Source organism: Nicotiana attenuata, unplaced genomic scaffold (assembly GCF_001879085.1).
Source record: "Nicotiana attenuata strain UT unplaced genomic scaffold, NIATTr2, whole genome shotgun sequence".
NCBI classification, from domain to species: Eukaryota; Viridiplantae; Streptophyta; class Magnoliopsida; order Solanales; family Solanaceae; genus Nicotiana; species Nicotiana attenuata.
The window spans coordinates 450,690-522,778 of record NW_017670535.1 but is presented as its reverse complement, the minus strand read 5'-3'; the positions used below and the strand labels follow the sequence as shown (position 1 = coordinate 522,778).

Here is a 72,089-nt window from a genome sequence, read left to right as displayed (position 1 = left end):
TACCTGAGGTGCTCATCCTATCCACAAAGAAACCCGCATAATCAGCGTCAGCATATCCCACTAGATTAAAATTACTACCTTTTGGATACCGAAGGCAAAGGTCAGTGGTGCCTTTCAAGTATCTCAATATTCTCTTTACATTAGTCAAGCGGGACTCCTTTGAATTTGCCTGAAATCGAGCACAAAGCCTACACTGCACACAATGTTAGGTCGCTAGTAGTGAGATATAAAAGAGAACCAATCATTCCCCTATACAACTTCTGATCAACAGATGAACCAGGTTCATCAATAGCCAATTTTGTGGATGTTGCAATAGGAGTGTCAATTTCTTTGGATGTTCCTTCCTGGTTTTGTTACTGAGGAATAGGTTCATGGACAAGTTCCCTCGAGGTTTGAGGATCAATTCCTCTCTAGTCAGTTCCCCCTGTCATGTTGCCTTGGGTAGAAGAACCTGTTCCATCACATGTTCCTTCGTTCTGTTGCAGCATCAGTCTGGGCTGCGATATCATTTAAATTTCTTACCAGCCCAATTGCTTCATCTTCATGTTCCAGCTTATCAGAAAGAATGTTAGTTTTAAATAACATATAGATTTTTTCTACACACATAGTTCTTTTACTATATATCTTATAAGTTTTACCATGTGAAGAATATCCCAAGAATACTCCCTCATCACTTCTGGGATCATACTTACCTAGGGAGTCTTTGCCATTATTGTGCGCAAAGCACTTGCATTTAAATGCCCTAAGATGGGATATATTTGGCTTTCTCCCTTTAAGTGACTCATAGGGAATCTTCTTAACAAGAGGTCTAGTCATGCAAATATTTATGATGTAGCATGCAAAAATTCAACAAACTTAGCATTTTCAAATTCAGTTCCATGATCAGACCTAATTGATGCAAGTTAATTACCTAGTTGTTTTTGAGTTTTTCTAGAAAAAGAAGTAAACATGTCAAATGCTTCATCTTTAGATGTTAAAAATAATGTCCAAGTAAACCTAGAGTAATCATCAACAAGCACCATCACATGTCTTTTACCACCTCTGCTTAATATTCTCATTGGACCACAGAGATCCATATGGACCAGTTCCATCGTTCTGGTGGTACTTACCACTTTCTTGCATTTAAAAGAGGATCTTACCTGCTTCCCCCTTGCACAAGCCTCACAAACTTTGTCTTCCTTGAACTTGATGTTAGGCAACCCTATCACCATATCCTTGGAGACTAATTTGTTGAGTTGAATCAGACATGCATGTCCAACTCTCTTGTGCCAAAAGAGGGGATCATTGTCCAACACACTTAAGCAAGTGAGTTCATTTTCTGAAAGTGTGGACAAAACTACAATGCATGTATTGTTGACTCTTTTTCCCTGCAAAACAATCTTGCTACCAAGTTACCTTTATCACATAATTGCGATACACTGATTAGACTTTACTTTAGGCCATCTATCAAGTAGACATTCTCAATAGAGTGATAAACAGCCTTACCTACCTTTCCAACCCCAATGATCTCACCTTTCTTCCCATTTCCAAAGGAGACATTACCTCCTTTGAGGTCCTCAAGTGAAAGGAACTGGTTCTTGCTTCCTGTCCTATGCTTTGAACAGCCACTATCCATGTACAATATTTGGCTGCTCCCTTTCACTTGGACCCATAAAAGGAAATCAGGGGTTAGTCTTAGGAACCCAAACTAGTTTGGGTCCCTTTCTATAGGCAAAATGGTGAATCAGATTCTCTTTAGCCCAACCTGGCAGCCTATTTTTCCCTTGAACAAATTCTTTATTCTTTTTACTAGCCTTTTCTTTTGCAATACATTCAGATTTATAGTGACCAGTTTTACCACAGTGTGTGCAAATTATGTTCTCAGGAAGTGTGAGGTACTTACTTTTAGGATCCTACTTAGATGCAGGGGTCCCATAGACAAGTCCTCGCTTATTGCTACTATGGTGTTCGTGTAGCCATGAAAGTGCATCGGAGGACCTATTCCATTTACAGGTTCTATCTAGCTCGTGCTTAACCTTGTTTAGATCCTCCTTAAGGACTCTTATCTGCTCATCTCTTTTGTACAACTCATTTTTCATTTTTCCTACATTTTCTTCTAAAGTGAGTTGTGTGTGATCAGATTCCTTTTTACCAGCTCCTAATTTCAATCTTAGATTTTCAGATTTGAGCTCTAGGACTGTGGTGTCAAGTTCATGAACCTAGTTCTTCAACTCAGCATTTTTACTGTCACTTACACTAGCCCTAAGTTCCAGGTTTTTGCACTTAGCTTTCAGAATCACACACTCCTTAGACAGCTGTTTGTTTTCATTGTTTATAACTTCAAATTCATCAATGAAATCTAGAAGTAATTCAGATAGACTTTCTTTAGATAAAAACTTAATCTTGTCTTTGAGATGAATTATACTTACCTTAGATTCCTCATCGGATTTCCCAATTGCCATAAGTGCTTGTCCATCTCCATCTTCGTCTTCTGAGTCATCATCTGAGCTTTCACCCCAAGCAGCAACCATAGCCTTTGTTGATCCTTGGTTCTTCTTGGGATGAACCTGTTCCTTCTTCCTGTTCCTTCGTTCAGCTCTTTCCTTCTTCCATTCAATTTCCCATTGAGGGCAATTTTTAATGTGGTGATCAGTCTTCCCACACTTGTAACACCCCTCATTGGTTTGTTTTTCAGGAACCCTTGGTTTGTTGTAGCTTCCACTTCTTGAAGGACCATTTCCTCTCATTAGGTACTTCTTGAAGTCCTTTGTGATCATGGTCATTTCATCCTCCTCTAGGTCAGCACCTTCAGTGATTCTGAATGCCATGCTCCTTTCCTTCTTGGGTGCATCCATCTTCATGGTTTGCCTTCTAAGTTCATAGGCAGTGAGATTTCCAATTAGCTCATCCAACTTAAGAGCGACAATGTTCTTTGATTCCTGAATAGCTGTGATTTTGCTTTCCCAAGAGATTGGCAGAACCCTTGTCAAAATCTTCTCAACTTTGTCTTCTTCAAGAATAACCCTTCCAAGAGATTTAAGTTCATTTGTTAGTGTTGTGAACCTTGTGTACATCTCCTGGATGGTTTCTCCTTCCATCATGGTAAAATTCTCATATTGAGAATATAGCAGTGTTCCTCTTGATCTCTTTACTTTAGGAGTTCCTTCATGAGCCACTTGTAAAGTGTCCCATATCTCCTTAGCAGTGGTACAACTTTTAATTCTACTGTACTCGTATGGACCAAGTCCACACACAAGCCATTTCTTGGCCTTTGCATTCTTTTCCCACTTCCTCAAGTCCTCAGCATTGCAGTCAGCTCTTGTTTTTGGCACATCCACTCCTTCAGAATTCTTCTTCATGGTAGCAAGGGGACCATCAGTGACAATGTCCCATAACTGATAGTCTTCTCCGATGATGTGATCTCTCATCCTGTTTTTCCACCAAGAGTAGTACTGCCCATTAAAGAGTGGAGACCTATCAGTGGATTGCCCTTCTTTCCAGGTGGTGCACTCATCTTGATCTGTTCCTAAGGTGTTAGCCTCTTCAAGGATAACCTGCTCTAATACCAATTAATGTTCTAAACGTCAATACCACACAAGGGGGGGGGGGGTGATTTGTGTGGTACCTAATTTTCGCGTTAGAAGAACCTGGTTCTTCTAAGTGTTCTAAGTACAGCAGTTTGCGGAATAATAAATACTTAAAGTAAAGTGCATAGAGATTTTTACGTGGAAAACACCTGGCTCAAAAGGTGAAAAAACCACGACCTACTACTCAGTAGGATTTCCCAAACTTCCACTAAAATCACTGAGCCAAAACAGCATTTACAAAAACTCTTTGTAAACCTAAGGATTAACTCTAATCCCGTTGTAGAAACCAGCCTCTAACTGCTGCGACAACTTAAAGTTAACTCTAACTTGAATACTCAAAATACCTAATACAATGCTTCTATGAAAGCTGGAAAGGTACAACTTTAAAACACCTACTACAATTGAACTAGAATAAAAGAAAGACACATAAAACTCTTTATGGAGCTGGTTCTTCAATCTGGTTCATGTAGCTTCTGGTTTGCACACTTGAATCACACACGAACTGCTTGCAAAAAGCCTTGCTATTTTGCTCCCAATTCACGTTTAACTTCTGCGTTTTTGTGCAACACTTTAATGTGAGAACATCCTGCAATTTATAGAGTTAGTAGATGAAGAAATAACTAGAGTTCTGATGCAACTCTTCCTTGGTGGAAGAGTTCTAGTTGATTTCAACTTCTAACTCCTTCCCTATCTTGACTTGTGTTCTCTTTGATTAGGACTCCTTCTTCTTATCAATTATGCAATCTTTTCGATTAGGAGATATTAAATACACCAAGTTAAGCTTATCTCCTTCACGTGCATCCCACATGCTTGAATCTGCCCGTTTTTGTGAACCTGAAGGATGGACCACTGGATGGACCTGGTTCATGTCTAAGTTCCTTTGTCAGTCTTCAAAACTAACCTTTACTTGGGCCAACACCTTCGACCTGATAATGTTGGCCGAGCTACCTGGATCCACGAGTACACGTTTTATTTGAAACGTATTTACGAGAAATGAGATTACCAGTGCGTCATTATGGGGTCGAGACAGGGTCTCGGAGTCCTCCTCGATGAATGTGAGGGCATCTTCGGGTACGTATCCCCGGGTTCGCTTCTCTCTGGTGATGGATATTTTTGTCCTTCTCATCGCGAGTTCTTAAGGAGCGTCGATGCCTCCTAATATCATGTGGATAACATGTCGTGGCTCATTTGCTTCATTCTTCTTGGTCGCCTCTCTTTCTCGGAACTGATTTTTACTCGGTCACTAAAGAATTCTCTGAGATGACCTTTTCTGAGTAACCTGGCCACTTCCTCTGGTAGCTGGTGACAATCCTCGGTTTTGTGACCATGCGTGTTGTGGAATTCGCATACCAGGTTATGATTCCTATGGGAAGGATCCGATCGTACAAGCCTGGGCCATTTGGTATCCCTGATTTTGCTGATGGCGAATACGATGTCTGAAACATCAGCATTAAAGTTGTATTATGATAGGCGTGGTGCCCCCGTTGACCCCGTGTTTCTGTCGAATCCAGCTCTCTTAATGAACCCTCGGGGATTCTGCCCTCGGTTGACCAGTCAGTCATTGCGAGGCGGGTTGCATCTCAGGGCGTTTCTCCTGTCTTCGCGGTATATGGCTGATACCTTTCTTTGTTTGGCTTCGACTCCTTTGCTAAGAGTCTGTTTGGGTATACTAAGCCTGAAGGGGCTCCCAATTGATCATCCTCGACCCTGATCTTTGACTGGTATCGGTTGTGGACATCCGATCAGGTTACGGTAGGATACTCGATCAGATTTTCTTTCAGCTCCACGAGGCCACTGAACTTCGCTCGTTCAGGCCTGTACCGCCCAGTCGTCGAAGACCGGGGGCAGTTCCATTCGTTCCGTTTGAAAGCGAGATACGAACTCTCGCAACATTTCGTTCGCCCTTTGCCTAATCTTGAAAACGTCAGATTTCCTCGTTGCTACTTTGATGGCACCGGCGTGTGCCTTTATGAAGGAGTCTGCCAGCATGGCAAATGAGTCAATGGAGTTGGGGGATAGATTATGGTACCACATCATGGCCCCTTTCTAGAGCATTTCCCCGAACTTCTTCAGTAAGACGAACTCGATCTCGTCGTCTTTTATGTCGTCGCCCTTTATTGCGCACGTGTAGGCGGTAACGTGCTCGTTGGGGTCTGAGGTCCCGTTGTACTTTGGGAGTTCTGGCATTCTGAACTTTTTTGGGATGGGTTTCGAAGCAGCTTCCTCCGGGAACGGCCGCTGCACGAACTTCCTAGAATCTACGCCTCAGGACCGAGGGCGCGCCCGGGATTTGGTCGACCCTGGAGTTACAGGTTTCGACCTTCTTGTCGGTTGCAGCTATCATCTTCTAGCCCGACTTGATCCTTCTGGTAAGATCCTCGAGCATTTTTATGATAGCAGGGTCGGCTACCGAACCATTATTGCTCATTCTCTTCGGTACCTGTTTGGCCGGAGGAGTTGTTCCTGGTGGTACGGTGCTGGGAGCTTTTGGGTGGCTTTGTAGTTGAGCGATAGCCAGCTGTTGTGCATGCAACATTTAAAAAATAACATGAAGGCTAACTGATGTTCTAAACGTCAATACCACACAAGAGGGGGGAGGGGGTGATTTGTGTGGTACTCAATTTTTCGCTTAAACTGCTTCTGGAAGGACCTGGTTCTTCTAGGTGTACTTATTACTACTGTTTGCGGAATTAAAAGTACATAAAATAAAGAACACAGAGATTTTTACGTGGAAAACACCTGGCTCAAAAGGTGAAAAAACCACGACCTACTACTCAGTAGGATTTTCCCAAACTTCCACTAAAATCACTGAACCAAAACTGCATTTACAAAACTCTTTGTAAACCTAAGGATTAACTCTAATCCCGTTGTGGCAACCAGCCTCTAACTGCTGCGACAACTTCAAGTTAACTCTAACTTGAATACTCAAAGTACCTAATACAATTGCTTCTATGAAAGCTGGAAAAGTACAACTTTAAAACACCTACTACAATTGAACTAGAATAAAACAAAGACACATAAAACTCTTTATGGAGCTGGTTCTTCAATCTGGTTCTTGTAGCTTCTGGTTTGCACACTTGAATCACACATGAACTGCTTGCAAAAATCCTTGCTATTTTGCTCTTAATTCACGTTTAACTTCTGCATTTTTGTGCAACCCTTTAATATGAGAACCTCCTGCAATTTATAGAGTTAGTAGATGAAGAAATAACTAGAGTTCTGATGCAACTCTTCTTTGGTGGAAGAGTTCTAGTTGATTTCAACTTCTAACTCCTTCCCTATCTTGGATAGTGTTCTCTTTGATTATGTACTCCTTCTCCTTATCAATTATGCAACCTTTTCGATGAGGAGATATTAAATACACCAAGTTAAGCTTATCTCCTTCACGTGCATCCCACATGCTTGAATCTGCCCGTTTTTGTGAACCTGAGGGATGGACCACTGGATGGACCTGGTTCATGTCTGAGTTCCTTTGTCAGTCTTCAAAACTAACCTTTACTTGGGCCAACAAATTCCCCCTTTTTGATGATGACAAACACTGTGCTTTTCATACACTTAGGCCCTGCGAGAACTCAGCTCAAACATCAACAGAATGTTAGAAACATTTTCCCTTTATATCACTTATCATCAAGGACCAGGTACATTAGGTTATAAACATCACTGTTCAAAGTGTAAACATCACTTGTTTAAAGCACAACCTTTTCCCCCCTTTTGGCATCACCGAAAAGTTGCATAAAAAATGTGAGATAACCAAATTTTAAAACTTATTCATGGCCACTGGGGCTACTTCAAATGCAATCATGGATTAATCATCATAGATCAAGCTAAGAATTTTAACCATCAAAGAAATATGAACAAACAGTTAGAGCAACAACAGTGAATTTCATTGATGATTGATAAGATTCTACCACAAAGCATAAGAAGAAACAAAAATACTGAAAACATGAGCAAAAGAAACAAATTTCCGAATTGGGTCACTGGTTGATCTACACTAGGCTAGGATTTAAGACTTGGAAGAGGTAGGGGCTGGGTTATTTGCTTGGAGAAGTTTCAGCATGTCTTGAAGAATTCTATCATTCTTCTCCTTTTCCCTTGCAAGTTCAGTTCTGAGAACATCTCTCTCAGATTCTACCTCAACCAATCGTGTCTTCTGTCTTGCTATCTCAATATCCTTTGCCGAGACTCTGACTTTGCTATTGATAGGTGTCTTTTTAGATGAACCAGGTTCTTTAGGAATGACATTGACTTAATAATCGCAAGCAAACAGAGTATTAACCCCACTTCTTCATAGGTACCTTGACATGTGCAAGCACAGTTGTGAGAATGAAACCATAGGGAATGGCATGAGTTTTGGTGCCATTGATAACTCTATTAGTAGGTCCGCGAGGGTTTCCTGTTCAGATGGAACTGGTTCATCTATATTTTTCCCAAGTTGAACCAACCCCTCAGCAGCTTCGCCAGACCCACTTCCCCCTGTTTTGGTCACACTCTTTTCTATTTCAGTAAATTCCTCTCCCCAAATAACCATTGCACCAGTTTTTATTATACCAACAGGAGTGGGTGAAGAATCAGCCACACTTGTCCCCTTTCCCCTCACAGTACTCCTAGCGCCCTTGCTCTTTTTTTTTTCATTTTTACCACCAACTTCTCCAGATTATGTAGTCTCAACACCTGCTATACATCCTACCAGTACAAATCCATTCTCTAAATTTGCAGCAACTTCAGAAATTGTCTCAGGAGTAACTTTAGAATCAGAAGATACCTGTTCATTTTCGGAATACCTACTTTCTTCCCCCTTAGCAGCAGACTTAAATGAATTTTCAGATTTCTAGGATTCTTCTTCCTACCTGCTTTCAATTGCTTGTTTATTTGCTTGGTGATGAAGGATTTTCTGAGCTGTTTGACATATCTAGGCTAGGGTATGAAAAGAAGAGAATTAGATTGTGTTTGGAAGATGAAATAAGAATGAGAGTTTTTGACGGCTTGAGAGATGAAGTAAGGAATACACCAAAGCTGATCAATATATAGGGAATAATTGATGGGGTAACTACAGCTTTTCAGACTCTTAGAAGTTTAATCAAACTAAAATTCAGTTTTGAAGAGACGTTGGAGTGTATCCCTAGAATCTAGGTACTTCCATTTGGTTGGGACTCTTTTGAACGGGACTGGTTCACTTGTAACGGATATGTCCAAAAGGAGTTTGGTATTTGGTAGGACTCTCTGCTCATGATCTAAATATAGTTATTTCAAATTATGCAGAGTGTAGAAAACATACCGTGTTATCTTGATGAACCAGGTTCTTCACTGATAATTCTCTTGTGTGAGTCTAAATTTGCCAAAATAGAGAAAATATCATTAGAGATTAATGAGTCATTTTAACACATGGCACAAGAGTATACTATGGAAAGTATGAGACTGAACAAGATTTAATCTAATTATACACAATTTACAGACTTTCTAACCAATTTTTGTTTTTCAATTTTTTTTTTTCGTTTAACCTTGAACTGGTCCTTTTAGGTGATCTTAATCATCCCTAATTCCAACCTGTTCCTCTCAAAGTGATCTCTACTTAAGGCTATTGTGAAGATGTCAGCAATTTGCTTGTTAGTAGCACAAAACTCCACAGTGATCAAGCTTTTCTCATAGTTGTCCCTCAAAAATGGCTCCTAACACTATGTGCTTAGTTCTCTTATGATGAACTGGTTTCTTTGTCATACTAATAGCACTAGTGTTATCACAAAAAATATAGGGATGCAACCAACATCAATTCCAAAGTTCAGTAATGGTTGTTTGATCCACAACAATTGAGCACAACATGAAGCAGCAGCAACATACTCAGCTTCAGCAGTAGATAAGGCCATTGAATTTTGCTTTTTGGTAGCCCATGACACAAGACATGAACCAAGGAAGTGTGCCATACCTGAGGTGCTCTTCCTATCCACTAGGAAACCTGCATAATCAGCGTCAGCATATCCCACTAGGTTAAAATTACTACCTTTTGGATACCAAAGGCAAAGGTCAGTGGTGCCTTTCAAGTATCTCAATATTCTCTTTACATTAGTCAAGTGGGACTCCTTTGAATTTGCCTGAAATCGAGCACAAAGACCTACACTGCACACAATGTCAGGTCTGCTAGTAGTGAGATATAAAAGAGAACCAATCATTCCCCTATACAACTTCTGATCAACAGATGAACCAGGTTCATCTATATCCAATTTCGTGGATGTTGCAATAGGAGTGTCAATTTCTTTGGATGTTCCTTCCTGGTTTTGTTACTGAGGAATAGGTTCATGGACAGGTTCCCTCGAGGTTTGAGGATCAGTTCCTCTCTAGTCAGTTCCCCCTGTCATGTTGCCCTGGGTGGAAGGACCTGTTCCATCACATGTTCCTTCCTGTGATGCTTCTTCAGGCTGGACTATGGTTTCACCATTTGAATTTCTTATCAGCCCAATCTCTTCATTATCTTGTTCCTGCTTCTCAGAAAGAATGTTAGTTTTAAATAACATATACATTTTTTCTACACACATAGTTCTTTTACTGTATATCTTATAAGCTTTACTATGTGAAGAATATCCCAAGAATACTCCCTCATCACTTCTGGGATCATACTTACCTAGGGAGTCTTTGCCATTATTGTGCACAAAGCACTTGCATCTAAATGCCCTAAGATGGGATATATTTAGCTTTCTCCCTTTAAGTGACTCATAGGGAATCTTCTTAACAAGAGGTCTAGTCATGCAACTATTTATGATGTAGCATGCAAAAATTCAGCAAACTTAGCATTTTCAAATTCAGTTCCATGATCAGACCTAATTGATGCAAGTTGATTACCTAGTTGTTTCTGAGTTTTTCTAACAAAAGAAGTAAACATGTCAAATGCTTCATCTTTAGATGTTAAAAACAATGTCCAAGTAAACCTAGAGTAATCATCAACAAGCACCATCACATATCTTTTACCACCTCTGCTTAATGTTCTCATTGGACCACAGAGATCCATATGGACCAGTTCCATCGTTCTGGTGGTGCTTACCACTTTCTTGCATTTAAAAGAGGATCTTACCTGCTTCCCCCTTGCACAAGCCTCACAAACTTTGTCTTCCTTGAACTTGATGTTAGGCAGCCCTATCACCAGGTCCTTGGAGACTAATTTGTTGAGTTGACTCAGACTTGCATGTCCAAGTCTCTTGTGCCAAAGGAGGGGATCATTGTCCAACACACTTAAGCAAGTGAGTTCATTTTCTGAAAGTGTGGACAAATCTACAATGCATGTATTGTTTACTCTTTTTCCCTGCAAAACAATCTTGTCAATGGTAAGATTAATCACAAAATATTTGGTAGTGGTGAATGCTACCAAGTTACCTTTATCACATAATTGTGATACACTGATTAGACTGTACTTTAGGCCATCTATCAAGTAGACATTCTCAATAGAGTGAGAATCAGTCTTACCTACCTTTCCAACCCCAATGATCTCACCTTTCTTCCCATTTCCAAAGGAGACATTACCTCCTTTGAGGTCCTCAAGTGAAAGGAACTGGTTCTTGCTTCCTGTCATATGCTTTGAACAGCCACTATCCATGTACCATATTTGGCTGCTCCCCTTCACTTGGACCCGCAAAAGGAAATCAGGGGTTAGTCTTAGGAACCCAAACTAGTTTGGGTCCCTTTCTATAGGCAAAAGGGTGAATCAAATTCTTTTTAGCCCAACCTGGCAGCCTATTTTTCCCTTGAACAAATTCTTTATTCTTTTGACTAGCCTTTTCTTTTGCAATACATTCACTTTTATAGTGACCAGTTTTACCACAGTGTGTGCAAATTTTGTTCTCAGGAAGTGTGAGGTACTTGCTTTTGGGATCCCACTTAGGTGCAGGGGTCCCGTAGCCAAGTCCTCTCTTATTGCTACTATGGTGTTCATGTAGCCATGAAAGTGCATCGGAGGACCTATTCCATTTACAGGTTCTATCTAGCTCGTGCTTAACCTTGTTTAGATCCTCCTTAAGGACTCTTATCTGCTCATCTCTTTTGTACAACTCATCTTTCATTTTTCCTACATTTTCTTCTAAAGTGAGTTGTGTGTGATCAGATTTCTTTTTACCAGTTCCTAATTTCAATTTTAGATTTTCAGATTTAAGCTCTAGGACTGTGGTGTCAAGTTCATGAACCTGGTTCTTCAACTCAGCATTTTTACTATCACTCTCATTAGCCCTAAGTTCCAGGTTTTTGCACTTAGCTTTCAGAATCACACACTCCTTAGACAACTGTTCCTTTTCATTGTTTATAACTTCAAATTCATCAATGAAATCTAGAAGTAATTCAGATAGACTTTCTTTAGACAAAAACTTAATCTTGTCTTTGAGATGAATTATACTTACCTCAGATTCCTCATCGGATTCTCCAATTGCCATAAGTGCTTGTTCATCTCCATCTACATCCTCTGAGTCATCATCTGAGCTTTCACCCCAAGCAGCAACCATAGCCTTTGTTGATCCTTGGTTCTTCTTGGGATGAACCTGTTCCTTCTTCCTGTTCCTTCGTTCAGCTCTTTCCTTCTTCCATTCAATTTCCCATTGAGGGCAATTTTTGATGTGGTGATCAGTCTTCCCACACTTGTAACACCCCTCATTGGTTTGTTTTTCAGGAACCCTTGGTTTGTTGTAGCTTCCACTTCTTGAAGGACCATTTCCTCTCATTAGGTACTTCTTGAAGTCCTTTGTGATCATGGTCATTTCATCCTCCTCTAGGTCAGCACCTTCAGTGATTCTGAATGCCATGCTCCTTTCCTTCTTGGGTGCATCCATCTTCATGGTTTGCCTTCTAAGTTCATAGGCAGTGAGATTTCCAATTAGCTCATCCAACTTAAGAGCGACAATGTTCTTTGATTCCTGAATAGCTGTGATTTTGCTTTCCCAAGAGATTGGCAGAACCCTTGTCAAAATCTTCTCAACTTTGTCTTCTTCAAGAATAACCCTTCCAAGAGATTTAAGTTCATTTGTTAGTGTTGTGAACCTTGTGTACATCTCCTGGATGGTTTCTCCTTCCATCATGGTAAAATTCTCATATTGAGAATATAGCAGTGTTCCTCTTGATCTCTTTACTTTAGGAGTTCCTTCATGAGCCACTTGTAAAGTGTCCCATATCTCCTTAGCAGTGGTACAACTTTTAATTCTACTGTACTCGTATGGACCAAGTCCACACACAAGCCATTTCTTGGCCTTTGCATTCTTTTCCCACTTCCTCAAGTCCTCAGCATTGCAGTCAGCTCTTGTTTTTGGCACATCTACTCCTTCAGAATACTTCTTCATGGTAGCAAGGGGACAATCAGTGACAATGTCCCATAACTGATAGTCTTCTCCGATGATGTGATCTCTCATCCTGTTTTTCCACCAAGAGTAGTACTGCCCATTAAAGAGTGGAGGCCTATCAGTGGATTGCCCTTCCCAGTTTCCAGGTGGTGCACTCATCTTGATCTTTTCCTAAGGTGTTAGCCTCTTCAAGGATAACCTGCTCTGATACCAATTGATGTTCTAAACGTCAATACCACACAAGGGGGGGGGGGGTGATTTGTGTGGTACTCAATTTTTCGCTTAAACTGCTTCTGGAAGGACCCGGTTCTTCTAGGTGTACTTATTACTACTGTTTGCGGAATTAAAAGTACATAAAATAAAGAACACAGAGATTTTTACGTGGAAAACACCTGGCTCAAAAGGTGAAAAAACCACGACCTACTACTCAGTAGGATTTTCCCAAACTTCCACTAAAATCACTGAGCCAAAACTGCATTTACAAAATTCTTTGTAAACCTAAGGATTAACTCTAATCCCGTTGTGGCAACCAGCCTCTAACTGCTGCGACAACTTCAAGTTAACTCTAACTTGAATACTCAAAGTACCTAATACAATTGCTTCTATGAAAGTTGGAAAGGTACAACTTTAAAACACCTACTACAATTGAACTAGAATAAAAGAAAGACACATAAAACTCTTTATGGAGCTGGTTCTTCAATCTGGTTCTTGTAGCTTCTGGTTTGCACACTTGAATCACACACGAACTGCTTGCAAAAAGCCTTGCTATTTTGCTCTCAATTCACATTTAACTTTTGCGTTTTTGTGCAACCCTTTAATGTGAGAACCTCCTGCAATTTATAGAGTTAGTAGATGAAGAAATAACTAGAGTTCTGATGCAACTCTTCCTTGGTGGAAGAGTTCTAGTTGATTTCAACTTCTAACTCCTTCCCTATCTTGGATAGTGTTCTCTTTGATTAAGGACTCCTTCTCCTTATCAATTATGCAACCTTTTCGATGAGGAGATATTAAATACACCAAGTTAAGCTTATCTCCTTCACGTGCATCCCACATGCTTGAATCTGCCCGTTTTTGTGAACCTGAGGGATGGACCACTGGATGGACCTGGTTCATGTCTGAGTTCCTTTGTCAGTCTTCAAAACTAACCTTTACTTGGGCCAACATTAACTTCCTGTTCTTCCCGAGCTGGGGTTTTTTGTGCTTCCTGTTGGTCGTCTTGCTGTACACTTCTGTCGGTATGTGAGGTATCGTCGACCTGCTGTGCGTCTTGTGAACCCACATCCGCTGGAATCGGTCCAGGTGCGTTATCGGGGTTCAGTGGTGGCGCGCCCATGATTGGAACGGCTACACCGTTCTCTCCGTGGTTTTCGAGGTCGTCATTTTCTACTCTGTTCACTGAGCCAGGCATTTTGACCTGAAATCGAAGATCTTGGACGAGAAAAAGTGTGAAAGATAACTTGCGTTGTGTAATGAAACTAGCAAGAAAAGAATCACTATTATTTTTAGCCGCACGGTGGACGCCAAACTGTTTACCGTGAAAATGGTAATAACAATTAAATTTGTTGATGGGACTCTAAAAATACGTGATCTATTTTTATGCTAGTTGTGGAGCAGTTGATGCTATGTGTGTGTAGTTTAAGGATGAGACGTGAGCTAATATAAAGCAATAATCGACTTAAGAGATAGCCGTTCGGGGCCTCAAGCTGGTCGATTTAGGGCCTCGAGGTCGGGTCCCGAGCTCGGACTTAAGTTATCGGGGGCGATCGGGGAAGGGCTAACAGAAGGAATAATATTAAAAGGAGGCTCTTTAAGGCCAATAACAAGCAATAAATGTAGAACGAGTACGAAGATAGTAATATAGAGCACCAATATCTAGAGAGTGTATTAGAGAGAAAGAGAGAGAGAGAGTTATCATATATTTCATGTAGAGTCTTTGGAGCAACATCAGTCCCCTAAAATAATCAGAATCCCCTTTATATAGAACGGGGGAAGCTTATATGGTAAGGCATACATTAGCTGTAAAGGTGTGGAGATGGGACGGCTAGAAATGACGCCCCGAGTAGGGCTCAGAATAACCTGGCTAGGCTTTGTCAGACTCAGCCGCGACAGACTTAGCTGCGTCTTGGGAACTTCCCATTTTACTCTAGCCCCGACCGATATCCTCTTAAGGCCGGGTGTCGATTGGCTCCGAGGGAGAAGAATCGAGCACATCTTTGCAACCTCGAGGCGATCTTTCGAAATGCTTTAATGACGGGAAATTGGACTCTCCGATTTTGCCGTATACAAGAACACTTACCCCAATTCATATGGTGAAAATTTCTTCAAGAATCGCCTCAATCCGAGCTCCACAACTCCCAAAATGCAAAAATGGCCGAAACCCTCAAATTAGAGTACTTTATAAAGCTGCCCAGGCCTCCTCTTTCGCGAACGCGACAATACCATCGCATTCGAGATGAACAAAAATTGCGTCGGCACAAAAGATTCTACGTGTTCGCGGCATAGTCCCCGAGAACACAATGCAAAGCAGGACCAACCATTTGCGAACGCGGCTGCTACTTCACGAACGCGAAGACATATCCTCCACTTCCTCAATTTCAGCTCTATGCGAACGCGCTTCCCAATCGCGAATGCGGAACCCAATCAACTTACCTTTCGCAAATGTGTTCCATATATCGCGTCCGCGAAGATTAATTTCGCTGCAGGCGCAATCACACTTCGCGATCGCAAAGAACACCAGGTAGCAGCAGAAACTTGCAATAACAAGATGGAGGAAAATGATCGGAAATCAATCCCAAACATGCCCGAGCCCCTCGGCACCACGTCCAACCATACCAACAAGTCCCATAACATACATGGACTTATTCGAGGCCTCAAAACACACATAACAACATCAAAACGACAAATCACACCTCAATCCAAAAATCAATGAACTTGAAACTTCAAACTTCCACAACCGATGCCGAAACATATCAAATACCGTCCGATTGACCTTAAATTTTACACACAAGTCACATTTGACATTACGCACCTGCTCCAACTTCCGGAATCGAAATCCGACCCCGATATCAAAAAGTCCACTCCCGGTCAAACTTTCCAAAATTCCAACTTTCGCCATTTCAAGCCAAATTCTACTACGGACCTCCAAATCACAATCCGAACGCTCTCCGAAGTCAAAAATCACCCAACGGAGCTAACGGAACCATCAGAAATCCAATCCGAGGTCAATTACTAAAAAGTCAAACTTGGTCAAACCATTCAAATTTAAAGCCTCTAGATAAGAATCATTCTTCCAAATCGATTCCGAATGATCTAAAAACCAAAACCGACGGTTCACATAAGTCATAATACATCATACAGAGCTTCTCATGCCCTCAAACAACTGAGCGAAGTGCAATTGCTCAAAACGACCGATCGGGTCGTTACAAAAAGTCAATAAAGTCAACCCTCGGGCCCACATGCTCTGATTTCAAAAAATTTCGAAGATAAACTTTACCCGTAATATTACGAACGCAATTATATAATTTATCTCAAATTACATGTCCATTTTGGTGGTCCAAAATTCAAAAATATAATTTCTAGGTTTTTCTTCAAAATCCCAGAATTTGTACAAATTTTCATGTTTAAATCCATATATAACTCGTGTATTTAACTTACAACAAGTGGGAATCACTTACCTTGTGTTTCTTGATGAAAATATCCTCAAAATATCTCCCTAAATTCGGCCATCCATGAGGAAAATGAGAGAAATGAGAGCTAAGTCTTAATTTAAGGAGCCTTTCTGCCCAGCGATAATCTCGCACCTGTGGCCAAAATGCTGCATGTGCGGCGTTGGTTTTGCGACCACGCCTCTGCTTCTGCGGAAAATCACCCAACACATGATGCCTCGCACCTGCGGAAACATTCCTGCTTCTTCGACATCGCAGATGCGAGCCTCTTCCACTCCTATGCCTTCTCCCAGTTATGCGCCCAACGTTACGCTTCTGCGCTTGTGCATATGCGACCAAAGCTCCGCACCTACGGCCCTTCCCCTGGCTAGCCTTCTCCCCTTCTACAACGACCTCCCTCGCACCTGCATGTTCGCACCTGCGACCAAACCACCACAGGTGCGATGACAACAGACTTCAGGAGTCTTTAGCATTTCCTCAAATCCGATTTCAATCCGATTTTAATCCGTTTCAAACCCGAGGCCCCCGGGACCCATCCAAACATGTCAACACATCCCAAAACACGATAAGGACCTATTCGAATCCGCAAATCACGTCAAACAACATCAAAAATACGAATCAACGACTGAAACCTTTATTTACATTTTAAAATATTCAAACTTCGCTGAACACGTCCGTATTATACTTAATCATTCCGGAATGATGCCAAACTTCACGCACAAGTCACAAGTCATGATACAAACCTATTCCAAGGCTCAGAACTCCAAACGGACATCGATAACATCAAAATCCACTTCAAACTAAACTTATGAAATTCTAGAACTTCCAAAATGCCAACTTTTCGTAATAAGCGCCGAAATACTCCCAGAACACCCGATACTCAACCCGAACACACGCCGAAGTCCGAAATCATCATACCAACCTATTGGAACTTTCAAATCCCGATTCCAATGTCTTTTACTCAAAAGTCAAACCTTAGTCAATTCTTCCAATTTAAAGCTTCCGAATTTACAATTTTCTATCCGAATCAAATCTGAACTTCCCGAAATTAGATTCCTACTATGCATGCAAGTCATAAAATATGAAGTGAAGCTATGATGACGTCCAAATCCACTGCTAAAAAGTAAATGACACGATCGCATGCAATATAATTTACCCAACTATGAGTCGGGGTCGAACCCCACAGAGAACAATATGTAGGCGATTAGGAATGTAAGAAAATTATCACTTATCGCGCAATGCCAAACACTAAGAATTTGGTTTTAAAAGTGTTTATGCCTAAATGCGGAAATGTAAACTAACCTAGAAAGCAAGTAAAATGATCAATGGCTACAAGTATGAATGCATCGGGAATTACACTCAAGTAACGATCCAATGCATTTCATGATTTTCCAAATATGAGCGAGTTTATGTTAATTAGCCACGGATAATAATTCTTAATTAACTTCTTCCGAAGACTAACAAGAATTCCTAATTGAATTATCCCTAAACAATTAGAAGATTAAGCACACCCGGAAACTACAAGTAGTTCAATCCTATCCCTAGTTAGAGTCTATAAAATGAGGGTTAACGCCTCAAGTTCTTGTTAATTAATATTTCCCAACCCCAAATTATCTTTTTCAAAATTAATTCGGAGTTAATGGGCGAGTCCTAGGGTTAGCTAATCCCTTTGGAAACATTAAAGAACAAGAATAATTAAAGTAACAATAACTCACTTCATAAATAAATAAAAATCATTCAATACATAAGCACAACAAGGTATTTAATCCACACTTTAAACATGAATATTTCCATAAACAAGATTTAGGTGTTGAATAAAATACTACACACTTAGATATACAATACAAAGCAAGGAAATAAAGAAAGCAACATAAATGGGTAAGAAATTCTCAACCGAAAGCTTCAATCTTCAAGACCAAAGTGTGTGCGCAAAGACCTAGCTTCCAAAACTTGTTCTCTCTAGCCCTAAGAGCTGAAAATAAGCCAAAGATGCCCCAAAATATCTGCTTGGTCGTGTATAAAAATGGTTTGAGGATTAAAAATGTGAAATTCCAGAATTGCCCAGGCCTGATGCTCGATCTTCGCAATTGCGAACAAAGGTTCGCAATTGCCAACTATGCATGTGCTGCTTCACTTCGCAATTGCGATGAATACTTCGCATTTTCGAAGGTTGACTGACTTGGTTGACTTCGCATTTGCGAACACCGCCTGATTCGCCTTACTTCGCAATTCCCAGGACATTCTCGTAATTACTAACACTGCTGGATTCGCATTTCCCATGATTTTGTCGCAATTGCGACCACTGAGGGCATTGCCCAGATTTTCTCTTTTTAGCTTCTTTTTGACTTGTTTTCACTTGGTTTCTTCACCATTACTTCTACATCACATACAACCTGTAAAATAGAAGTAAATTACATTAAATACATGATTTTATCACTCGAACATAGCAAAAATATAGGTTTAAAGACAAGATAAGTTGGTAAAATACCAACTTATCACACCCCCAAACTTAAACTATTGCTTGTCCTCAAGCAATGAAAGCGACAAAATCTCCTCCCAAGTAGTTAACTCAACAATGCATCCATATCATGCCAAGCCAAAAAGAACTACCATAAGCATAAAAACATGACTTCGATTGGTACCAACACTTACTCCAAAGCATATGAATTATCAAGCACTTCTCATGAACTTCATTACACTTCAAGTGCTCAAACACTAATACAAATCAATGTAGCAATCAAGTCATAACACTAAAGCTTCAAAATTTGCCTCTCTATCACAATCAACTTTCTTTGGTCATTCCTTCCTATTGAAAATGGGATTAAATTCACAACTCAAATCTCATGTGCCCTCACATTTAAGAGAGGATCCCACACTCATAAATCTTAATTCAAAACAAAAATGGGATATCAAATGGAAAGAATAAACTCTCTTTTAAAAAGATGTTCAAATGCATACAAGTAGTACCATAGGCTTGCCCTTCATGTATTCCTCCACTAATGTAGACAACTTGGTTCAAAATCAATTCGGACTTAAACGGTTGTAGTTTAGGCTTTTGGTTAAGGTAGGGCACAATTTTGGTTAGAGTGACTCAAAAACCTCCCCAAGCACTACAAAGTTTACAATTAAAGTCCATTTCCTTCAAAAACATTTTTCATCATTTCTTTACTTTTCATTCCACACCTAGTCTTCCCTTTATGCACAACTTCTTATCATTTTATTCTATTTTTTTTTCTTTTTCAAAATCAAGGAAGGTTTTATTTTTTTTTTTACCTTCCACCTTTTTAACCAACTTCCATATCACAACTTTTCCAACCTTCACCCCCAAACTTAGGCTTTTAGCCTATGTTTACACTTTCAAAGTACTTAGCATTTTCATATTTTCAAGTGTTAGCTCTCTGATATCGCAATTCCCAAAAAACTACCGCAATTGAGATATTATCAGGCCTGGAATTTGCGAAAAATTCTTCGTAATTGCGAAGAACACTGGAGACTGATGAGCTCGCAATTGCGATAAGTCCTTCGCAATTGCGAAGGTTACTGGAATTGAGTTTTTTGCAATTGCGATCACCATTTCGCAAACGCAAAAGCGCAAATGCAAAAAGGCATTCGCAATTGCGATGTCATCGTCCCCAACCTCACCTTTTTCAGAGAACAGTTTTTAAGCCCTAAAATTGTTCAATCCAAGTCATTTTTAACGAACCCAATCATTATTCAAGCATAAATCATGCATTGAACATCATAGACGACCATGCATCAGAAAATGTCAATGTTTCGGCCATGAATTTCATTTGGGCCTTTCATCGAACACATGAAAAGCACAAAAACTTCACTTCTATTTGACAAGCTTTGGGTACTCAGACTTCCCCAATTTTTTTAACAACGAACATGATCACACACTCTCAACCAACCCTGACCCAGAAATTAACATAAGTTTTGAACACATTTTTGAACCATTTTGGGCAGAGGATGATACCCATTTGAGCACTAGGGTTTCAGAAAATCAAGAAGAATAAAGGAGAAGATAAAGACGAAAAAGAAGAAGAAAGAGTGATTAAGCTTTCATACCTGGATCCTTGCAATGAGGAGTGAGAGTTGAAGGAGTTTACAGTGGTGAGAGTGAGGAAGACAAGATTTGAGAGCCTTAGGCGTTTCTGTTTAATTTTTGTTCAAAATGAGCAAAGGTCTATTTTTACCTCTCAGAAGTCGCAATTGCGACAGACCATTCGCAATTGCGAAGGTCAAAGAAACTTGCTTCTGTCTCATTTGCGATGAAATGTTGGGATTTGTGATGGGTAGGTTTCGCAAATGCGAACTACCTTTCGCAAATGCGAAACCTGCCCCTGCATTTTTCAACAGCTACTGGTTTTGGCTCTCCGGGTCACTCCAACTTGCTCAAATCAACTCCAAAAAATCTAAAACTTGGCAGATTAGTTACAAATAATATACTAAGCTATTCTAAAAAAGAAAATTTCAAAAATGACTAAAAATTTTGAAAAACGATGGGTTTCCTCCCACCAAGCGCCACATTTAACGTTGTGGCACGACGCAAACAACTTTACCACTTTTCTCGCCACTTGGATGATATGAACTGGGCACCTAGCTTGGAATCAAGCTTGTGACCACGAGCGATGGGGGGTGGTAAGTTGATGATCAAGCCAAGCCTTAAATTCTTCATTTTGCACTTCTTGGCTCTCATGTGAAGAATGTCATTTTGCTTTCTTGTTCGCTCAAATTGTAGGATGTATGGCATGAGTGTTTCCTCCTCGCAGTCCTTCATTGATTCATGTGGTTCAACTTCCGTGTCACCACACAATTCCAATGTTGAAAAATGCTTGGAATGTGACTTCAAACCTCCAACTTGCAATTTTTCTCGGATTTTGACATCCTCTTCTTCCCCCGGACTAGAGTCAATCTCAACCAAATTTTCATTTACACCGGTTGACTCTAATTCCATTTTTTTTCGGCATCATTAACATTCATGGAGTCGGTTGGCGGATGTTCAATTCTTGAATCCTCAAAGTAAAGCTCACTTTCTTCCTCGGAATTAGACTCTTCTTGGCTTCCTTCCACACTCTCAAGTTGGTGGGCATAGTGAGCCTCAACCAATATTTTCATTTGCTCTTCCAAAGTGTGGATATGTTCATCATTGTAGGCCAAGATTTGTTTCAAGTTTTTGAGTGCAAAGTTGTGCTTCTCCTCATTTTCAAGAATGGTCTCCAACATGAGCATCATCTTCTCATTTTGTGCATTTGAGGGTTCTTCTTGGTTTTGATCAAGTGCCAAGGAAGGATTTTCAACTTCAATCTCCAAGGAAGGTTCTTGGCTATCATTCACTTCCGAGGCTTTTTGAACCCTTAAGGCTTCGATCATTTCATCCATTTGTGAGTGCAACCTTGCAAGTGCCAAGTCATTTTGAAGACTATTTTCCAAAAGCTCCTCCAAGGCACTTTGTTCTTTGTTTCCTCCTTCAATTAGGCACTCCAACATGAGCTTGAACTCTCCATTTCAGCCATGCTCAACTTCTTCTACTTCCATAGCTCTATAATTTTCATCACAAAAAGTAGAATCATCATAGCGGGGGCTTGGGGAAGGGAAGGACAAATAAGCACAATCATCCCAATGACCATTTTGAAAACCACACTTATCACAAATACTCCACTCATGGGTTTGAGATTGTGCGCACAATCCACTCCCGGGAGAATATAAACAATTTTGCCACGAGTGTGGTCCTCCACAATAAGGACAAGGGTCATCAAAGTATGAACAACTACCGTCCGACCAATTTTTATTATATGATGCCATTTTTCAAAAATAAGAAAATAAACAAGAACAAACAAGAAAATAGACCAAGGTAAGAATAATAATTACACAAATATTCACAAGCTTGGACCAAAGCACTTACGCTTATTTCTCAAACAACCTAAATTATGCCAAATTGTTCCTCGGCAACGGCGCCAATTTTGATGACGTCCAAATCCACTACTAAAAAGTAAATGGACACGGTCGCAAGCAATATAATTTACCCAACTATGAGTCGGGGTCGAATCCCACAGAGAACAATATGTAGGTGATTAGGAATGTAAGAAAATTATCACTTATCGCGCAATGCCAAACACTAAGAATTTGGTTTTAAAAGTGTTTATACCTAAATGCGGAAATGTAAACTAACATAGAAAGCAAGTAAAATGATCAAAGGCTACAAGTATGAATGCATCGAGAATTACACTCATGTAACGATCCAATGTATTTCATGATTTTACAAATATGAGCGAGTTTATGTTAATTAGCCACGTATAATAATTCTTAATTAGCTTCTTCCGAGGACTAACAAGATTTCCTAATTGAATTATCTCTAAAACAATTAGAAGATTAAGCACACCCGGAATGGCTACAAGTAGTTCAATCCTATCCCTAGGTAGAATCTATAAAATGAGGGTTAACGCCTCAAGTTCTTGTTAATTAATCTTTCCCAATCCCAAATTATCTTTTCCAAAATTAATTCGGAGTTAATGGCCGAGTCCTAGGGTTAGCTAATCCCTTTGGAAACATTAAAGAACAAGAATAATTAAAGTAACAACAACTCACTTCATAAATAAATAAAGATCATTCAATACATAAGCACAACAAGGTATTTAATCCACACAAACATGAATATTTCCATAAACAAGATTTAAGTGTTGAATAAAATACTACACACTTAGATATACAACACAAAGCAAGGAAATGATGAAAGCAACATAAATGGGTAAGAAATTCTCAACCAAAAGCTTCAATCTTCAAGACCAAAGTGTGTGTGCAAAGCCTTAGCTTCCAAAACTTGTTCTCTCTAGCCCTAAGAACTGAAAATAAGCCAAAGATGCCCCAAAATATCTGCTTGGTCGTGTATAAAAATGGTTTGGGGATTAAAAATGTGAAATTCCAGAATTGCCCAGGCCTAAAGCTCGATCTTCGCAATTGCGGCCAACTATGCATGTGCTGCTTCACTTCGCAATTGCGATGAATACTTCGTATTTGCGAAGGTTGACTGACCTGGTTGACTTCGCATTTGCGAACACCGCCTGATTTTCCTTACTTCACAATTCCCAGGACATTCTCGCAATTAGCAACACTGTTGGATTCGCATTTCCCATGATTTTGTCGCAATTGCGACCACTGAGGGCATTGCCTAGATTTTCTCTTTTTAGCTTCTTTTTGACTTGTTTTCACTTGGTTTCTTCACCATTACTTCTACATCACATACAACCTGTAAAATAGAAGTAAATGATATTAAATACATGATTTTATCACTCGAACATAGCAAAAATATAGGTTTAAAGACAAGATAAGTTGGTAAAATACCAACTTATCAAGCTACTCTAGGCCTCAAACTGCCGAGCGACACGCTAGACAACAAAATAACCGGTCGAGTCGTTACATTCTCCCCCACTTAAACATACGTTCGTCCTCGAAAGTGCCAAGAACTGTTCCGGAGTTGTTCCTATTCACTGTTTGACACCTCGTGCACCTACCCGTGCCACCACAACCTATGTGAGCACATAGCTCGAGCCAAACTGTAGATCAGCCCTATAACCTTAGCTAACAAGCTTTAGAACCAAATTCCAGCATCCAGAATTTTCTACGAGGCCTTGATTCTAACATACTGACACCGCATCAATCACCCGGCATTATTCCAAAACATGAACATGCACCTATGCTGAAATCACACCACAAGCTACACGGGACCATAACAAAAGTGCGAATAATCAAGTCGTCTCACAACCCACATGGCACAACAGAGTATTACATGGAATAGCTGACAACGGGAATAACATCCCACTCGAAGACTCCTCCATAAGCAACGCTATGCTGGATGAACACATCCGACCTGATGTTGAGCACACATTCACATTAGTCCTATCAACGGACATTAAGCCGATTCTGATCATACCATACTGGGCAAACAACCTTCCAAAGATCCACAATGGACCTATTCATGACATATACGAGTAGCCGTCCACTCCGGACCAAACTCCCACAGTCCACAACCAAATGACCAGAGCGCCTTTCAAGCATAAGCTCTCATTAGCGACAGTACCAGAATCTCTATACTTGGTTTCAATATTTAATAATCAAGTGACTGACATGTCACTTCTCAAATTTCTCCAAGGGATATGCTCCCACGGCTATACCAGGTAGCAAGGTCTGCACCTCCATACCACCAACACTACTAATTATGTAAAGAAAATCGAGAATCCACAGATCAATACACAAAGCCTCCTACACAGGACACCATTCTCAAGGGACACTAAGGAAAATGCCAACTTACTCTGAACATCTGAGTTCTTCCCTACTCATCCGGGCTCGTGACATTCTTATTAACACCGAGCCGTAACCTTGATCCTCAACTTCCCATTCCCATGCCGCAACGCGAGAGTACAAGAATTAATTGTAACCCCGAGTACTAGTAGAATAAACACTTCATTGGCTAGAAACCTTTCACTTAACTCATTTCCAAAGAACCCTTGCAATACGCAACTGAATTCCCATAACCACAGAGAATATAAACCCTCAGGTCGTGGTCTAAACCACCATAGCTCTTCCGGGATCCATTTACACATATCAGGCCATTATAACCAAATACCTCCAAATCAATCAAATTACGGTGGCCGTCAAGCCCGCATGTACAACCACGAATCACCTGTATAACTTAACACGCTGAAGGAACTGATCATTGCCATAATCATGCCAATTCAAACCATTACTAACCGAATCCACTTCTTCCAATGTACTCTTTACTTACCTTAAAAATAATAATTGCTCCATTTGAAAACATGACTAAACTCAACAACACTCATCCTGAGTGACCCAATCCACGAGACCACAATGTCTCAACACCCATGAACCATCTCATACCCTCCTTACATGCACAATAACACCTCCAACTGGTATAGCCGTTCTGAAAGACCTTCCAGGAATCCGAAAGGAAAGAAATTATCGAATTACGAGACACGTGCTTACAATACAGTACCCGAGCACAAAGGGAATATAACCTTTATCGTTTCTCAAATAACTTGCCAACAACTTAAGGTGATATGGCTCAGCCTAATATATACATATATTTCTAAAAGAATTTTAATTATAAGTTCAATTAATTAAGTTAGAAGAATGAATTCACATAATTCAATTATTTTATGATAAAGTCCTCAGTCTACCCGGACATAAACATGCTTTAGCTACGTACGGACTTTCGTCACCTCGTGCGTACGTAGCACCCACAACTAGCAGCACATAACAATTACATCACCTAGGGGGGTAGTGTACCCTTCACAAGGTTAGACAGGAGACTTACCTCGCTCTGAAGTTCTATAACTGGCTCCAACGCCTCTCTAATACCTCAACTCAAAGCCAAATATCCTGAAACTAGTCAAACAATGTGCAATTCAATCAAAATGTACTCCAATGCTTATAATTAATCAATTTATAACAATTCCCAACTCCGCTCGAAAAGTCAACCCTCGGGCCCATGTGCTCGAATTCCAAAAATTTTTGAAGATAAACTTTACCCATAACGTTACAAACTCAAATATACAATTTATCCCAAATTCCATGTCCAATTTCGTGGTCCAAAATCCAAAAATATAATTTCTAGGTTTCTCATCAAAATCTCAAAATTTCTATAAATTTCCATGTTTAAATCCATATATAACTCGTGTATTTAACTTACAACAAGCGGGAGTCACTTACCTTGTGTTGCTTGATGTAAATCTTCTCAAAATAGCTCCCCAAATTCGGCCCATCCAAGTGGAAAATGAGAGAAATGAGAGCTAAGTCTCGATTTAAAGAACCCATCTACCCAGTGATAATCTCGCACCCGTGGCCAACATTTTCCACTTTTGTGGAAATATTTTCCGCTTCTGCAACATCGTAGGTGCGAGGCTCTTTCGCTCCTGCGCCTTCTCCCGCTTCCATACAAAACATTTCGATTCTGTGCTTGAGCAGATGCGACCAAAGCTCCGCCCCTGCGGCCTTTACCCTGGCTGGCCTTCTCTGCTTCTGCAATGACCTCCCTCGCACTCGACAAAACCACCGCAGGTGTGATGACACCAGACTTCAGCAGTCTTCAGCCTTTCCTCAAATCCAATTTCAATTCGTTAGGACCCCATCCAAACATACCAACACAACCCAAAACACGATACGGACCTAGTCGAAGCCCAAATCATGCCAAATAACATCAAAACTATGAATCAATGATCGAAACTTTTCTATAAATTTTCAAACATTCAAACTTCGCCGAACGCGTCCGAATTACACTTAAACATTCTGGAATGACGCCAAACTTCACGCACAAGTCACAAATCACAATACGAACCTATTCCAAGGCTCAAAACTCCAAACGAACATCGATAACATCAAAATATACTTCAAACCAAACTTATGAAATTCTAGAACTTTCAAAATGCCAACTTTCTATAATAAGCGCCAAAATACTCCCGGACCACCCAATACTCAACACGAACACACATCGAAGTCCGAAATCATCATCCGAACCTATTGGAACTTTCAAATCGTGATTTCGAGGTCGTTTACTCAAAAGTCAAACCTTAGTCAATTCTTTAACTTAAAGCTTCCGAATATAGAATTTTCTATCCGAGTCAAATCTGAAATTCCCGAAATTTGATTCCGACTATGCTTACAAGTCATTAAACATGAAGTGAAGCTACTTAAGGCCTCTAATCGCCGAGCGATGCGCTAGAGCTCAAAACAACCAGCAGGGTCATTACTGGTCAACTCTTTCAACTTAACCTTCCAACTTTGGGACTAAGTGTCCCAACTACTTCGGAACTCAGCCAAAACCCAAACCAACCACACCGGCAAGTCCCATAATTACAATATAACATAGAGGAGGCAATAAATAGGGGAACATGGCTAAAATACTCAAAACGAATGGCCAGATCACTACATTAAGCCTCTTGATGTAGGAGATCATCTGGAACATCTCTATGACACGTTTGACATTCTGAGAAAGTACAAACATGAATCTCAACCTAGAGAAATGTGCCTTCGGGGTTGGCTCCAGTAAATTCTGGGGTTTCTAGTCTCCCAAAGAGGGACGAGTTAAACCCCGACAAGATCAAAACCATCGAGGATATCCTGGACTAGCTGACAATTGTGAAGGAAGTAGGTTTTCACTTTTGTGAAGGAAGAATGACTTTGTGTGGACTCCGAAATTCCAACAGGAACTGAAGGACCTAAAAAGTTACCTATCTAGCCCTCTACTGTTTTCAAAACCAGGAGAACATGAGCGATTGATGATCTATCTGGAGGTCTCAGAAGTAGTGGTAAGTGTTGTTTTGGTCCGGGAAGAAGAAGGTACGCAGTTCCCATTTATTATACTAGTAAAGTATTATTAGGAGCTGAGACATAATATCCGCACCTTGAAAACTCGTCTTAGCTCTCGTCGATGCCTCTCGAAAGCTTAGGCCTTATTTTCAATGTCAGCCAATAGCCGTTGTGACAACCTTTTTCCTTACGGAATGTCCTTCATAAGCCCGAGTTGTCGAGTCGATAAATGGGCAGTCAAAGTCAGTGAATTCAACATAGAGTACAAGCCCAAGACTGCAATCAAGTCACAAGTTTTAGCCGACTTCGTGGTCGATTTCTGTTGGGATTAATGTCTTTAGATGTTAAAGATGTAGTGTTGATATTGGAAATGGTATCGAGAATTTGTACCTTGTTTATGGATGGAGCCTCTAACGTAAAAGGGTCCAGTCTCGGGGTAGTTTTAATCACTCATTCGGGGGGAAACCCTGAGGTAGGCCATTAGAACTGTACCATTAACTAAAAATGAAGTCGAGTACGAGGCGTTGGTTACAGGACCTGAACTAGCTCGGGGACTAGGTTCCGAGGTCATCGAGATAAAATGCGACTCCCATATGGTGATAAAGCAAGTGTATCGAATTTTCGACACAAAGGAGGAGCGCATGCAACAGTACTTGAACAAGGTTCAAGCATTACTTACACAATTTAGAGAGTGGTCGCTCGTCCACATTCCAAGGGAGGAAAATATGGAGACAGACACATTGGCTAATTTGGGTTCATCCACGGAAATGAAAGGATCCGATTCAAGTGCGGTCATTGAATTGCTGCATTCGGTGTTGGATGTGGATGGCTACTATGAAGTTAATTCATCCAGCTTAATCTAGGATTGGAGGAACGGGTTCATTGAACATCTAAGACGTGGTAAATTTCTGAAGACCTAAAAGCATCCCGAGCACTACAGACCAAGGAGGATCGTTACTATCTTATTGATGGACAATTATACAAGAGGACATTCCAACGACCATTGGCTCGATGTCTAGGGGCCTTGGAGCTGACTACGTGATAAGGGAAGTCCATGAAGGAGTCTACAATAACCACTCCGGTGTAGACTCGTTGGTTCTCAAGTTAGTTCGGTGGTGTCATAGTGGCCATTCATGAAATGGGAGATGGACATAGTTGATCCGTTATCGCAAGGGCCCGGTAAGGTAAGATGTTTTTTGGTTTTAACTGATTATTTTACTAAATGGGTTGAAGCAGGTGCTTACCAAAAGATCAGAGAACGAGAAGTGGTTGGTTTTATATGGGACTACATTTTTGCTGATTTGGAATACCAAAAGAGATTACTTGTGATAATGGGCCGCAGTTTGTAGGTTTCAAAATCACAAAGTTTTTAGAAGGATTAAAGATCAAATGAATCATGTCTTCACCATACCACCCGAGTTCTAATGGAGAGGCGAAATCAACTATTAAGGTAAGTATTCAAAACCATAATAAATAGTTGGAAAACGCTAAGGGAAAGTGGCCGGAGGAGCTACTGGGTTTTTTATAGGCATATCGGACCACATCAAAATCAAGCACGGGAGAGATACCCTTTTCACTCGTGTACGTCTCGGAGAGTTTGATACCGGTGGAAGTGGGGAACCGACCTTAAGGTTTTCCCGAGAAAATGGAAAAACAAACAATGAAGCATTGGTAGTTAAATTATATTTGCTTGAAGAGCATCGAGATCTAGCATATGTGAGGATTGTGGAACAAAAGAAAAGTATGGAAAGGTATTACAATCGCAGGGCAAATATTCGATATTTCAAAGTTGGATATTTGATCCTGAGGAAGTTTACTCAAAGCACTCAAAAAGTTAACGCCGAGAAGCTGGGACCAACATGGGAAGGACCTTATCGGGTTTCAGCTATAACTGGTAAAGGTTCATACGAATTGGAAAATCAAGATGGAGTTAAATCCCAAAACAATTGGAATGTTACTCATCTCAAAAGGTTTTACTGCTGAAGATCTTTGCTGGTACTGAAAGTATGTGCTACATTATTTTTCCTTCGACCAATTTTGGTCCCAATTGGATTTTTCTAGCAAGGTTTTTAACGAGGCATCAATGTAAAGCATACTACGAAGGAAAGATTATCGACAAGCTGGTGAACAGCTCTGTGTAGATCAACTCATACGAAAATCAACATGTGGATGGTTAAATAATCTTTGGCTCGATAGCATATCTCATCTCCTAAGATTCTCATTAGCCTCTGGAAACAGATTATTTCGCCATCCACAAGTTGTTTCCATTAACGAGGAAGTAATGCAAAAGTACACTACGATGGAAGTATCATCAGCAAATGCAAGACTTCTAGTGTTCGAATTCTCATATTTAGCATCCGAACATCGGGGGGAATAATACATGACAAAACACTAATAGTGTTACCAAAATAGAGGACTGTTAGAATTGGGATCAATATCTTATCAGGACTGGGGACTGCATGATCAGCCCCATCGAAATAAGTTGTATAAATTAGCCACATGATTGGCAACTTTATTTACTTAAGCAAATGAATGTTTATGTAACTATATTTTTAAAGACAAAAGGAATAAACCAAAGTCCTTTTACTTTTATCTTATTTCTTGTTTGAATGATAAGTTAATTTGTTTTATCATTTGAGAGTTAACAAAAACTTCAAATGCTTGTGCCGGAATGACAGTAGACGTCCTCTTCAAGAACACCATAATCATAAGGGACCTGTCTTGTTAAACCCTCATAGTAAACGGTAAATTTCAGAAGTGTTTTTGCCTGGAATCAAAAGCTATCAGATGTGAAAAGATTCCCAAAGCTTTGTTAATTAAATGAAGAAGAATATCATTTGCATGATACTTAAGCAAAGGGGGGTTTTTTAAAATTAAAATGCGACACTTAGTAAAAGGTTTTGGCATAATTACAAAAAGTAAAGAAAAATATATGCATCCGTTTTTGCTGCCAGAACCCGAAGGGAGAGAAGAGTCTTCATTTTCTCTAGTGGAAGAAGGCTGTTCCGCTTCCAGTTCGAGACCTTCATCTTCTTCAGTATCTCCCTCTGTTCCTGGATTCACGGAGTTAGTAGTTGAAGAATCAGAAGCAACATGATGATCATGAAGATGCATTTTTTGTCCTCCTCCAAAGTCTTCCTCTTCATATGATATATGGCGTAGGTTTTCTCGAAGATGAGGAAATCTTCTTGGTTTTGGAGTTTTTCTTGGAGCTTATCAATCCTGGATAGGAGCTTTTAATTTTCAGCTTTCATTCTGCTGACTTTGGAATCGAGCTCAACATTGGTGGTTGAGTGAAGTCGATTTTGTTCCATGACCCTTTTGAGTCTTTCTTCCATTTTTGCTCTCCTCTCCTCGGAATCATTAGCTTCCTCGATTTTGGAGTGTAAGCTTGCCTCCAGGTTATTAATTTTTTCCATGAAGGCAAACTCACGCTCGACAGCAGTAGTCACAATATCATGAAGTTCAACCCACTTAGCCTTTGCTTCATTGAGGTTTTCATGTAGCTAGGCGGTTTTCCGGCTATGATCCATCCTATCTTGTTCGGACCACTGCAATTAGGCATCGAGGTCATCTATTTTAGTGATTTTTTCATCCAGCACTAGGAGGCGCTCAACAAGCTGATTCATTTCAGCCAAAAGTTGATCTCGTTCCTAAGCAAGTTTTTTCTTTTCAGAATTAACCTTTGCAGGCCCTCTGAGGCAAAAAGGTTAGAACTAAAGTTATTACTGCAAAGCATAAATCAAAAGAATATAGAAGGAAGTTAAACTGCTACCTTCACCGAACAATGCATGCTATTGTTTATAAGGCACTCCGTAGAAAGAGAGTTCCCTTTGCTCCAATCCGTTGCTGGGTTAGCGGATTCAGGTAATTGGCAAGCTCCACCGGCTTGGAAAGTGTATGGCATTCCTTTGAATCCGAAAGAATGGCACTTTGCTTTACATGAGGGTCTTGAGAGGGTGCCGAATAAGTATTTCCCAAGTTTCTGTGGTCGGAAGACCGTGGAGAAGAGGCATTTCCTACTTGTTTGGCTAGTTCAAGTGAAGAAGAAGGAGCTGATGACGATGGAGAAGAAACGACTAGTGTAAAAGGAGTGGAAGTTGTTATTGGCTCAGTGGTTGGTGGTAGAGAAAGGTCAGGGACCATATCCCTAGTCAACCCCGTTGAGCCGAAGCCCTTGTTCTTTCAATAACCACGATACAAGCCTTTATTTTTTCTAAAATGACACTCTCTTGGCACCCGATCTTTCCTTAGAACAATTGGCAAAAGCATAAGTTTGGAGGAAAAGACGAGGAATGAAAAAGTGATAAAAGGTACAAAATGAAGAAAAGGGAAGGCAAAAAGAAAAAGAAAGAAAAGCCAAAAACTCAAAAAGAAAGTGAATAATATAGAAAAAGTGAAGGGATTCAATAAAAGCAATGATGAAAGGCTTGGAATCATTAGAAAGGAGAAAGAGGATTGTCATGAATAAGAAAGAGTGATATTGTATCTCTCTTGTCCCCTAAGGAAGAAGAAAATGACTCAAAGAGTCAAGAAAGTGTGAGCCGAAATGAGAAAATGAAGTGCTTAAGGAAAGATGAAACCTTCATAGACCGATGTATCCTACCTTGAACCAAAAGCCTTCATTACATTCCCGCAAAAGCCCTATATGATGTTGAGTTGAGTAAGCTTACATTAGTGGTAATTCACATAAGAAGCAAGCTTATGGTACTTAGAGCCGAACTTGTGACCTTCCTTTGAGAGAGATGAGCGTACTTTTCCACAATCCTTGTTCTGAGTGCTATAATCTAATGTGAGGTTTGCCTATGGAGAGTAGAGGAGTAAGAGTCTAGGTTCCACAATGATCTATGTAGTAGAAAGAGTTTCCTTGATGAGTTAAGTCAACTCTTGATGCTTTTGTGTCGTACTAAGGCTATCATACTAAAAAGGTTGTGTGTTGTTAATAATTCATTTGAGTTGAGGGTAATTGTTAGTCCCAATTGATGCTTGATGAAGTCACCTTAGGACAGCTGAAATTTTCCTTTCTTTTATCTTGAGGAGGTGGGAATTACTTTGTTTACTTGAGGACAAGCAAAAGCTTAAGTTTGGGGGAGTTGATAACTATGGATTTTAGCCTATCTTATGCTCTCTTTTGCTTAGGTTTTTGATCAAAAATGTGTAAAAGTATTCCCGAAAACTGATTTATTGTGCTTGTCTGTGGGGTTTGGTCAAAATGAGGCAAGAAAGCCAAAATCAACTCATGGAGGAGTTAAAATTGCACAAGTTCAAAGCTGAGATAAAAGCGCTGACTGCAAAGGAAAAGAGCGGCCGCGGAAGATCCACCGCTGAAGCGGCCTTAATTATGCGGTCCGCGGAATTGAAGTTCAGAGAAGGTGTTTTGAGTGCAACAGAGACTGCTGACCGCGATGAAAAAGGGCGGTCGCGGAAAATTCGACGCGGCTGCGGTGGTATTTCCGCTGAGAGCAGCGATCAAGGTTCAGAGACCCTGCAAAGTGAGCCTAACTGAGGAGCGCGGTCTGCGCTCAAATTGCGCGGCCGCGGTTGAGGCTAACACTAAGGCGGTAACTTTTATGTTGTCCGCAAAATCAAGTCCAAACCAAGCACAAAAGTGAAGAAACGCAGTCTGCCCTTGTTTTGCGCGGCCGCGGAAGTCCTTATGCTGAGGCGCTCATTATTTCGCTGACAGCGGAACCTCCGTAGGGGTATTTTTGTCCAGTAATTGCAGTTGTGTATAAATAGTTCTTTTTCACATTTTTAGGTCATCTTTTGTCTGAGGAGCTCATGAACAACCGTATTTTACTACTTAGAGTAATCTTAGAGCAGCTTTAGCTATTAATCTTAGATTTTATTCTTGTAATTAACTTTTATGGCTTATATTTCATCTCCATCTTTGATTTTTACCTTGATTATGAGTAGATAAACCTATTAGCTAGGGTTGTGACCCAACCCTAGTATGGGTATTTAATGGGTCATCAATTTTAGAGCTTAATTATTTATGGGTTAATGATATTTAGCTTGATTCATACTTTAATTGTTGAATTTGTGGTTGCAAAGACTCTTCTTGAGAAAAAGGGACTAAGTCTAGTAATTTAGGCTAACAAGAGATTGGGAGCATTCAAGAGATTGATAGCCCCAATTAAAGGGTTAAACCTAGGATAGTAATACCCAACTTGAGCCAATTTTGCTTGCATTGTTTGAACACTCAATTGGGCTTGAGAAAGCCAATTAGGGCAAAGTCACTCAATCTACCGAGAGGTATAGAGTGAGTAATTATGTGCAAAGGTTATATCATGATCCCAAATATAACAAGTTTGTCCTAAATTTTAGACCCCATTAGGTACTCGCCTAGGTGTAAGTCACTTTCCTAGTGCTTTTTATCAATTAAGAAAAATCCTACAAAAACATTGTACTTAGATTACTTTCAGCAATCAGTAGCATTAAAAGTAGAATAGAAACAAATCCAAACATGGTTAGAAGTGCAATTAAGAGCAACATGCATAGCTAGATTGGATAGAAACCCAACTCCCAACCAATATTAGCTCTTTGTGGATATCGATTCCGACCTTTCGGGTGAAAGCTGCATCGAACACTCTTTGCCATTTTATACTGGTATAGGGTTTGAGCCGATCAAGTATGTCATGGTAGGTTCTCCCACTTCCATCGGGATCAAGGCCTTTACTCCGTATATGAGAGAAAAAGGTGTCTCGCCCGTGCTTGACTTGGCCATTGTCCGGTATGTCCATAGCATTCCCGGTAACTCTTCGAGCCATTTGCCTTTGGCTGCTTCCAATCTTTTTTTGGGTTTCTGAATAATCACCTTATCTGTCGACTTTGCTTGGCTATTTGCGCTCATATGGTATGGTGAAGAGGTGATCCTTTTGATTTTCAAATCCTCAAGGAATTTTGTGACCTTTGCGCCTTTGAACTATGGCCCGTTGTGGCAGGCTATCTCCTTTGGTATTCCGAACCTGTAAATTATGTTCTCCCCCAGGAAATCAACCACTTCGCGCTCGCTGATTTTTCTGGTAAGGACCTGCTTCAACCCACTTAGAGAAGTAGTCATTTAAAATCAAAAGAAAACTTATACCAGTAGCCGACGGTACTATGTCCATCCCCCATTTCATGAATGGCCATGGCGATAGCATCGAATGTAATAGTTCTACTGGTTGGTGTACTAATGGAGAAACGAACGCCTTAGCGTCTTGTTCCATTTGGGGCCAGTAGTAACCTGCCCTAACTAATTTTAACACTAACGAGTCCGTACCTGAGTGATTTCCACGGACTCCTTCGTGAACTTCTCTCATGACGTAATTGGCCTTAGAGGCTTCTAAGCATCGGGCCAATGGGCCTTGTAATGACTTTCTGTATAACTGGCCTCCCCAGAAGCTATAGCGAGCTGCTTGGTGCGGAGTGCCCGGGATGCACTCGGATCTTTGGGCAGTTTGTTGTGCTCGATTTAGCCGATGATATCATTTCTCTAGTCCCAGACCAAATTGGTCACATTTACTTCATAATAACCGCCCACTTCTAATTCTGAATGCATGAGCTGTACGACTGTACCAGAATCTGATCCTTTCATTTCCGTGGACAAGCCCAAATTGGCCAGTGCGCCTGCTTTTGTGTTTTCTTCTTTCAGGATATGGGTGATTGACCAGTCACTGAACTGTGCGAGCAGAGTCTGAATTTTTACCTCATATTGTTGCATGCATTCCTCTCTGGTGTCAAATATTCGGCATACCTGATTTACTATCGGTTGGGAATCGTTTGATTTCAATTATCTCGGAGTCTAGTCCCCGGGGCAATTCAAGTCCTTCGATCAAAGCCTCAGTTGTAACGACTCGGCCAATCTTCTTGAGAGTTAGAGTCTCGATCCCCTATTAACTGCTTCCCCCATATCTATTTCTACTATTGTCACTTTCTCGGAGGTTTTTATTTGGTTTTTTGAAGAGTTTGGTACACTTAGTCCTTAAATGGAGGTCTAAGCCTTAGGATTTGGACCGTAGTCGGAACTGTGTGAAGACGACTCTGAAATGGAGTTCCGTCGATTCTGTTAGCTTAATTGAGTGATTTTTGTCTTAAAGGCTTGTCCGGATTGTGTTTTGGAGGTCCATAGCTCATTTATGCTTGAAATGGCGAAAGTCGATTTTTTGGAGTTTTTGACCGGTAGTGGAATTTTTGATATCGGGGTTGGGTTCTGATTCCAAAAGTTGGAGTAGGTCCGTAATGTTGATTGAGACTTGTGTGCAAAATTTGAGGTCATTCGGATGTGGTTTGATAGGTTTCGACATCGATTGTAGAATTTTGTGGTTTGAAGTTTTTTAAGTTTGAATTGGAGGGTGATTTGTGATTTTAGCGTTGTTTGATGCGATTTGAGGGCTTGGATAAGTTTTTATGGTATTTTAGGATTGGTTGGTATGTTTGGTTGAGGTCCCGGGGGCCTCGGGTGAGTTTCGGGTGTTGAACGGACTAGTTTTTGGACTTGAAAGATAGCAGACGTCTGGTGTTTTTGTTGCAGACAATCCTTCATCGCATTTGCGTGAGATGTCTCGTGATCGCGTAGAGCATCTGGAAATGCAGCTAAGTTGTTCTTCGCGTTCGTGATGTCTTTCCCGTGTACGTGAAGATGTGGGAAATTAAGCCTACACGTTCACGATATGGTCCTCACGTTCGCGTAGAGGAACGGGGCAGATGGAGCTTCAGGCATTAAGCCTACGCGTTTGCGAAGAGGTTCCCGCGTTCGCGTAGGGTCAGTCAGTGAAAGGTACGCGTTCGCGAGAGGACCCTTGCATTCGCGAAGGAGAAATTGTGGGTTAGTAAAAGATTGTTCATCGCGTTTGCGATGGTGATGCCGCGTTCACGAAGAAGAACGTACCTGGTCAAATATAAACTTTTCAAAAATGAGGGTTTGCCATTTTTATCAAAACTTGAGTTTGGGAGCTCGGATTAGGACGAGATTTTGAGGGAGTTTTAGAGATATCAATTGGGTAATGATTCTTGACTTGATTTTGGTTATATCCTACTAATATATCATTAATTTTATCATTTAATTTCGGATTTGGGGTGAAAATTGGAAAAAATTGAGAAGAGTTCTTAGACCGAATTTCGGGGTTTTGATCGAGATTTGGTACCGGATTTGAGTAAATTTGATTTGGTTGGACTCATGAGTGAATGGGTATTGGTATATTGTGACTTTTACCCGAATCTGAGTAGTGGGCCCGGGGAGGCTTTTTGGGCAATTTTCCAATTTCTTGCCTTTGCTTTGATTTCAATAGCTAGATTAGTTTCTTGTAGTTATATTTATGTCATGTAATTGGTTTTGGCTAGATTTGGGCCATTCGGAGTCGGATATTTGTGGAAAGAGCATTGTGACAGATTGAATTGAGCTTGGTTCGAGGTAAGTGGCTTGCCTAACCTTGTATGGGGGAACCCCCCTTAGGATTTGGTATTGTTTGATATGTGTGTGCCGTGTATGTGAGGTGACGAGTACGTACACAGGCTATTTATTGTAAAACTCCATTTTTCACTACGTCATAACCTGTTTCTCCTTATTTGAACTACACTAGCATACGCAACTATCCTATTTAGTTTAGAATAGCATGCCTTCATGTTTTAACTGCCTATTTGAACTCTGGTGCAGCATGTTTAGTAGAATTACATGCTTCCCTTGATTTGAACTTAGTCTAGCTGTAGGTTTTCTTGTTGTAACTGTTATTTCTGTTGGTTGAGCTACATATTTACTTTGGGACTACGGAACGGTATTTTGGGAGATCCACCTGTACTACATATTTACTTTGGGACTACGGAACGGTATTCCGGGAGATCCCCCTATTCTGCATATTTACTTTCAGACTACGGGACGGTATTCCGGGAGATCCTCCTGCACATTTATGTTTGGGAGTACGGACGGTATCTCGGGATATCCCCTGTTGTTATCTCTGTGTTCTGAGTTGTTGTCCTCTATGATTTCATTCCTATTAGATTTCCGTATTTATTTGTACTACGATATTTCATTCTGTCTTATTTCATTATATTTATACCAGTAGGGCCCTGACCTAATCTCATCACTACTCGACCGAGGTTAGGATTGGCACTTACTGGGTACCATTATGGTGTACTCACGCGCTTTCCTGCACATGTTTTCGTGTGCAGATCCAGATACCGTTTATCAGCCGCATTACTAGTGAGACGAGCCAGCTGTACAGACTTCAAGGTATATCTGTCGCGTCCGCAGACCTCGGAGTCCCTATCTATTCCTCCCTATGTCAAACACTTCTTGTATTTTCCTTCTTTTATTAGACTCTAGAGTATGGAAGTATTGTTTCTTTCTGTAGCTTGTGACTTATGACATTCTAGATTTTGGGAGAGTTTATGTACTTTTTGAAAGTGATTATTGTATATGCCGAGCGGCATCTCATTTCCTTATTTAAATTTACCTGATAGTTGATAGCTTTTATGTTTTAGTTCCCTTTTCCGCAATGTTAGGCTTACCTAGTCGTAGTAGGTGCCGTCATGACGGTTCACGAAGGGAGAACCTGGGTCGTGAAATCATACTCGGCTTCTTTGTTAGTCAAGGGAATAGTTTTTATGGCCTGGCTCAGGGTTCTCCTGAGGGAGAAATTAATAATACCCTGATCCCAAACCCTTTCCGTTGGAAGCTCCGTCCATGAATAAGGTCCAAACTCCTGATGTCATTTTTGGCGCCATCACCGCTACTTTGTGCCAAAAGGCAGCAGTCTGGGACTAAAATCGGGAATGAAGTCGTCCAAAACTTTTGATTCGATCGCAGTCCTTGGTTTATACTCGATGTCAAATTCATTCATTTTGACTGCCCACTTGGCCAGTTGACCTGACAATTCAGGTTTGTGAAAAATATTCTGCAGGGGAGACCGTGTCACCACGGCTATCGCATGGCACTGAAAATAAGGCCTAAGCTTTCGAGCAACGACTACGAGAGCTAAGGCCAATTTTTTGAGGTATGGGTAGTGAGTTTTGCTCCCGTTAAAATTTTGCTAACGTAATAGATAGGAGATTGGGTATCTTCGTCTTCCCGGACTAGAACGGCACTTACCGCTACCTCTGAGACCACTAAGTAAATTAGCAATTGTTCACCCTCCTCTGGTTTTGACAGTAACGGAGGGCTTGATAAGTACGATTTAAGGTATTTTAGGGCATGATGGCATTCTGGAGTTAATTCGAAGTTCTTCCTCTTCTTTAGAAGTTAGAAGAAATGATGGCATTTTTCTAAAGACCGGGAAATGAACCTGCTTAGAGCGGTCAGTCTTCCAGTTAACCTTTAGACTTCCTTCACATTTGTCAGGTGGTCGGGAATGTCCTCGATGACTTTAATTTTATTGGGATCGACTTCGATCACCCTTTGTGACACCAGAAAACCCAAAAAATTACCAGAGCAGACTCCAAATGCACACTTTTTGGGGTTAAGCATCATATTGTGCTTTGTTAGGATGTCAAAGGTTTCCTGGAGGTGTTTCAAATGGTCACCTACATTCAAAGACTTAACTAGCATATCGTCTATGTAAACTTCCATTGTTTTCCCTATTTGTTATTTGAACATTTTGTTCACGAGCCTTTGATAAGTGGATCCGGCATTTTTAAGCCCGAAAGGCATCACACTGTAGCAATATATGCAAAAGTTCGTTGTGAACGAAGGCTTTTCCTAATCTTCCGTGTTCATTTTGATTTGGTTGTACCCGGAATAGGCATCGAGGAAACTCGTGAACTCATGCCCGGCCGTTGCATCAATCTTTTAATCAATGTTTGGTAATGGGAACGAGCCTTTTGCGCACGTCTTATTCAGAGCTTTATAATCTACGCACATGCGAAGTTTATTATTCTCTTTCGCAACTACCACTCCGTTAGCCAGCCAGTCAGGATACTTTACCTCCCGGATTGAACCGAAATCAAGAAATCGAGTTACCTCTTCTTTGACAAACCTGTTTCTAACCTCGGCAATCGGGCGCTTCTTCTGCCTTACCGGAGGGATGTTTGGGTCCAGGCTTAACTTGTGCACGGCCACCTCTAGCGGAATACCTGTCATATCCACATACGACCATGCAAAACAATCAACATTAATTTTAAGAAATTCTATAAATCCTGAATTAAGCTTGGGGTTTAATCATGTCCCCAAGTGGAACTTCCTTTCTAAGAACTTCTCGAATAATGCGACTTGTCGAGTTTTTCCACTGTGGATTTGGTTGCGTCCGTTCCTTCCGTTACCTGAAAATACCTTGGTACCTGTTGGGATTCTGACGGCTCCTCCCCTTTGTGGACTTTGTTTGATTCCGGAGGGGGCGTCAGTTCCTGTAATTGTTGTTGATGGCCAATTTTGACCATCCCTTTTAAAATTAATTTACTTATACTTAATAATTTACGATAAATATTTAGAAAGTAATTATAAATACCTATTTCTATAAATCATTTAATTATTAGTTTCGAATTTAACACATAGTATTAGCTTATTGTAATTACAAAATACTTACTATTTTAAGATTATTAAAATAACTTTTACATCACATAAGCCTTATAATTTATTTGACAAATTACTCCTTAATTCATAGTAAATTAGGTTACTGTGTTAATATTTTGAATTTAGTGCTATAACTCGAAAAATAAAGTATTTATAAATAATTAATTAAAATAATTAGTAGTATATTTAATAATCATAATTTTACTATATCTTATTGAAAATTATTAAGATTATTTAATTTAATTTAATTATAAAAGGGATCAAAAGAGGCCAAAGGCTATAATTGCAATTCTCAACTAAATATAAAATGCCTATTCATTAAAGCAATTTTAGCCCAAATGGCCAAGCCCAGTCTGAAAATACCCAGCCCAAACAATCTTTTCAATCCTTGTTGGCAATCCGTTTTTTAAACCGATCACAATCTGCCTCGTCACCCGCATCCGATACTCACAAAACAAACACAAATCATCTGGGTCATCTGTTTCTTAAATCACCGACCCATGATTTTTAACTCTGTTTCCTCTTTAATTTTTTTAAGCACCCAGAGATTCAATCTCAACCATTAGATCACAAGGATCTAACGGCCATCAAAATTACCTATAAAATCATTTAAACCCAAAATGTCTAGACCGTTGATCTTTAAGATCAACGGTTCAGATCCCACCTCCCTAACTTAAACCTAGAGACACCTCCTGAATCTCCCAAACCCTAATCATTTCTTAATTGACTCTGCTGCCTCTCTTTCCTTTTCCTCTCTAAGTTCTCTCAACCTTCCATGAAAGAATCAATCACAGACCTTGCACAAATTTGTGCAAGGTCACAAATCTTGACCTAGAAATCATTCCTTATGCTTCCCTACCCGCAATTCTCGCCGTAGCCCCCATTTTATCATAGAGACTCAAAATCTCGAGTCTTCTGACCCAAACACAAAGATGAAACTCAAGTCCTCATATTTTTATATGATGCGACACAAATTAGAGCATGCATGAGCTCCTCATGATGATTATTCTGAACCAGAGGTCAAATGCAATGACCTCTGGACCTCCGATCTTTACCCGATGGATTCTTCACTTGTAACGGATATCGTGCACTCAGGTAAAAGCTTTATTTACTTTTCTCTCCGATTCACTCTGATTTCACTCTGTCTCTTTAGATTTTTCCAAATCTTGCTCACATCATCTACCATTCGTCACTTTCCACTCATGATTTTGAGTTTGTTAAAACCCTAATGCCTTAATAGCACTATAAATAGGGCCGTTAATATTCTCACCTAACATCACACTCACGAATAACCACCGAAGAAAACACACCAAGAACACTTAACAAAAGCAAAAAAAATTAGTATAGTAGTTTAGAATTTCTTCGACTAAGGCTAAGTTCTTACTCGATTTCTGGTTTGGCTCTGAGGTACTCATCGGTTGATGTTTTGAGTTCTTGGATCCTAAACGGCTACACAAACTCTTATTTGGTTTGTTGCCCTAGAGAAGGTCAGTACACCTTCACCCTCTTCTCTTTTAATTGATTTACTTGAATACTATAAACATCATGTTTCTTTCTATTAACTGTATTAGCTTATAATGTTTGTCATTAGTATAGAAATGTTATTTTCAGTTCATGATAAGATGTTGTTCAGTTGTGATTATTTGTTATGATCTTAAGTATCCTTGAATAGTGTTGATTGAACTGTATGTGACCTTAATAACTTTCATTTCTGATCTCAAATAGCCAATATGATTAAATCTCCTTAAATATATTTTAAATGACGTCTCATACTTGCCTAGGCTTCAGATTTTCTATCAATGGTTCTATTGTGATCTTTATCTCTATACACTATTTTCCTGCATTCTTGTGGTCGAGACTATTGTTTAATAATCCTTATTAGGACAAAACTTGAAAGTTCATAGTTTAATCCTTCACTACTTAAGTGAAACATGAAAACTAAGTGTTTAAGTGCTCTCCTTCTCCATATCTGTATCTGTTAACTCTAAGAGCAACTTCTAGGTTATTTTGTTCATGTCTAACTGTTGGTCGCATCTATATTAAAATTGTCTTGTTTAGGTGAACTCTCCTGAACATTAGTAATCCATCTACCTATATTTTGTTTTTACTAGATTGTCTTTTACAAAATAGGTCATAGTTGTATTTGTTATAAGTTGAATGGTAGTTGTTGTTAAGCTAGACATAGTTGCCTCATGTTGAGATGTAACTCTCAGTTGCATAGCTGAGTTAAAACCTGCTTGGAACAACACTCTTCTTGTCTTTAAATGACATTACTGACTTTGTGAAGCTTACCCTATCTTTGTAAGATCATTAAAGTATCCATGTGTAGTTGATTTCAAATGTTGTATGTTCCCCTGTTTGACTTCATGATTCCATGCTTTTGTTTTGAAATTGTACTCAATCCTCTCTTTCCTTCTAATTTGAACTAAATTTGATTTTTTTTAAAATCCTATGAGAAGTTCTTTTATTACTGCTGCCTAAATATAATGGTTTGCTTAAGGTTAATACTATTATGATAATGATCCTACTAAGCATCTTTAAGAATTTCATGTTTGAATCTGTGAGCTTGTAGTCCTACTAAGAATCATGATCATGTTATGATATTTTGATGACACCTATAGAAGTTGTTTGATGTGACCGTTTGTCTGAATCCTTGTTAATGCTTTTAAGAATTCCAAGCAGAGTGATTAGTATGCATGTGCTAGTGGCAAGACCTAAGCTAATCCACCCATGATTAGTCTGCCAAGGTAGAAGTGTCCATTTCTGGGTTATTGCATACCTGAGTTTTGTGTTCTTTACCTTTTCTTTGAATGTGATCCTAAGTGCGTAGATCTTTAACAATAATGCTATATTGTCTCTGCCTCCCCTCTCCCCCATATGTGTTTGAAATCTGACCTTTAGACTTGCTTAATATGTGTATTATTCATGTAATATTAGAATTGTAGTTATAAAGTGAAACTGTTTTTATGCCGTTATATTATTCTATCAAAGGAAAAGTATATTTCTGTGGTAGAGGATATTATGGTAGTTGGTTTACATTGAAAGAGGCTCATTGGCACTTAAACCCATAAGGAAAAATGAGTGGTTAATGGTTAAGAATATTTGTGAGTAGAGTTTAACTCTAGGTTGGGCTGCTCTCACCGGCACAAGCATTGCCCTGGGCGTTTGTTTATGTGTTTCATACATAATTGAACATGCATAATACATATCTAATGACCTTCTTTTTTAAACATGTACATCTGTTTGGACCTGCTGAGTTCCTAAAGAACTCAGGCCCAAGCCCAGCACTGCTGCATTTTTCTGGACGTCTGAAGTCAGTTGTAGGCACATCCTTTACTGCTGAGCCTGCCTCTTTAAGGCCCAAATACCAGAGTCCAATCCTCTTTCTCTAAACTCCTATTATTATTATTGCTTCGCGACCTTAGCCTACTACCTTGTTATGCTTTGTTGCACTTTGTTGTCGATTATTCTATCTTACATGTACACAACACTTATATATTGGATTACATGCTTTACTTTATACCTTACGTCATATAAAACTTAAGAAAGCCTTAAATGACATAGGATTTAAAATAATTAGTTAGTAACTAATCTTGCACTCGCTAATTACAATTTGTTTATATCTTTACGATGTTTTCGCTCACCTTCTTGTCTTAAAGATTTTGAAGTCCAAAGCTTAGAAAAATGGAAGCCCCAATTTCAAAAAGAAAAATCAGATCTGAATCGCAAGGGGAATCAAATTGTTTCAAGTAATGAAGTGTCACTCCCCTACCCCCCCCCCCCCCCCCGCAAAAAAAAGAATTTTCAAAATGGCTCTTCTACAAATCTAAAAGATCAAGGTACATTTAGGCCTACTTATGCTTTAAGACAAGTGTTTAATTTAGTTCCCCTTTTTACATACTTTCTTAAGTACAAACATCTTATATCTCTTTTCAAAAAGCTCTTTTCAATCATGTGTGCACTAATGTTACTTTCCTCTATAAATTCATACTCTTTTTAATCTATACCCTCCCTTTGTAAGAATTTTTTCCTAATATATAGTAAGCCATATCTTTGGAACGTTAATTAAGGCATAGTATATATAATTAATTTCAAATCTAGTATAAGTCCCATGGAGCTGCCTTAGATAGATTTTAAGTGGTGCCTAATACCTTTCCATTAGAAGAACAAGAACCTTTATCCATAATTTTACCGGTTAACAGACTAATAAAGAATATGATTTAGTAATCAAAGTACCCTAGTATATCTTTAAATATTAGGTGGCAACTCTTTTTTATCAACAGAGGAACCACAAGTTGAATCTTGTTTTGACTAATGCAAAATTGGGTGCAGCAATTGGTATGCCGCATGTTCCTTCCCTTTACTACTGGAAACCGTGATAGCGTTCATCTCCCTTGCTGCCGGTTGATCTCCTCTTATTTGTTTAATTCCCTATGGAGTTGGGAATTTTAGGAGTCGATGGTATGTTGATCGCACAACCTTCATCTCGTGTAGCCATGGTCCGAGAATAGTGTTATAGCCCATGTCGCCGTCTACTACTTCAAACAAGGTAGTCTTCATGACCTCTTCGGTGTTTGTGGGCAGCATGATCTCCCTTCGTGTTAACACACTTGCTAAGTGAACCCGACGAGGAGCTTTATGGCCGGGATAATGCTTCCGGGTAGCTTGTCTTGCTCCAGCACTCTCCATTGAATGATATTGGCTGAACTTCCCAGGTCCACCAAAACACGTTTAATTTTAACATCTAAAACAATAGAATAAATTACCATGGCATCATTGTGCGGTAGGAGGAGTCCATTGGCTTCCTCCTCTGTGAAGGTGATATCATCCTCGGTGACTTTCCGGAGTCTCTTGCTATGAGTCACCGATACCTTTGTCTTTTTTGCTGCTGAAAAGGTTACATCATTAATCTCGTTCCTCCTAAAAATCATGTTGACCACTAGTCGAGGAGGATCTTCTCCTATCTTTGAGGGCTTTGTGTTATCCCGGTTGCGTCCATAGTTATTTTTAGACCCGTATCTTAAGAACTCTATGAGATGGTCATTTTTCAGCAATGTCACCACCTCCTCGCGCAGATGTCTACAGTCCCCAGTCGGGTGGCCGTTATTCCAATGATACTCACACTATAGATTAGGATCCCTTTGACTGGGATCAGACTTCATCAGCCTCGAGAACAGTGCTTTCTTAATGTTCCACATCGCTGATACCAGCTGTACCATGTTGACATTGAAATTATACTGTAACAGTTTGCGTATGTGAATCCCGGGAGCCTAATATCTCTTTGTCCTGCAATGATCTTTTATTCCAGCCACGGTCAGTTTTCCTATCGGTAGCAAACATGTCCGCCGATCAGAAACCTCTTTCGCATCCTTCGGCCCTTTCGTAGGGCAACAATCGGCCCTTAGAAGATCGCCGATTTGTGTCAAAATCTTCCTTTGATTTATCCTTGTTCTTTTCCCGACCCTTGGTTGATGCCGTACAACCGAGTTGGGTGTCTTCTATTCTTATCTTTGACTCGTAGTAGTTTTGAACTTCTACCCATGTATTTGCTTGGAACTCAAGCAGAATTTCTTTCAGCTTCCAAGAAGCGTCGGAGCTGCATCCTTTCCTTCTGAAACCTGGTCACGAACTCTCGTAGCAATTCAAACTTTCCTAGCGCAATTCTGAATATGTCGGCCTTTCGAGCCTATACCTTCCTGGCTCTGGCATCGGCCTTGATGAAAGAATCCGCGAGCATCTCAAATGAATCTATTGAATGCTCAGGAAAAAGTGAATATCATGTCAGGACCCCCTTCGTCAGGGTTTCCCCAATCTTCTTCAGTAGAACCAACTCAATCTCATGTGGAGCTAAGTCATTTCCTTTCACCGTTATTATGTAGGTGGTGATGTGCTCCTGTAGATCCAAAGTCCCATCATATTTTGCTACGTTTGGCATTTTGAACCGCTTGCGGATTAGCTCTGGTGCTGCGCTCGATTTGAACGTCAACTGGGTGTACTTCTTTGAGTTCGGTCACTTCAACACTGGCAGTGCACCCGGAATTTAGTCTATTGGGACGTTTATTTTCCTCATTGATCGCATGAGCTCGGTTTTGAAAGGATCATTCCCGTTGTTTTTACCAGATCCGTGTCGTTCCCCCCGGCCCCATCCAAGCCGACCTCACCCCTCGGGGTGTTATTATCAACCCTTTGCACTATTTGATTTGCTGGAGCACCGAGAGGAACTAGACTTATTCCATTCGCATTGTTGGAAGTATCCGACAACGCTTGCCTCAATTCTGTCATGGCCTGGTCTTGCCGTGAGAGATGTCCCATGATGTCCTTTTGTTGTTCTCTCAAGATTCTTACCGTTTCCGCAACATGCTTGTTTTCGGCATCATCAAGAGTCGTCTCACACTAATGTTGTGGATATTGCCCGCCATGATCAAGGACCAACTCAATTATGCAATTGTCTAAGCCCTAGGGTGGGCGCCAAACTGTTTATCGTAAAATAGTACAGTTGAATTTATAACATGGTTTATAGACAAGCGAATCGATTTGATTCCAAAATGATAAATAAATTAATAAAATGCAAGACGTAGCGTTGAAATCGCGATAAGATAGTAAACAGCTTGGTTCCGGGGGCAAGGCTTCTGAAGACAGCAATAAGAATATCAATAGACTGAAAATAAAGTATTATTGAGCTTAGAATAATGCGTAGCACACGTTTGTCAGAACTTTTAGTGTCCTACAATGGCCGTTGAAGTCACTATTTATAGCTACACATAGGGAACAAGGTCCTAGGATTAAGCCCTCTTAAATGACAATTGTGGTGGCCATTGATGACGGCATGCTATGAATGCCAAAATTTTCTGTAACGGATTACATATTTATACTGAGGAATATTCTTCATTGAATGTCATCGGATGGCAAATATTCATTTGTCCTCATTAGCAATATCCTCTTCGGGGTCTGCCCGGTGCCAACCGAAGCTGCTGTCCCCGTTCGTGGTCTCCACTTGCCTCCTTTTCTGTCTGTCTCCGGTTCCACGTGTCGCCCTATTATTCGAGTATTTAATATGAACCGATTTTACCCTATACAATTATAAATAGGAGGATTAAATCCATTGTAGGCACGAATACTCTGCACACAAAAAGCTATAATCTACTTTCATAGTACGCTCGGTTTTAGTTTCTTGAACATTGCTCTCACTTTTGCCATCGAAAAGGCTAAGTTCTTAGTCAGGCTTGTAATCTTGTTTAACATAACAGTCCTACTTTTGTTCTTATTTACTTACTATTTTTGGGTCAAACCGATTCACTTATTTATAAACCACGCTATAAATTCAACTGTACCGTTTTACGGGTAAACATGTTTAACACAAAATGAGTAATAAGAGGAATGGAGAGTTTCGTGGAAGTCACACAAAATCGACAAGTCTATGACATTATATGTTAAGTATTATTGCAATACTTATGAAACATTAGGGACATCTCTGTTGAGAAAACAGACTCTTCATTGAGCATGTTAGATAAAAGATGCTCAAATGACTATATTCAAGTCCATAAACATTGCTATCATCAAACCAAACTACTAGCCACTACTATTCACCTTCTTGTTCATAACTTTTACTGGCATATTAGAAGGTGAACCCGAATTAATCGTTTCAGTAGATTTCGAATACCAGATGTCTAAAAAAAGAAAAAGGAGTGTAGTTATACATAGTATGAATGTTACTATAACCAAATAGCTTTAGCTTTCTTGAGCAAAGGAATAAGCCTTCCCTCTAAATGGAGGCTCATGATCTCATTGGCACCACCAATTAATTCTTGTCCAATGAAAACTGCTGGTACACTAGGCCTTCTCCCTGATGCCAACAGTGCCTTTTCCAATTGTAGGCCATTGGAAAGTTCATCTAATTCATATACAGATAAGTTAGCACCAAAACTTGATATTAGTGTCTTTATAATGTGACACATGCAACACTTGCTTTTGCTGAACATCACCACTGGCTTTTCTGCTACCATCTTTTTCACCGACTCCATAATAAGAGGAAGATGAGGGACAAAAAGTAAGTACTGATATTAATTTGATGAGGTGAGTTGATCAGTTGTTGAAGTGATGATGAAATTGAAATCCCCATTGAAGCTATTTATAGAATAACAGCGACGTGTGTACCTGCAATTAAATTAAAAGAAAGAGAAAGGAAAGAATAAATTCAAGGTCTCTTTCAGATAAGGCATTGAAACTGTTACATACGCAGGCATTCGAGATTCTTGATACTGCATTAAAGTGTCCAAAAAGAAATGCAATCCTTCTTATAATTAAGATCTTTACACGTATGGAGGTTAGTATGTGAACTTCGTCGCATATCTACTTTTTTGTTTTTCCAATTACCTTAAACATATTGAACTTTGATATATGGTAAGTAGTGTACACCGGGCGTCGGTTGGCGGAGTCAGGATTTTAAGTTTATAGATTATGAATTTGCATGCCACCAAAAAATTCGTAACTCGTCTTAGTTACGGGGTTAACAAATATATATATATATATATATATATATATATATATATATATATATATATATATACCCTTAAAAATGGATAACAATTAAATTTGTACGCGGTTGGATATGTGGTTTAATTTAACACAAATGNTATGGAAAGCAATATAATATATTACATAATTCAAAATAAATTAGAAATGATTCATAATTTAGAATCCTTAATATTAGGTGTCACGACCCAAATTTCCCACCGTCGGGACCGTGATGGCGCCTAACATTGTACTCGCTAGGCAAGCCAACGTTACAAATTATTTCGTCTTTTCACTTTATCTTTTAACAATTTACAAGTTAACATAAGTAAATCAGCGGAATAAAAATGAAAGAACAGAATTTAACAAGTTATCTTAATACAACTGCGAAACAATAATAAAAATCCACCCAGAACTTGTGTCACAATTTCACGGACCATCTACGAATACTACACATAACAGTCTGAACAAAGAAATACACATCTATTTTGGAAATAGATAAAACAAAAAAGAAAAACAGGATAGAAGGGGACGCCAAGGCCTGCGGACACCTGCAGGACTACCTCGGGTCTCCACTGGACTGAAGGCAGCAACCTCGAACTACGGTCCGCCACTAGCTCCGTAATCTGCACAAAAAGTGCAGAGTGTAGCATCAGTACAACCGATCCCAAGTACTGGTAAGTGCCGAGCCTAACCTCGACGAAGTAGTAACGAAGCTACGACGGGGCATATATATATATATATATATATATATATATCTATATATACCCTTAAAAATGGATAACAATTAAATTTGTACGCGGTTGGATATGTGGTTTAATTTAACACAAATGATCAAAGAACAGTAAATAGTTGAATTGAAATAAGATAGAACGATCAAACCAAAGCTAAGCCTTGCGTTTAAGTTAAATGCCAACGATCGCTGTCAATTGAGCCCTCGAGATAGAGCTCAGATCTGAATAAACGAGTAAATAACTGAAGAACGCTTAAAACGATTGCCGAGAGCTAAAGTAAATTTTATTGCCTTGTTATGCGTGAAAAAGTGAGCTCGAAAAATGAAGGGGATCCTCCTCTTTATAGAGTAGAGGAGATTTAACCCTAGTACAAGTCGAAATGAATTAAAAATCTTTTACTTCCTTCTTTCCCACGAAAATAAGATCTGCGGCCAATACCGAGCGTGATCCGCGCTGCAATATCCGGCTGATGGCGGATATTAATTCGGCTTCTCGTTTGTCTCCTTCAACCGCCTTTCCTTTACCCTTGATTCTTCTTCTCACTCGAGCTTGGTTCCCTCCAGGTTCAGCCGTGCTCGAGACCCATTATATCATTCGTCCATTCTTGGTTCTGATCTGTGGGTACCTTCGGGCTCACCCGAGCCAGTAACAAAAAACCTCGTTCCTCATTTCACAACGGGACATTGGGGATAACTCTATCCTCGATTTTACCCGTATATATAAGCAAAAGCTACTAGGTTCGGTTGAACTCGTACCTAATATTCTAGCTCCACGGGTGTTTACCCTTGAACTTGGTAAATATACTAAATAGTCCATTTCCCAGTGTCACACTTGTGTTCATTAAAGTGCACCACTTAAGTAGTGTAACATCCTCTTTCTGTCTTTCATGCATTACTTCTTAGTTCACCTCGTGCACTCTTAAATTCTTGTTCTAAAATACATGGGTTTGCAATCAGTAAATTTGAACTTTTGTAAAACAAATGTATAAGGATGATTGAATTGATGATGCTGTGACATGTCGGGGCATTAGCGATGAGGAAAAGAATGTTTGATTTCATCCACTAATGATATTCCTGTCCAAGTCCATTTCATAGTCTTGGAAATGATCATAAAAAAGATGAATAGTGATTTATCTATTTAGGGAAAATGGTCGTTATTCGTTAAAGAAGAAACTGTATGTCCAAGAATTATCCAATTACTAACACTTTTGTACTAAATCCTAGCCTATGACATATTCTCCACTAATTCAGAATCATAGGAGAAATAAAAATCTAATTATTCACAATAACAAATGCAATGAATTAAGAGTATTATATTGTTCTTATCATCATGTGATTCTTTTGATCGTTTTAAGATTCTAACTTAGCATTTGATTAGGTTGGTTAGTTTGTCGAGAAATAGATGTCCATTCTTTTGATTTTAAAAGATTCTTGTTGCTTAGGTGGTGCTGACCAAAAAGCACCAATTAATTAAGCAAAATATATATTAATAATTAATAGTTACAAGATTAAAGATTCTTTACCTATTTCAGAGGTTATGACTTAGGAGATAGAAACTTGAGATTTCTTCTGCTTGAAAAGAGCCCCTTGTTTCGCTTTTAGCATATGAATAAAGCTAACTAAAATTCCACCCGTGGATAAGTCAACGAAAAAGAGAAGCCTGTAATCGTATAAGTGGATGTTGATTAAGATTCTAGCCCTGCAACTTTAGGTGCAGCTGAAAATTTTGAATGTAATAGCTGCGCCCGCTAATATCTTAATAGTGATGGGGTGAGGAAATTTACCAAATAAAAATACTTTTGTAGGGGTAAAACTGGTTGTTGACAGCTGGACGAATGACGGTGTGACATGTGGCATTGAAGACAAGCGGAATATGAGTCAGCAAAACCGCTATTACTGATTGCAAGCTGCAAGCGATCTGCGCCGAACAAGCGCCGAAGACAGAACAGCCGATAGCAAAAAATTGCAGCATTGTCATCGGGTAACATTCATTGGACAACCGTAATCGAGAATATTTGCATTTAAGGCTGTTATTTTATACTTCAATACCACATAAAAGAGGGGGAGGGGTGATTTGTGTGGCGAACAATTTTTCGCTTAAACTGATTATGGAAGGACCTGGTTCTTCTATGTGTTCCTTTTGCTACTATTGCGGAATAATAAATGTAGAAAGTAAAGAACACAAGTATTTTTACGTGGAAAACACCCGGCTCAAAAGGTGAAAAAACCACGACCTACTACTCAGTAGGATTTTCCCCAATACTTCACTAAATCACTGAGCCAAAACAGCATTTACAAAGCTCTTTGTAAACCTAAGGATTACCTCTAATCCCGTTGTAGCAACCAGCCTCTAACTGTTGCGACAACTTCAAGTTAACTCTAACTTCAATACTCAAAATTACTTATTACAATTGCTTCTAGATAAAGCTGAAAGGTACAATATGAAAATACCTACTACAATTGAACTAAAAATAAAGAAAGACACATAAAACTCTTTATGGATCTGGTTCTTCAATCTGGTTCATGTAGCTTCAGGTTTGCACACTTGAATCACACAGGAACTGCTTGCAAAAAGTCTTGCTATTTTGCTTTCAATTCATGTTTAACTTCTGCGTTTTTGTGCAACACCTGTAAAAGAGAACAACACTAATATTTAAGGAGTTAGCAATTAGAGATTGACTAGGATACAGACGCTACTCTTCCATGGTGGAAGAGTTCTAGTTGATCTCATTCTCTAACTCTATCCTTTTCCTAAAACGTGTTCTCTTTGTGTAAGAAGTCTTTCTTCTTATCCAATATGCAATCTTTTCAATCATGATCAGGAGATATTACTTCTGATAAGTTAGGTTTATCTCCTTCACGCGCATCTCACATGTTTGGGTTGATCATAACTGTGCTTCACAAGATGGACCTGGTCCATGTTTAATTTCCTTTGTCAGTCTTCAAAACTTCACCTTTACTTGGGCCAACAAATTCCCCCTTTTGATGATGACAAACTCTGTGCTTTTCATTCACTTAGGCCCTGTCAGAACTCAGCGTATTCATCGTACAAAGTTTAGAAAAATTCACTTATCATCAAGGACCAGTTTAATTAGGTTATAAACATCACTTATTCAGAATATGTAAAGCACAATATCTCTTCCCCCTTTTGGCATTATCGAAAAGTTGCATAAACAAAGTGTGAGTCCCAGAATTTAATAAGTACTCATGGCCACTGGGACAACTGCAAGTGCAATCATGGATCAATCATCACTAATCAGGCAAACATATTTTAACTATCAAGGAAATATTAACAGTCAACAAGAGCAAAAATAGTAGATATCATTGATAGAAGATATGTTGCTACCATAATCCACAAAAAGAAAGCAAAAATATCCAAATCATGAGCAAAAAGAAAGAGAAATCCCTAATCTGGGTCACTGGTGGTACTAGACAGGTTCAGGAGATAAAGGCTAGAATTCCTAAGGCTTGGGGGAGCTAGAGGGTTGGTTTTGGGCTTGGAGAAGATTCAGCATATTGTGAAGAATCCCATCATTCTTCTCCTTTTCCTTGGTAAGCTCAATTCTGAGAGCATCCCTCTCAGATTCAACCTTTGCTAAGCGAGCCTTCAGCCTAGCTATCTCAGCATCCTTGGCCTCACTTTCCTGAACTAGAGCCCTGACTTTAATGTTGATAGGTGTCTTCTTGGAGAACCAGGTTTATTTGGAATGGCATTGACTAGATAGTCACAAGCAATCAGAGTATTAATGCCAAAATAGTCCTTGCTTGTGGCCATTTTCCACTTCTTCAGAGGCACCTTGCACCGATCCAGAACAGTAGTCAGAATAAATCCATAAGGGGTGGCATGGGCCTTGTAGCCATTGATAACCCTGTCCAGTAACTTGATGATAAATGCAGGCCAGTTGATTTGCCTTCCACTTTCAAGGCACTCCATCAGACTCGTGCACAAACTTGGCCTCATTCACTCCTTCAACATCACAGAATCTCCTAGTGATTTCAAGAGCAGAAGGAAGGGAATCTAGACTTGGCCATCTTTGCCTAGTGTAGTCATCATATCCCTCAACAAGGATGTCAAGAAACTCTCCCAGCTTCTCTGCATCAAAGGCTACTTGAACTCCTTTTACTTGGCTGGTGACTCTGCCATCTTTGACCTCTGCATTGGCCATGAATTCAATTTCATTCCTAGCTAGCCTTCCATCCATCTGAAGAACCATGTCCTTCCAGCCCTGAACAACTAGGGTATCAACCAAACGAACCATTCCTGGTTCCACCAAGTCTCAGCAATCTTCCCTTCAAAAATTTTCTTTTGCCAAACTTGGCCAGCTTGTCATGTTCACCATCAGACTCACTCTCTTCTTCACCACTCCATTCCTCATCATCAGAGATTCTAACTTGTTTGTTTTTCACTGAAGACCTTGTCCTCTTGGCCAATGAAGGTTCAGCAGCCTTAGACACAGATGAAGACTTCTTGGAAGAAGTCTTGGTCTTTTTGGGTTTGGGGGTTTGAACCTCCATTGTTGATGTTCCTCCTGATGGACCTGTTCCATCTCCTCAACGTCAATAGCTTCAGAGGACTCTGCAACCTTACCGTTTCCTTTATCTATCCTCTTCTTCTTGCTTTCAGCCAAAGCCTTTTGTAATTCACTCTTACTCTGTTTCACCCTACTTCTTGTAGCTCTTCCCTTTGGCAAGGGAATTTCAGTAGTTGTTGGGGAGGAAGCCTTATTTATCTTGGAAGGTTTCGCACTGCTGGGGGCTTTTGGTGTTGGGGGTCTCCTTTTCTTTGGATCATAACTGGCACCTACTTTCTTCAGAAGGTCTGCTAGGGTTTCCTCAATAGATGAACCAGGTTCATCTGCCTGTGAACTTAGATTAACCAACGCTTCAGCAGCCTCCCCTGAAACACTTCCCCCTGACTTCTTGCCACTTTCTTCCACAGTTGCTTGTTCGACCCCGCAGATAGCTGGTACCATCAATTCAGAAGTGGGTGAAGAACCAGCCACTCCTTTCCCTTTTCCCTTCACTTCACTACATACACCCTCTCTCTCTTTTTCTTTTTCATTTTTATTTTTACCTTCTCTCATTCCCAATTCAGGCAATTCCACATTCCTGACAGACCCAACCAAAACAAACCTATTTTCTAAATTTTCAGCCAAAGTAGAATGTACCCCAGAAGAGGAGTTTTGAGCCTTCTCAGAGTCAGAAGACCCAGTTCCTTCCCCCTCACTCGCAGATTTGAACGAATCGTCTGAGTTCTCAGTATCTTGGGCTTGGCTTGACTTCAATTTCTCGTTTAATTTTTTTGAAGAGCACCAGTTGCCACCATTTTATGAGCAAGCATTTTTACTCGTCGTCTCCTAGGTTGAGGGTTGTGTTGGGTGGAGGAGGTGTAGATGAATCAGAGGGAGTAGGTTGTGGAGGAGTGCCAGGTTTATCTTGAGGGTTCGACATTTTAACTAATTTCTTGAGAGAGTTTGTGAGTTAGGCTTTTGGAAGAGAGAACAATGTAGAGTGAAATGGATTTTTGATGGTTTGAGCAGTCAGGTTGGCAGAGGGTAATAATGAGTATTTAAAGAAAGAGACCTATTTAATGACTAACGGTAGCTTTTAGCAGTCAATTAGAGGTCTAATCAACCTGAAATTTCAGGTGGAATGAACGGTTAAGCTTCCCTAGATTTTAGGCATTTTATGTGGTGAGAACTCTAGTAGAGACGGAACTGGTTCAAAAATAAACGGATAGGATTTTCTGATGTTTTTGAACATAGGTAGGACTCTGCTCATGATTTAAATATTTATATTTCTAATTGTGCAGAGTATAGAAAACATACCTCGTTTTTCAGATGACCAATACTGATGAACCAGGTTCTTCATTTAGAATTCTCTTGATCATGGCTCAATTTTCCATAACAGAGAAAATTTTGTTAGAGATCAGTGACTCATATCAACACATGTCACAGGAGTATACTATTTACAGTATGAAACTGAGTAAAAATTAATCTAGATATTTACACAAGTTCCAAATTTCCTAGCCAAAATTTTTTTTCATTGTGCATTCTGAGCTGGTCCCATTAGGTGATCTTAATCATCCCCTATTCTAACATGTTCCTTTCAAAGCTTTCTCTACTCAGTGCTTTAGTAAAGATGTCATCAATTTGTTTATCAGTAGCACAGAATTCTATGGTAATCAATCCTTTCTCATAGTTATCCCTTAAGATGTAATGCCTAACATCTATGTGCTTAGTCCTCTTATGATGAACTGGGTTCTTGGTCATACTAATAGCACTAGTGTTATCACAAAAGATAGGGATGCAACCAGTTTCAATGCCAAAATCCATCTGCTGCTTCTTGATCCACAACAGTTGAGCACAACAAGAGGCAGCAGCAACATACTCAGCCTCAGCAGTGGATAAGGCCACTGAATTCTGCTTTTTAGTGGCCCATGATATCAGACATGAACCAAGAAAATGAGCCATATCTGAGGTGTTTTTCCTATCCACAAGGAAACCTGCATAGTCAGCATCAGCATATCCTACTAGATTAAAGTTACTACCTTTAGGGTACCAAAGAAAAAGATCAGTAGTGCCTTTCAAATATCTCAGTATCCTCTTGACAGCAGTCAAGTGGGAGTCCTTAGGATTTGCCTGAAAACGAGCACAAAACCCTACACTGAAAACTATGTCAGGTCTGCTAGCAGTAAGATACAAAAGTGAGCCAATCATACCCCTATACAACTTCTGATTAATAGATGAACCAGGTTCATCTATGTCTAATTTAGTAGCTGTTGCAATGGGTGTGTCTATTTCTTTTGATTCATCCATTTTAAACTTCTTAATCAACTCTTTTGCATATTTCTGCTGATGGATCATGGTTCCATTTGGGTTTTGTTTGATCTGTAAGCCTAAGAAAGAGTTAAGCTCACCCATCATACTCATTTCAAATTCACTCCCATTAATTTTGCAAATTCCTTACTCAGTTTTTCAGTGGTTGCCCCAAAAACTATGTCATCAACGTATATTTGTACTACTAGATGATCCTTACCTTTTTCCCTCAAGAATAAAGTGCCATCAATCTTACCTCTTTTGTATCCATGTTCAAGCATGAATTTGGATAGACGTTCATACCATGCTCTAGGAGCCTACTTGAGTCCATATAGGGCCTTGTCCAATTTGTATACATGATCTGGACACTCCTTACTTTCAAACCCTGGAGGTTGTTTGACAAAGACTTCTTCCTTTAAGTAGTAGAGCACTCTTCACATCCAATTGGTGAAGGGTAAATTCCATGTGTGCTACAAAGGCTATGAGAAGTCTTATTGCCTCCAGTCTTGCAACTGGAGCAAAGGTCTCATCATAATCTATGCCCTCCTCATGGCTATAACCTTGGACCACCAGCCTTGCCTTGTTCCTTGTAACTGTTCCATATTCATCAAGTTTGTTTCTAAAGACCCATTTAGTGCCAATTACTGATCTGTCCTTGGGTCTTGTGACCAGATGCCACACTTGGCTTCTTTCAAACTGATTGAGTTCATCTTGCATTGCATTCACCCAATCTGCATCCTGTAAAGCTTCAGCAACATTTTTAGGTTCAATAAGAGATAAGAATGCATCAAAAGCACACAGATTCTTTAATTGAGATATGGTTTTAACTCCAGAAGTTGGATCACTAAGGATGTTCTCAATGGGATGAGAACTTTGATACTTGTAAGGTTTCACAACCAACTGATTTCTGTTTGGAGTTTCTCCCATGTTTTGTTATTGAGGAACAGGCTCATGGACAGGTTCCATTTGGGAGTTAGATTCATTTCTTCTTTGTTCAGTTCCCCCTGTCAGGTTGCCCCAGATGGAAGGACCTGTTCCATCATCTGTTCCTTCTTTTGGTGCATCTTCAGCTTGAGCTGTGACTTCACTCAATTCTTTTACTAGCCCAATAGCTTCATCTTCATGTTCCTGTCTCTATGAAAGAATGTTAGTTTCATCAAAAACTACATGTACACTTTCTTCTACACACAAAGTTATTTTGTTGTACACTTTATAAGCTTTGCTATGTGAAAATTATCCTAAGAATACTCCCTCATCACTTCTGGCATCAAACTTACCTAGGGAGTCCTTTCCATTATTGTGCACAAAGCACTTGCATCCAAATGCCCTAAGATGGGATATATTTGGTTTTCTCCCTTTAAGTAACTCATAGGAAGTTTTCTCTACAAAGGTCTAGTCATGCACCTATTAATGGTGTAACATGCAGTATTTACAGCCTCTGCCCAGAAGCTATGAGGCAGTTTACTAGAAAGAAGCATAGTCCTAGCCATATCTTCAAGAGTCCTATTCTTTCTTTCAACTACTCCATTTTGTTGAGGAGTCCTAGGTGCAGATAAATTATGATCTATACCATGCTCATCACAAAATTCAGCAAACCTAACATTTTCAAATTCAGTTCCATGATCAGACCTAATTGATGTAAGTTGATTACCTAGTTGTTTCTGAGTTTTTTTAACAAAGGCAGAAAACATGTCAAATGCTTCATCCTTAGAGTAATCATCAACAAGTACCATCACATATTTCTTACCATCTCTGCTGAATGTTCTCATTGGACCACAGAGATATGAACCAGTTCTATCGTCCTGGGCGTGCTTACCATTTTCTTGCTTTTAAAAGAGGATCTTACCTGATTCCCCCTTGCACAAGCCTCACAAACTTTGTCTTTCTTGAACTTGATTTTAGGTAACCCTATCACCAGATCTTTGGAGACTAATTTATTAAGTTGATTTAGACTTGCATGACCAAGTCTTTTGTGCCACAGGAGGGGTTCATTGTCCAACACACTCAAGCAAGTGAGTTCATTTTCTGAAAGAGTGGACAAATCTACAATGTAAATATTGGTAATTCTTTTTCCCTACAAAACAATCTTGTCAGTGTAAGATTAATCACAAAACATTTAGTAGAGGCGAATGCTACCAGGTTACCTCTGTCACACAGTTGCGATACACTGATTAGGCTATATTTCAATCCATCTATCAAGTAGACATTCTCAATGGAATGTGAGTCTGTCTTACCTACCTTTCCAACCCCAATGATCTCACCTTTCTTCCAATTTCTAAAGGAGATATTACCTCCTTTTAGGTCCTCAAGTGAAAGGAACTGGTTCTTACTTCTAGTCATATGCTTTGAGCAACCACTATCTATGTACCATATTTGGCTACTTCCCTTCACTTGGACCTGCAAAACTAAATCAGGGGTTAGTCTTAGGAACCCAAACTAGTTTGGGTCCCTTTCTATAGGCAAAGGGGTGAATGCCTATTTTTCTTTTGAACGAAGGTTTTGTTCTTTTGAGTGGCCTTCTCTTTTGCATTACATTCACTTTTGTAATGACCAGTCTTGCCACAGTGTATGTAGATTTTGTTCTCAGGAAGTGTGATGTACTTGCTTTTGGGATCCCACTTAGGTGCTGGGGTCCCATAGCCAAGTCCTCTCTTATTACTACTGTGGTGCTCTTGTAGCCAGGATAGTGCATCAGAGGACTTATTCCATTTGCAAGTTCTTTCTAGTTCATGCTTCACCTTGCCTAGATCTTCTTTTAGGACTCTTATCTGCTCATCTGACTTGTACAACTCATCCTTCATTTTTCCTAGATTTTCTTCTAAGGTGAGATGTGTGTGATCAGCTTTCTTCTTACCTGTTCCTAATTTCAGTTTTAAGTTTTCAGACCTAAGTTCTAAAATACTGGTGTCAAGTTCAAGAACCTGGTTCTTCAACTCAGTATTTTTACTATCACTTTCACTATCCCTAAATTCCAGATTCTTGCACTTGGCTTTTAGGATCACACATTCCCTAGACAACTATTCCTTTTCATTGTTTAGATCCTCAGATTCATCAATGAAATCCAGGAGTAACTCAGATAGCCTTTCTTTAGACAAAAATTTAATGATGTCTTTGAGATGAATTATACTTACCTCAGATTCCTCATCGGATTCTCCAATTGCCATAAGTGCTTGTTCATCTCCATCTTCGCCCTCTGAGTCCTCATATGAGCTTTCTCCCCAGGCAGGAACCATAGCCTTTGTTGATCCTTTGTTCTTCTTGGGTTGAACCTGTTCCTTCTTCCTGTTCCTTCGTTCAGCTCTTTCCTTCTTCCATTCAATTTCCCATTGTGGGCAGTTTTTGATGTGGTGATCAGTCTTCCCACACTTGTAACACCCCTCATTGGTTTGTTTTTCAGGAACCCTTGGTTTGCTGTAGCTTCCACTTCTTGAAGGACCCTTTCCTATCATTAGGTACATCTCGAAGTCCTTTGTGATCATGGTCATTTCATCCTCCTCTAGATCAGCACCTTCAGTGGTTCTGAATGCCAGGCTCCTTTCCTTCTTGGGTGCATCCATCTTCATGGTTTGCCTTCGAAGTTCATAGGCAGTGAGATTTCCAATTAGCTCATCCAACTTAAGAGTGGCAATGTTCTTTGATTCCTGAATAGCAGTGATTTTGCTTTCCCAAGAGACTGGCAGAACCCTTGTCAAAATCTTCTCAACTTTGTCTTCTTCAAGAATAACCCTTCCAAGAGACTTAAGTTTAATTGTCAGTGTGGTGAACCTTGTATACATCTCCTAGATGGTTTCCCCTTCCTTCATGGTGAAATTTTCATATTGAGAATACAGCAATGTTCCTCTTGATCTCTTCACTTGAGGAGTTCCTTCATGAGTCACTTGCAAAGTGACACAAATTTCCTTAGCAGTAGTGCATCTTTGAATTCTGCTGTACTCATCTGGACCAAGTCCACACACAAGCCATTTGTTGGCCTTAGCATTCTTTTCCCACTTCTTCAAGTCCTCAGCAATGCAGTCAGCTCTAGTCTTTGGCACATCTACTCCTTCAGCATTCTTCTTCATGGTAGCCAGGGGACCATCAGTAACAATGTCCCAAAGTTCATAGTCCTCTCCGATGATGTGATCTCCCATCCTGTTTTTCCACCAGGAGTAGTACTGGCCATTAAAGAGTGGAGGCCTAGCAGTGGATTGTCCTTCCCAGTTTCCAGGTGGTGCACTCATCTTGATCTGTTGCTAAGGTGTTAGCCTCTTCAAGGATAACCTGCTCTGATACCAATTGATGTTTTAAACTTGGGTACCACACAAATCAACCTGCCTCTTGTGTGGTATCGAAGTTTAAAACATCAAAGGCCAACCGTTATGCACCCATCAATGGTGATTTTATTCTCATTCAAGAGGAGGTTGATTCGAGGATCTTGTCCCCCTAAACAGGGATATAAATAACAGGATTAACAACCATTTTAGGGTGAAGAAACATTCTGTACACAATAGCTATAATCTATTCTCTTATTACGCTCAATTGAAACACTTAAACATTGTATTTACTCTGGTCACGGAAAGGCTGAGTCTCTAGTCAGGCTTGTTATCTCCTTTAATTCCAGTCATTTATATTATTTTCGTTTTTATTTAGTTATTGATTTTGGATCAAATCGATTCGCTTATCTATAAATCACGTTATAAATTCAAATCTACCATTTTACGGGTAAATAGTTTGGCGCCCACCATGGGGCACAGATAGCTGCATAATTGCTTTGATCAATTTGTTTGTTACTAACACGTATTGACGCTTTCCTTAGTCAGAAACCAGATATGGCAGCTAATGATGCTAACAAAATCTACAACGTTGGAACACACGATGGACGGGAAGAACCCCAGCGTGATGATTCAATCAACGAGACCCACAATGAAGGGGATGAAACAACCTTAGTTCGCGAAGGATAGTATCCTCGGCATGTGTGGGCAGAGGCAGATTCAGTTCAACAACTACTGGTTCCCGTGAACCCAATAGTTTTTGTCTAGAACCTGTATTTCTATTGAAAAATTCATTAAATGTACAAGAATATTTAGCTTGGAACCCAGTCAGCTCATCCAGTTAGTATTGTATATCAATTCGAGATTTTTGTAGGAACCCATAAACCTAAAATCCTGCATCCGCCTCTGTGTTCATGCCCCAACTCCTAACGACGCGGAGCATGAACACGTCCTTGAAATGGTCAAGCTCCTGAGAGAACAACAGAAAACAATCATGGAACACCTCTTGGGGAAAGATCAGGTGATGACGGAGTTAAAACAAACATTATTGGGTGCGTCCAATAATGCAAATTGAAGGGCCCCGATTCCTCCGAGTGTTCCCACAAATCAGATGGCTCAAAGAACCAATAACAACACCCCAAGGGACTAAGTCGGTTTTTACGAAGCTGGTGGGACTGGTAGTGGATCTGGGAACAATAACTCGAGTGATCCCTTCAAAACCGAGCTCATGAGATTCATGGGAGAAATGAACAAACAAATGGATCAGAATGCGAAGGAGTTTCATGCTCGGATGGACCAAATCCCGGCGTACCGCCATTGTTGAAGGGTCCAGATTCAAAAAAGTATACGTTGTTTCCATTTAAACCAAGTGCGGCATCGGAGTTAATCTCGAAGAGATTCAAGATGCCGGATATACCAAAGTATGATGGGACTTTGGATCCACTATACCACGGCAGTGAAAGGAAACGACTTGGCTCAACATGATATCCAGTCAGTTTTGTTGAAGAAGCTCGGCGAAACCCTCACAAAGGCTGCCCTGACATGGAAGTTCAGCCAACATCATACAATGGAGAGTTCTGGAGCAAGCGAAATTGACCAGGAACATCATTCTAGTGACAAAGCTTTTAACTGGCTTCAATCTAACAAGCGTGACAGCCCGGTGGGAAATTCTGCTGCCCACTCACGCTAAAGGCGTAACAAAGACCATCTTGTTCGAAGTGGTAGATTGAGACATGGGTTACAATGTAATCCTCGAAAGGCCATGGATACACGAGATGAAGGTTTTGCCCTCAACGTATCATCAACTGTTGAAGTTTTTGACACCCGAGGGGATCAAACAGATAAGAGGAGACCAACCGGCAGTAAGGGAGATGAACATAGTAACCGTTTCCAGCAGCAAAGGCAAAGAAACCAGCAAATAGCAATTACATGAACCGGTACATTCTCCCTCTCCATTTAAATATGATAAAGACGAGGAGTAATTGGAATTATATCAGGAACCGAGGTCATTTTAGGTACCAGAGGAAGCGAATACGACCAAGTCAATCGCGGAAGAGCTCGAACAAGTGGTTTTGTTTGAAGAATTTTTGGAAAGGAAATTCCATTTGGGAACGGGGTTGAGTCTCCAGGAAAGGTTAAAACTTATAGATTTTCTTAAATCTAACTTTGATTTCTTTGCTTGGTCGCATTCAGATATAACAGACATCCTATTGGAGGTGGCGGTCCACAAGCTGAGTGTGGATATAACCCCGCCTCCGGTATGACAGGAGAAACCACCGATAGCAGAGGTTATTAATAGGTTTGTTAAGGAAGAGGTAACCCGATTACTTAACGTCGGCACAATTCGAGAGGTAAAGTATCCGGATTGGCTAGCTAACATAGTAGTAGTGTCTAAATAGAATGAAAAATTTAGAATGTGTGTAGACTATAAGGATTTGAATAAGGCGTGCCCCAATGACTCTTTCCCATTGCCGAACATTGATCAAATGATTTACGCTACTGTCGTGTACGAGTTAATGAGTTTTTTATGCTTATTTCGAGTATAAACACATTAGGATGACCCCGGAAGATCAAGAAAAAACCTCTTTCATCACGAACTTCGGTATCTATTGCTATAACGTGATGCCTTTTGGACTTAAAAATGCCGGGGCCACTTATTAGAGGCTCGTTAATAAGATGTTTGTAAAATAGATAGGTAAGACGATGGAGGTATATATTGATGACATGTTAGTTAAGTCTTTTAATGCAGTAGTTCATTTGAAACATCTCCAAGAGACGTTCGACATTCTGAGGAAGTACAACATGAAGCTCAACCTGGAGAAGTGTGCCTTCGGGGTTGGCTCCGGTAAAATTTTAGGGTTTCTAGTCTCACAAAGGGGGATCGAAGTGAACCTTGACAAAATCAAAGCCTTCAAGGATATCCCGGATGTCATGACCCAATTCTGTGATAGGTAGCGACTGCGCCTAATGCCGCCATTAGGGAAGCTCACAAGTCCAACTACTATTTATTTACCCCTTTTTAACACTTTTAAAATAGAAGTTTTCCTTTCTAAGAATAATTTAAACAGGATTTCATGCCACCATAACATCTCTTTTAAACAAAGTACCATCATAATAATAACATCTATAGTGGTGAAAAAAATGATAAATATAGTAGTACATAAATGCTAAAGATCCCCCAAAACCCGACGTTACAAGTGCATGAGCAATCCAGGGAATATACAAAACTACTACAACTACTGTCTGAAAGTAATAGACAGAATAGTAAATAAGGTAGAGGGAGATTCCGGCGCTGCAGATCGTAGCAAGGCAAGCAACTCACCACTAAGTCTCCGGTACGATCGTCTACGCACCCGCATGACCACTGGTAGTACCTGTCTCAGTACCTGCACATCAGTGCAGAAGTGTAGCGTGAGTACGGAAAATAAAACGTACCTAGTAAGTATCTAGTCTAACCTCAAAGAAGATGGTACAGATGGACTCGTGGTCGACTTGACACTTACTAGAGGTCAGACAATAATAATATAATTGCGTAAAGTAGACATGGTGAGTGTACAACAAGTATCAACGAAGCAAATAAGGGCAACTGCACTAAATCAACTAAGGAGTCTATATCAAATTACCAACATAACATCACCGGCTGTGAAGGCGCTAACACAATTATACCCAAACCAGAACCCATTTTGATTATTAAGCACGAAGTTGCCGAGGCGAACGACCCGATCCCATAAGAATAGTGGTACTCAGTACTACCGAGGTGAATGACCCGATCCCATAAGAATAGTGTTACCATCATACTGTTGAGGCGAATGGCCCGATCCCATAAAAGTAGTGTTACCATCATGCCGAGGCGAACGGCCCGATCCCATTAGAGTAGATAAATTTACCTTGCTCGCGGAAGTGTATACGGTAAAAATCAGAGGGCTCGATTTTATGATCACTAAGGTGCCTAAAAAAAACCACCCCCAGGAGGCTCGAAGTCTAGCTCGGAGTTTGCCCTCGAGGGTTCGTAATGATCGACCTCGAGGCAGTGCAAACCAACAGCTACGATGCACTAGCGGGAAGTTCCCAATGCATATGATCAAAGCTGACAAAACCTGCAAAGGAAACACTAGTCTGGACCAGACTAGTAAGTAGTTGTGCCAGCTACTTTTCTTTGTAATAAATACTCATGTACTATGTTGGAATTTTCCTCCATATATAAAGGGGATCCTTGTCATTTTGTAAAGTGCATCTGATACACAAGATACAATACACTACATTCAATACAAGAACATTCTCTACTCTCTAGCTTGAACACATTCTCTTGGTTTCTTTATTTACATTTATTACTTATACTCATTGTGTTCTATTAATTGTTCTTCATTTATTGATCATTATTGGTCATAAAGAGCCGCAATCAAAGCTCTCATAATTGTTAATCCTTCATCGATTGCCCTTAACCGGGCATCCGATTCGACCCCGAGGCCCCATATACACAAGCTCGAGGCCTCGATTCCCAGCCATTTCGGTTCGATTATTAAGCCATCTACAAGCTGTAATCTTAATTTCTAATCCTTCACTTAGCATCTGTTGCCTAACAACTAGCATAAAATAGATCACATATTTTTAGAAATACAAAATGCATTCTAATTGTTATTACCATTTTCAAGGTAAACAGTTTGGCGCCCACCGTGGGGCTAAAAATAATATGGATTGTTTTCTTGCTGGTTTACTACATAACGCAAGTTATATTTCGCACTTTTTCTTGTCCAAGATCTTTGATTTCAAGTCAAAATGTCTAACTCAGTAAACGCACGTGAAAACAACAATCTTGAGGACCATGAAGAAAATGGTGTAGCTGTTCGAGGTGTTGGTGTACCACCACGAAACCCTGGGGATGCGCAAGAACCAATTCCTATGGACGTGGTCTCACGCGACGCTCAACACGTCAAAAAAAGCTCCCACACCAATAGGAGCATACACCAAGGAGATCAACAGGAAGCTCAAAAAACCCCGGCTCAGGAAGAACAAGGGGTTAGCCTTTACGTCATCTTCGAGATGTTACAAGCACAACAGTTGGCGATTGCCCAGCTGCAAAGCCACCAGAAAACTCCCAGCACGCTAGCATCGGAAACGGCTCCCCAAGCCGAGCAGGTACCGGAAAGATCAAGCAACAACGGGTCGGCAGCCGACCCCGCTATCATAAAAATGCTCGAGGACCTCACAAAGAGGATCGAGTCAGGCGAGAAGAAGATAGAAGTCAACGACAAGAAGGTGGAGACCTACAACTCTAGGGTCGATCAAATTCCGGGCGCACCCCCGATCTTGAAGGGTGTAGATTCGAAGAAGTTCGTACAAAAGCCGTTCCCGCAGGAAGCGGCCCCAAAACCCATTCCAAAGAAGTTCAGAATGCTTAACCTTCCGAAGTATAACGGAACCTCGGACCCCAACGAGAACATCACTGCCTACACTTGTGCAGTAAAAGGCAACGACCTAAAGGACGACGAGATCGAGTCCGTCCTGCTCAAGAAATTCGGAGAAACACTTTCGAAAGGGGCCATGATGTGGTATCACAACCTTGCTCCGAACTCAATAGATTCATTCGCCATACTGGTAGATTCTTTCATAAAGGCGCATGCTGGTGCCATCAAGGTAGCTACAAGAAAATCCGATGTCTTCAAAATCAAGTAAAGGGAGAACGAGATCCTACGAGAGTTCGTATCTCGCTTTTAAATGGAAAGAATGGAACTACCACCGGTCTCCAATGACTAGGCAGTGCAGGCCTTCACTCAAGGTTTGAACGAGCGAAGCTCGATAGCTTCGAAACAACTGAAGAAGAACCTAGTCGAATATCCCGTCGTGACCTGGTCGGACGTCCACAACGGTACCAATCAAAGATCAGGGTCGAAGACGACCAACTAGGAGCCCCTCGGGCTCGGTATATCCCAGCAGGCTTCCGACAAAGGAGCCAAAGCCAAAAAAATAAAGATACCAACCATACACTGAAGATAGAAGGGACGCCCCGAGGCGTAACATACCCCGCAACGATCGAAGGCTAGATCGAGGTCAGAACCCTCGGGGACTTGTTAGCAGAGCTGGATTAGATAGGCATACATGGTCAATAGAGGCATCCCACCTGTCGTAATACAACTTCAAGGTCGCATCTCAGACATCGTATTCGCCATCAGTAAAATCAGAGACACCAAGTGTCCTAAGCCAGTACAATTAGATCCTTCGCAAAGGAACCATAACTTAGTGTGTGAATTTCACAACACACACAGTCACAGGACCGAGGATTGCCAATAACTCCGGGAAGAAGTAGCCTGACTACTCAGCAAAGGTCACCTCCAAGAATTCCTCAGTGACCAAGCCAAAAATCAGTTCCGGGAAAGAGAGGAGACCAACAAAAGTGAAACAGGCGAGCCACAACATGTCATCCACATGATCTTCGGAGGTATCGATGCTCCACAAGAACCCATGGTCAGGAGAACGAAAATTCCCATCACTAGGGAAAAGCAAAATCGGGGTTACATACCCGAGGATGCCCTCGCATTCAGCGACGAAGACATCGAGGCTCTATCTCAGCCCTATAACGACGCATTGGTAATTCTTTTCTTATAAATACATTTCAAATTAAGCGTGTGCTTGTGGATCCAGGTAGCTCGGCCAACATCATCAGGTCGAGGGTGGTGGAGCAGCTCGGACTGCTCAACCAAATCGTGCCCACCTCTCGAGTCCTCAACGGGTTCAACATGGCGAGCGAAACAACGAAAGGGGAAATCACCCTCCCGGTCAACGTGGCTGGCACTACCCAAAATGCCAAATTCCATGTTATCGAAGGAGACATGAGATGCAACGCCTTGCTCGGTAGGCCGTGGATACACTGCATAAGAGCAGTACCATCCACCCTCCATCAAATGATGAAATTTCTGAAAAAGGATGGGATAAAAACCATCTACGGAGAACAACATGCAGCAAAAGAGATGTTTGCGGTGCACGATGTGGCACCGACACCAATACCTCCATCGTCGAAGGAGCCAGAGGATAAGCAAACAGGAAAATAGCAATAACATGCTATATTCTCAGCTACACCCGACTAAACTAGCAAAGGACCGTGTCGTGTCCTGAAAGCAAATTTTTGAATCACATCGGGGCTCAAGACGCCATCGGCAATAAGGAATAAATCATCTCCCCTTTTTAGCTACATTTCACACTGACCTGTGTACAGGTATCCGATCGAAACAGCCGAAGCGCTCTCCAACTTGAAGGCCTTAGGTTCCAAAAGCATACGTTGCACTCTTTCCTTCGACTCGATTTTTATCCCAAGTAGGGTTTTTTCGGCAAGGTTTTTAACGAGGCAACATCTATATGCTACCTAAGGAAGACTCAACAAGTATTCAAGGCTCCTCTTCAAATCAACCTCGAATACTGAGGGACATCCCCCCGGAAGGTCACCTCCCTAGAGAAGCGAAGATGTTCTAGATAGGGCCTCGATAGGAAAATGATATACCGGGCCAAACGATCGAACGAACCGTGTCCGTATAGAATAACCGATCCCTTGATAGTGAACACATGTACACTTGTACCAAGTAATCAAAGAATACTTTCTCCTCCATCAAAGCATTCCGCGTTTCAAAGAAGTTTGCTATTTCTTACAAAAATGGCCCCAGGGCCGAAAAACGTCCCGAACATTCGGGGACTAGCATCAAAACTCAAAGCCGTGTGACCTCCGGGTCGGAAGCTTCGAACCTGTAAGCCCTCAAAGGCAACATTGAGGTTACAAAAATGGCTCCAGAGCCAAGAAAACTTTCAATGTCTCGGGGACTGTCGCCAATTACCATCCCATCGACTTATCAAAAACCCGAGGCCATAAGACCCCATGTGGGCGACCTCGGTCTTATAAGACCTACATAAGGCAACAACAACGATATCTGTAAGACCTCGAGCAAGGCATGAACCATACATGTATCGAGTAACCAAAACTATAAGACCTCAAGCAAGGCATGAACCATACTTGTACCAAGTAACCAAAACTGTAAGACCTCGAGTAAGGCATGTTCAAATTTATAAGAACTTACAAAAGGCATAAACCCGATCTTAAAGTTAAGGCTATATATCGAACTTGTATGACCCCTAAAAAGGCATACCCTCGATATAGACGCCGAAACTACTTCACTCGGGGACTGAAAGGCTCCGGCCAAACACAATGATTATGATCACGAGGCTGTACCAGCCAAACTAACGCGACTCAGGGACGCCCGACCGTCGCTATAAAATTACAGGCCTTCAATTACTTCGAAAGTACTTCGAAAAGAACCGGTTAAACAGGCTACCCTCGACATAGGCAAAAGAGCTTCGACCATGTCAGCTCCAAACTACAGGCTTCGAAACACTCAGCCACCTAGCAAAACCTCCCGAGGTGCTCGCATATCACCAGTTAACGACTCACAATCGAGGTTTTTTATCGAACCGTCGAAGAGTCAGGCAAACACAAATTTCAAAAAGCCCTTAACAAGGGAAAAATAAAGCCTATATTAGAGGTCGTACCGACCCTAATGCGTAAGGGCCACTGTCGCCAGCCCATATAAAGGGTCGTACCGACCTTGATCCCTAAGAGCCACTATCGCCAGCCCATATAAAGGGTCATACCGACCCTAATGCGTAAGATCCACTGCCGCCAACCCATATGATAGGTCGTACCGACCCAACGCGTAAAAGCCTAAGGGCCAGCTTTAAATTCAAAAACTTAGGGGTCAACGAGCTCGAGTCGAAACCCGACTCGGAGACTGAGCCCGAAAAAGTTAACTGAATATGACCAAGAGCAAAAGCATAAGAGCTTAAATGCCGAATCATACAAAAAGGTCGTACCGACCAAACGCGTAAGCCTACGGGCCAGCCAAACGAGCCCCAGGGCCGTACTATTGACCTAAGGGTTATTCTTTCAAAGACCAGTTCATCTGGTTAACGACTGACAAACGTCAAAGCAAAAGGAAGTGCATGAAAAATGAAGCCGCAAGGCTTCCATTTACAATGTTGGCATTATATACAAAATCAGAAAAGAAAAACCCAATATACGTCCCCCTCGGGGACTGTGGCCCGTCGGCCTCTTTCTTGCTATCTTCGGCATCGGACAGAAGGAACTTAGCGCCATATTCGTCCGCCTTTGCCTGCTTTATCTCTTTCGAGAGGTCAAAGCCCCTAGCATGGATCTCCTCGAGGGTTTCCCCTCGAGATTTGCACCGAGCATACTCCTTGCTTCCGCTCTCACAGTCAAGAGCCCCTCTCAGCTCAGCTCGAGCGTCGGCAGCGTCCTTCAAATAGGCGGCCACTTTCTTATCAGCCTTAGTTCAGATCGCTCCGGCTTCAGCCCGAGCCTTCGTAACTTCGGCCTTCATCTTTAGAAGCTCAGTTTCGAGCTTTGTAATCATGTCCGTTCGGACCGAGCTGTTCTCATGAGCATTGCGGAGTTGCACTTCGAGGGCGGAAGCCTTGGCCAAAGCATCCTTCTTAGCCGCAACCTGGGCGTCCACCTGAGCCTTTAGCTCATCACACTCACACCTGGCTTGACCAACTTCGCTCCGAAGGCGTTCCAGGTCCTCCGTCTTTTTTTGCAACTGAAGAAAACGAAACATTAGCCTCAGAAGATAGAAGAAGAAACACACACTCCCTTGGAACAAAAATTACCTGCTCCTCCAGGTAGCTTTCGTAGTCCAGACTTCGACTCGCCTCATACCGCAAATGTGCCATCTCATCTTCTCTCTCATCACAAAGAAGCCTGAGGTATTTCTCCCCATCCACGGCTTTTCTCACCATGGCCTCACGATGAAGCAGCTCAGACTTGAGCTTGTTAAAAGCCTACGAAGGAGAAACTCGATAAGAGAGAAAAAGTTGCAAAAGCTAAAGAACCGATACGAATGGCCAAAACTCACCACAGAGTAGAGACGCTGGGCTTCCTCAAAAGTCGAGCGCACATCTACTAGTCTGGCTCCATCAACCCTAGTACGCTCCCGGTTGGGACACGGTCGCTCGATGTATGCAGCCCCTGGCCTCGAGCATCCCTCGAAGTACCTTCGACGGGAGAAGAAGTCAGCGACAGAGAACCCTCGTTCCTCGAGGTACCTCCGACGGGAAAAGAAGATGGCAGTGGAGGAGGGACCGTTTTTCCAAGGCCAGAGATCTCGGGCGCTGCAGGCTCAGATGATGCATCCTCTCTGAACCTCCGGGATAGACTCATCCTGCTATAGGCATCATCGCCCTGCGAAGGCTCCTTTCGCTTGTTATTACTATTCCTCGGCCCAAAAGCTGACGGTCATTCACCCTCTCCGAGAGGGCACGATCTCACCTCAAAGAACTCCCCAATGCCTACGATGACGGAGTTAGTACACATAAAAAGAAAGTACATTTCAAAAAAGGAGCAAAACACATAGCACGTACCGTGGTGTTTTGCCTCCCATCTACCCTTGGAGAAGTCTCGCCACTTACGATCATCATAAATCGAGTGGGTCGCCAACTTCCAAGCCCAATCCGTCAGGTCAGGGACCTCATATGGCATCCATGGAATTGCTGCAGAAAAGGAAAGAAAGGCGCATTTACGGAGCCTGCCTCCACCATAAGCAAAACAACGAAAGCACGAAGTGTTCCACTTACGTGTAAAATTCCATTCCTCGGGAAATGGCAGAAACTCCGTAGGGATAGCGTCGATAGTCTGCATTCAGACAAATCGGCTCATCCATCCCCGATCTTCATCTACTTCATCATCGACAACAAAGCGCCTGGTGGATCGACATCGTAGGGCTAACAGGCCTCGATGATGAAAAGGCCGGTACAACCTGATGAGATGACTAAGGGTAAACTCAAGCCCTGCTTCCTGCGCAAAGAATCTCATCATCAATACGATCCTCCAAAATGACGGATAAACCTGTGCTAGGTAATCCCGATACTTTCGACAGAAGTCGAGCACAACCTTATCAAGGGGGCCCAGCGTAAAGGAGTAGGTGTATACGTTCAAAAACCCCTCGGCATGATCCATGATGCTCTCTTCAGGGGAAGGTGCCTGCAGTACCACCTTTTCCCCCCATCCACAATCTTTCCTCACTAACTCAAGGTGCCCCTCTTCTATTAAAGAAACAAACTTCGAGGCATACTCCCAACGACCTTGAACATTGGGAGGTTTTTCCGACAAAAGGTCCCTTCTCGAAACAAAATATCCCGAGGTTGGCTCACTAGACACCGGCGGCGCACCATCAACTAGGTGGGAACCAGAGGTAGAACTTCCTTCTTCTTGCTGAACGGACCCTGGCATAGCAGCCATAACTATGGTAAAATCAGAGAATTGGAGCGAAAATAAAATGGTGAAAGATCTAACACAGGGAAAAAGAGCTATATGAAGGAGGATAGCTACTCCAAATAGCGGAATCTTCAAGGGAGGGAAGACAAACATATATATAGAGCAAGCG

General features: G+C 40.7%; 3 protein-coding genes across 3 annotated transcripts; all 3 read right to left on the bottom strand.

The window, feature by feature from the left end:
- Positions 1-39,619: 39,619 nt before the first annotated feature.
- On the bottom strand, positions 39,620-40,206 carry LOC109240664. Its single transcript, XM_019407328.1, has 2 exons — positions 40,023-40,206; positions 39,620-39,903 (listed from the first exon to the last, which is right to left on the bottom strand). Exons 1-2 carry the CDS (start codon positions 40,204-40,206, stop codon positions 39,620-39,622), a joined length of 468 nt encoding a protein of 155 aa, XP_019262873.1.
- A 4,746-nt stretch (positions 40,207-44,952) lies between these two features.
- Positions 44,953-45,679, bottom strand: LOC109240663. The gene is made up of 2 exons (XM_019407327.1): positions 45,578-45,679; positions 44,953-45,462 (listed from the first exon to the last, which is right to left on the bottom strand). Exons 1-2 carry the CDS (start codon positions 45,677-45,679, stop codon positions 44,953-44,955), a joined length of 612 nt encoding a protein of 203 aa, XP_019262872.1.
- Positions 45,680-47,847: 2,168 nt separating this feature from the next.
- On the bottom strand, positions 47,848-48,418 carry LOC109240667 (monothiol glutaredoxin-S2-like). The gene has a single exon (XM_019407332.1). It carries the CDS (start codon positions 48,358-48,360, stop codon positions 48,052-48,054), a length of 309 nt encoding a protein of 102 aa, XP_019262877.1. The 5' UTR covers positions 48,361-48,418; the 3' UTR covers positions 47,848-48,051.
- Between the last annotated feature and the right edge of the window lie 23,671 nt (positions 48,419-72,089).

Excerpts from the sequence above, each read along its gene's own strand:
- LOC109240667 (XM_019407332.1), bottom strand. The coding sequence starts at position 48,360 with ATGGAGTCGGTGAAAAAGATGGTAGCAGAAAAGCCAGTGGTGATGTTC.
- LOC109240664 (XM_019407328.1), bottom strand. The coding sequence starts at position 40,206 with ATGGTCAAAATTGGCCATCAACAACAATTACAGGAACTGACGCCCCCT. Across the intron at positions 39,904-40,022 it reads CAAGTCGCATTATTCGAGAA|GTATTCCGCTAGAGGTGGCC; the intron begins GTTCTTAGAAAG and ends TGGATATGACAG.
- LOC109240663 (XM_019407327.1), bottom strand. The coding sequence starts at position 45,679 with ATGTTTGCTACCGATAGGAAAACTGACCGTGGCTGGAATAAAAGATCA. Across the intron at positions 45,463-45,577 it reads CACATACGCAAACTGTTACA|TGTGAGTATCATTGGAATAA; the intron begins GTATAATTTCAA and ends CCTAATCTATAG.